General features: G+C 47.2%; 2 protein-coding genes across 4 annotated transcripts; both read right to left on the reverse strand.

Moving 5' to 3' along the window:
* Positions 1-13586: 13586 nt before the first annotated feature.
* On the reverse strand, positions 13587-16920 carry LOC109744114 (uncharacterized). Of its 2 annotated transcripts, none has more exons than XM_020303206.4 (2): positions 16739-16920; positions 13587-14918 (listed from the first exon to the last, which is right to left on the reverse strand). In XM_020303206.4, exon 2 carries the CDS (start codon positions 14902-14904, stop codon positions 13906-13908), a length of 999 nt encoding a protein of 332 aa, XP_020158795.1. In that variant the 5' UTR covers positions 14905-14918; positions 16739-16920; the 3' UTR covers positions 13587-13905. The 2 variants fall into 2 exon arrangements, with proteins under 2 accessions (XP_020158795.1, XP_040250960.1); XM_040395026.3 differs by lacking the exon at positions 16739-16920 and adding an exon at positions 14971-15111.
* Positions 16921-17530: 610 nt separating this feature from the next.
* On the reverse strand, positions 17531-34579 carry LOC109744115 (transcription initiation factor TFIID subunit 5). Of its 2 annotated transcripts, XM_045231068.2 has the most exons (18): positions 34227-34579; positions 33727-33808; positions 23057-23154; positions 22876-22932; positions 22243-22330; positions 22042-22151; positions 21713-21814; positions 21343-21497; positions 21002-21112; positions 20854-20923; positions 20740-20779; positions 20210-20374; positions 20037-20107; positions 19237-19353; positions 18876-19141; positions 18069-18164; positions 17910-17985; positions 17531-17827 (listed from the first exon to the last, which is right to left on the reverse strand). In XM_045231068.2, exons 2-18 carry the CDS (start codon positions 33755-33757, stop codon positions 17780-17782), a joined length of 1701 nt encoding a protein of 566 aa, XP_045087003.1. In that variant the 5' UTR covers positions 33758-33808; positions 34227-34579; the 3' UTR covers positions 17531-17779. The 2 variants fall into 2 exon arrangements, with proteins under 2 accessions (XP_045087003.1, XP_073361503.1); XM_073505402.1 differs by lacking the exons at positions 33727-33808; positions 34227-34579 and adding an exon at positions 23290-23417.
* Positions 34580-72089: the final 37510 nt, after the last annotated feature.

Genomic DNA, 72089 nt, shown 5'->3' on the forward strand with positions numbered 1-72089 from the left:
ATGGAGTATGTAGGCAAACGCAAAGCCTAGAAAAATCTGGGGTAGAGAAAGAAGAATCTCTCAACACAGTCCCAATCAACCGACGTGACTCGCCAATTTCCTTCAAACGAGGAACGCACGTACGGTACACGCTCGAGTTCGTCCGAGCCGATCGTTAGACGTCTTAGTGTACGCGGCAACACGCACGTAGACAAGTAGTAGTAGTAAGCAGGCAGGCAGCCAGGTGGATGCTTTGTTGAGGTTAACTTCTGTACGCATCAAACTAATCAACGCCGGCTAGCTTGATTGATCTGAATGTAGCACATCTCCACGAGATACACGTTAATAATTGCACAGGAGACACGCCCGGTTAGGACAAAAGGCCCGTGTCGAGCCTTTTGCTTTATTGCTTTTGATCTGAGATCTGGACTGTATGCTGACAGAAACATGGCGTGGCTACATTGCCTGATGGTGTATCGGCGTGCTTGGGTGGTCACTACGTTGCCTCATTAGCTCTGATATGATTTATGGATGTGAACAATGATGGAGGCATGCATGGACGTACTCGCGTATATACGTGTTTGGTAGATACCAGGCAGTAGCAGGAGAGAGGAGCGGCAGCAACAAATTGGTTTCCAGTTGTTTCATGTCACTTGCACAACTTCATGCTCCGGCTGGCCTAAGCCAGGTGGTAAGGGTTTCTTTAGAACAGACTCCTAGATTGTTCTTTAGTAATTGTATGATAGTTTTTCTTGTAGAGCTACTGTCTTAACTTATCATAATATTGCTGCTATTTATCACCTCAATTTATGCTGGAAACAACAATGAAATGCTTACCGATCACAATATATACACATAATGATATGAGGGAGACTAAAGTTGAATTGTGCAAATTAACTGAAATAGATCAAAAAGTATTTTCTGTCATAGCTTTCCAACAGGGCGACATATGCGACATATGCTTACCAACATATGTAGAACACCCGGTATGGATTTTATTTTGTGTGCTAGATATTTATATCAACCCGGCGTCGATAGCCGCAAAGCAGCACATGTGCCCTTGCCCGATTACCGGCAGCTTCCGCGCTGGTGGCATAGATGCCGAATCGAACGGATGTCGCACTGCTGCAAAAGGATGACTCGCCGGACAGGGCCGGCTGCGTTGGCCGTAGCGAGCTCATGGCATAGCCAGAGGGGAGCTCGGCCGAAGTGGCAGAGTCCGAGTCCCAAACCTTCGACATGATCCGCCGACGTGGGCTCGCACGCAGTGCTCGTGCCAATTCAACAAGCTCCGGTGGGTCCATTACCACCCAACGGAGCTAGCTAAGAGGAAACAACAAAAACTAAGAGAACTAGCTAGTTGGCAAAACTTAGTGTTGGCGTTCACATACAAGGCATGACAACACTAGATTATTTCTCTACTGTGTACATAGAAATCCAATACCACCAGTATCTTCCAACTGGTCAGCACAGCTGGGCCCATCAGTGGCGCTGATTGATAATGGCGCGCCACCAACAAAAGTTGTGGCTAGTCATTTCTCCACTAGTGATAATTCTAATTGGCGCTCTTCCCTGGTTAAATCTTTGTTTGAAGTTTTTTCTAGACATGCTCAAGAATTAAAACTATAAGACAACATCTGCTTTGTACTCAATAACGAATGATACATCAAGCTGATAAAAAAGGACATAGCGGAATTTTTCAGTTGGTGATGCAGTTTTCCTCAAGTTACAACCATATGCTCAGGTTTCTGTTGCATCCGGGGCGAATCACAAACCGTCTTTCAAGTTTTATGGTCCTTACAAGATCCTGGAGAAGATTGATGATGTGGCTTATAAGAAGGAGCTACCTCATATAGGCAGAATACACCTCGTATTCCATCTTATATCTTATACTAGCAAAAATGACCGTGCGTTGCAACGGGAGTAAACACAACTCATGACCTTCCAAAGGTCTATGCCCTCTAGTTGAAATTATACTCCTTCCCATCCTCATCAATAGTGGCCACGGTGTCCACCTGAAGGCAATGCGTTCGAACGTGACTAATCCGAACACGGTGATCTCAGCCTCTACATGACACACCTGCAATTGAGACACGCCAGCGCAAGGGAGTGTTTATACTTTGAAAACTAATCCCGTCGAGTTGGCCATGAGGGACACTCTCCGTGAGCTACACCCTACACCTACCACTTAGGATGGTGATAATTTCTGACGTCATGAAGCCATCGGCTCCTCCATGAAATAAGTTTGAGCGACAAGTTAAACGAACTTACAAATATTTTGGAAGTACAACGACAAGTTTGAGCTGAGTCGCGACCCTTATTGAGGTGCAGAGCTCACGTATATGTTGAACTGATACACACTTGGTTGGTAGGAGCATCGATGAGTTAGATATCGATGTGTGTACGGGATTGGGAGTGGCCAACATAAACTAACCATGCAGAACGGTTGTTGCACTGTGTTTTAATGGAATATATTAACCACAAGTATGCATGTGGGACCATGGAGTAAACATGCAAGTAGTAACTGGTACAGAGTAAATCATAGGTAATATATGTACAATAATGTTAATAAGAAAACACATGGTCATATCTAATTAATAATTGCTCAAATAAGAACTGTTAAAAATATATTGTGTCACCAACTTTGGTTCTGGCACAAAGCTTATAATTTTTTTATGCTATGAAAAATATGTAGTAAAATACTAAAAATTAATTTAAATATTTTGTATCTATTTTCTACAAGACTTTAGATAAGACAACTTAAAAAACTCAATAAATAATATTATGATTTTCCGTGCCGTAGCCCGTGCAACATTAAAATTTGCTAGCCCGTGCAGTTGCACACTAGTGTATTCTAGCTTAAGTGCTACCTTTCTCGGGATACCATCATTCAACAAGTTCTACCGCATGTTGCTTCTCCTCAGGTTCCTCTTCGGGTGCTTCAACATCGTGTGCGTCAGGTGGGCAATCATACAGTAGCTCAAGGTCGTGTTGACTGGACCGATTCTTCGCCATGTTTGGCCACCTGGGAAGACTTGGAGTTCCTACATCAGCAGTTCCCTCGTGCGCCGGCTTGGGGACAAGCCGGTACTCAAGGAAGCGGGGATGCTAGCATCCCTGATCATCTACCAGACATTACTGAAGAACAGACGCCCATGGTGACAACCAGTGATGGCCCTGTAGATGACCCCACAAGGAGAGAAGGCATGATAGCGTTTGAAGACGCTGGTGGGCCGAGCACGCAGCTCAGTCGTTAGAAGATCAATCCTAGTTGGCTCTCTAACACCGTTTGGGCCGGATAATTGTTGTAATGGTAGATTCGTTTAAATACCGGCCATTAGCGTTGTAATCATTGGCTTTGAACTGGACAGCGGCTTCGGCTGATGCTTCTAAGGTTGTAGCTGTGCGGTGGATGGGTGGAACAGATACAACGTAATCCAACCCTAGCCAAATTCCCAGATCGAGAGAGAGTAGCTTACAGTTTAGATGGATGGCCGCAGGGGCGACAGCATGGCGGAGGTGGTGGGGCAGGCCACGAGGCACGCATGGCAGCGCTGTCGGCCGTGGGTAGCGGTGACAGGCAGCTTGGCTGGCTCCTAAGAAGGCACAAGTACACGGACATGGAGTATCTGCTCCTGAGTTCAAATGCTACCTGATGAACAGTAAAATCCAAGAAAATAATAAAAACTTCTAAAAATTCTGAATTTTTCATTTGGTAAACTTTGACAAATATTTTGTATGCGTGCAAAAATTTCATCACGAAATGACATTCGTGAAAGTTATGGAAAAGAAAAGAAAATCGATGTTCTAAATGCTAGTTTTGAAAACATTTTCGAGTGCTGATTTTGTTATTTTTCCATGCCTAACATGAAGGTCATTTCGTGGTGAAATTTTGCAATCATACAAAATATTTGTTAAAGTTTGTCAAAAAATAAATTCAGAATTTATCGAATTTTCTAAATATTTTTTTTATTTTACTGTTTATCATGGAGCATTTGAGCTCGGGATTAGAATAGAGTACGACTTTCGCAAGTACACGGCAAAAATGGCGATCCGATTCTCAGGCAGCTTACACATAGTTGGTCCCATACGATATATCCATATAACACATTCAGTACTTTGTTACTTTGTGACACGAGAGAGTATAAACAATAGTACAATCATTTATTAGCATCAAGATTGCTCCAACGAGTAATGATGTGGCGTCCTGAAATGCATAGAAAACCTCCTTCCCGTGCTTGCTGAACATGTCTCGCAGCCGGGAGCTATCCACCTTCGGGGACAGATCGCCGACGTAGATCATCCGCTGTTGCGATTGCGACTGAGTGCTGATGTCTTTGCAGGTTGCTCGGGTTCTTCGCCGGCCCCGAGTTGTCCGCGCATTAAAGAACGATATCTGGGGATCGGGTAGGAACCACATGCACCTTGCGTCATGCCATCCTGGCGGCAGCGTCTCCACCAGCGTGGCGGCGCCGCCATTGAAACTGTACCTGTAGACGTTGCATGGCTGCGGAGGGCCAGAACGTCCATCCTCCTCCGACGAGTTGTCCATGACAAAGTAGGCGGTGCCACCGCTCACCTCCCCGCCGGACCACTCGGCACCCAAGGCGAAGCTGCCCGGGAAACCCAAGAAGAGGACAAGCAGGCTCACCCAACAATAGTCTGATTCGCCACAGCGTTCCCACTCGACCACCAGCTCCTCCTCCCCCTCGCTGCCGCGCCGTAGACACAGCTCGTGCAGTGACACCGACAAGTCGGTGCTGCTGTCCCCTTGAAGAACAGTGGCCAGCAGCAGTGCATCCCCAAATTCAATGAGGTAGCTGCACCGGCGTACCTTTCCGGGCTCATCCGGCAGCGCCGCTTGCAATTCCCTGGTTTCTCTCACGTGCAGGCCTTCACCGATCGCTACAATGTCCGGCCATAGGACGTGACAGTTAGCCAAGCCCGCACACACGATGTAACCGCAGTAATACGCGGCCGTGCAGCAGCGGTCAGTGCCGAGATTTGATGAGACACGGCTCCGTAGGCCGTCGTCCTCGTCGTGGCGTAGGAAGGATGCCCGGAATCTGCGGGGTAAATAGAATTCCTCTGGCCGGCTCGGAGTGAAGTCGTATGAAAGGACGGCGCCGTTGCCGGAGATGATGCGTGCTTGTGGTCCAGCCACTTAAGGTTCAGACGTTCGCGGGGGAATGGCAGAGGGTCGGTGGTCAGAGGGTTGACGAGGGAGAGCTCCTTGTGGGCGCTGAGCAGCCACGCCGCCTTGCCGTCGGGGCAGGCGACCCTCCTGTCCCGGACGCAGATGCCAGGCGCGCGGTAGCTCGTCTTGGAGAAGACGCAGCGGCAGCGCTGGCCCTCCGCGGAGTCCTCGGCGTCGGAGGGCGCGACGAGCCATGGCAGGAGCGTTTTTCTATATTCAAGCGCGTTGCGCCATGGCCTGCAGACGGCGTCGAAGCGGACGGCGTCGGACGCGGTGTGGAGACGGCAGGAGATGTCGCGGAGCAGGTCGGCCGGCAGATCGGCCCACTGGCCGGAGGTCGTTGTGGACGCCATGGTGCGCGCAACGGTCGTCGTCTCGTTGATCCGGTGGTACGACTGGTTTGTCTCTATCGTGAGATCCGTCGGGGTAGTAGAGGGGAGGTTGTCGATTATATAAGTGCGCGGAGTGCAGCCATGCACGATAAGAAAGCCATTCGGACTCGGCTCTCCGACTCTTTCTCTACAATAACCCCTTTCTCTACGGCATCCAATCCGAGTTAAACAACTTATGCTGTTGTAAGGTGTAACTACGTGCGTGTAGGGCTGCAAACGAGTCGTGTTCGAGCGAGTTGGCCTAGGCTCAGCTCAACTCATACTAAAATTCGAGCGAGCTCAAAATGTGCGAAGTTCAAGGTCGTGCTACAGAAAGTGGCTCTTGCTCAGCTTGTAACGATCTCGAGTCGATCTCGAGCTAGTTTCGAGCTAAATAAGATAATTTTTAAAATCATTTAAGGTAAATTTTAAAGAAAGATAGGCCACAACAGAATAGAAAAATCACTATAATTTTGACTTATTCTTTCTCAAGTGAAGACTAGTATTTAACAACAAGAGATCATAGATAGAAGGCGGCGAAGGTGCGCCAGCTTTGAAACTTTGACCAAAATAACAAGATATTGAACACACGGTTGGCCACGTGATGAGAATAAATTTTCTTCATGCTTAATTTCCATGTTTGCTAGTAGGTAAAGTGAAGAAAAAAAATCGTACATAACATATATGGAAATGAATTATCCTAATTCTTGGCAATAGATATGAAGGTTATTTAATATACTTATATGATATCGAGATATCGAGCTAAAATCGAGCGAGCCAATGCTGGCTCAAGATCAGCTCGTTTCTCGATCGAGCTATATAAAGTGTTCATACTCAGCTCATTTCTTTTCGAATCGATCTCGAGTCGAGCTAAAATATGAGTCGATCTCGAGTGGCTCACGGGCCTCGAGCTTTTCTTGCAGCCCTACGTGCGTGGGTTTGGGTTTGTAACAAATACGGGTGAGATATTACTGCTTATATATTTTAACGATATAGCAAAAGGGCTCGTGCGTTGTAACGGGAGAGAAAAAAAATCATAATCTCCAATAGCCATGACCATATTTTGTTGCATCACCGAGATACATTATCACTCTCATTTTCATGAAATCGTGAATAATTTTTGAAAATCATGAACATTTTTTAAACTCGTGAACATATTTGAAATCATGAACATTTTTCAAATTCATGAGCACTTCTATAATTTTTCCAAGTTTTCTAAAAAAAATAATTCATGAACATTTTTTATACTATTTGCAAAAAAAAAGTGGGAGTTTTTTTAAAACATTTTTCTTGAATCGGCAAGCATTTCTAGAATAGCCGCACATTTTTAAACATTTTTCTAAATGGAAGTGTTCAGAATTGGTGCCTTTGTAAAATCAACACTATCATGGTATTCATTCTTGTAATGTTTCAAAAATAATGCCAAACAAATTTTAAAAACCAAGAAAAATACATATTTAGCCCCTTTTTGGGGGGTCACTGTTTGACAAAAAAAATGAAATGTCCATAAAAAATTATGTAAAATCAAAACTGATGATCGTTCTGGTAAAGTTCCAAACCTTTTACCAAAAAGAATAAATAGTTACGTGCAAAATACAACTTCAGCACCTTTTTTTGGTTAAAATTTGCTGAAAAATGGAAGTGTCAAGAAAGCATTGAAACTTGACCCATTTTCACAGCAGAGTTGTGAACTTAGACAGTTTCAAAATTCAGGGTCACATTTGTTACAGTTTAGGGTTGAAATGAGGACTTCCCACTGGAAAAACTATTAACATTCACAATACCAAATGAATATTTCTTTTTAATATACATTTTGACTTAAAACATGACTCATGTGGGCTATATTCTGCAACCGGGGAGTATATAGTTCTAAGCTCTAAAGTATTTTGAATTTATTTTTGAAACAATATATATGATACCAAGCCTACAGCAAGACACAAGCCAAAATATATAGATGATTGTTCACCCACTACTAGTAAGAGCATCTCCAGCCGCGTCCCCAACAGGCCCTCCCCAGGCGATTTTTTCGCGCCGGCGCTCAAAAATCGGCCCAGTCGCGCCCCCAGGAGCCTGTTTTCGTCGGTTTGGACCGAAACTGGCGCTGGCGGACCCATGCCGAACCTGGCGCGCTGGGGGCGGCCGGGGGCGCCAGGGCAAGCGATTTTGGCGCGAACGAACTGCGGGCCCGCCGAGTCAGCGACACTCGCCTCGTCGTCCTCACAACGCCTCAGTTTCCTGCGGGGAATCAATGCCAAGGCTGCCACCGGTCAGCCTTCCATTGATTTCTCACGGGAGGCGCGGCGACGCCCCCCCTCCCGCCACGCGTACACACGGCGCCCCCCCCCCCTCACCGCTATAAAAGCCACGCCTCCCCCTCGCCTCTGGCCACACCCGCCCACAGCCGCTGTGCTCTGCCGCTCCAACGCGCTCTGCCTCTCTCTCCCCATGCGCAGCCGCCGCCGACGTTCCTTCCCTCTCTCCCCAAGCCCAGCCGCGACAAATGGGCGAGCGATTCCTCGGCTATGGGTCTACGGCCAACGGCCTCGGCAGCCGCTCGTTGCACGAGTGGGAAGCGCACTTTCTTTTCGATGCCAACATCCCGGCGCCTCCCAACATGCGCGCAAGGCCGAGGGGTGGAGGCTCAGCGCTGGCGGCGTCCCCATCCCCCCGCTGCCCGACGTCAACGCGCGCGCCGACTACTTTGCCGACGAGGTCGTCCGCGTGCGGGCGTCGCTGACGGAGGAGCAACGGGCCCTCCCGCAGTACGCCACCAACAACCGTGAGGCATGGGCGCGTACTTCCAGCACCGGCAGGCGCAACGGCTGGCATCCACCAACGGGGCGCCGGTGGTACGGGGCACCAAGAACAGCGAGGGGCGCCGCCTGTGGTGGGGCGCCCCCGGCCGCTCGCTTCACGCCGTTCTCCGGCACCTCGAGGGCGGCAACGACCCGCCGCTGACGTACCCTGCCGCCCCGGCCCGAAGCGGCGGCCAATGGATGCCGAGGAGGACGGCGTCCTCTCCTACCTCCTCCTCCCGCTCCTCCTCCTCCTTCGGTTCGCTGGCGCTGTTCAGCGTCAAGGCCAAGCCCGCGGAGACACCGCTCGGCCGGCGCACCCGCAGCGCCGGCATCGTCATCAACGAGGGCGGGCGCGCCTTCTGTTGGAAATATACCCTAGAGGCAATAATAAATTGGTTATTATCATATTTACTTGTTCATCATAATCGTTTATTATCCATGCTAAAATTGTATTGATAGGAAACTCAGATACATGTGTGGATACATAGACAACACCATGTCCCTAGTAAGCCTCTAGTTGACTAGCTCGTTGATCAATAGATGGTTACGGTTTCCTGACCATGGACATTGGATGTCGTTGATAACGGGATCACATCATTAGGAGAATGATGTGATGGACAAGACCCAATCCTAAGCCTAGCACAAGATCGTGTAGTTCGTTTGCTAAGAGCTTTTCTAATGTCAAGTATCATTTCCTTAGACCATGAGATTGTGCAACTCCCGGATACCGTAGGAATCCTTTGGGTGTACCAAACGTCACAACGTAACTGGGTGGCTATAAAGGTGCACTACAGGTATCTCCGAAAGTGTCTGTTGGGTTGGCACGAATCGAGACTGGGATTTGTCACTCCGTGTAAACGGAGAGGTATCTCTGGGCCCACTCGGTAGGACATCATCATAATGTGCACAATGTGACCAAGGAGTTGATCACGGGATGATGTGTTACGGAACGAGTAAAGAGACTTGTCGGTAACGAGATTGAACAAGGTATCGGGATACCGACGATCGAATCTCGGGCAAGTAACATACCGATAGACAAAGGGAATTGTATACGGGATTGATTGAATCCCCGACATCGTGGTTCATCCGATGAGATCATCGTGGAACATGTGGGAGCCAACATGGGTATCCAGATCCCGCTGTTGGTTATTGACCGGAGAACGTCTCGGTCATGTCTGCATGGTTCCCGAACCCGTAGGGTCTACACACTTAAGGTTCGATGACGCTAGGGTTATAGGGAATAGATATACGTGGTTACCGAATGTTGTTCGGAGTCCCGGATGAGATCCCGGACATCACGAGGAGTTCCGAAATGGTCCGGAGGTAAAGATTTATATATGGGAAGTCCTGTTTTGGTCACCGGAAAAGTTTCGGGTGCTATCGGTAATGTACCGGGACCATCGGGAGGGTCCCGGGGGTCCACCAAGTGGGGCCACCAGCCCCAGAAGGCTGCATGGGCCAAGTGTGGGAGGGGACCATCTCCAGGTGGGCTGGTGCGCCCCCCCACCAAGGCCCAAGGCGCAGGGAGAGTGGGACGGGGCAAACCCTAGGTCCAGATGGGCCTTAAGGCCCACCCTAGTGGCGCCCCCCTCTCTCCTTCCCTTGGCCGCACCCTAGATGGGTTTGGGGGCTGCCGCCACCCCTGGGGAGGGAACCCTAGATGGGGACGCAGCCCCTTCCCCTCCCCTATATATACTTGAGGTTTTGGGGCTGCCAGACACACGAGAACACCTCTCTCTTGGCGCAGCCCTACCCCTCTCCTTCCTCCTCCTCTCCCGCGGTGCTTGGCGAAGCCCTGCAGGATTGCCACGCTCCTCCATCACCACCACGCCGTCGTGCTGCTGCTGGACGGAGTCTTCCCCAATCTCTCCCTCTCTCCTTGCTGGATCAAGGCGTGGGAGACGTCACCGGGCTGCACGTGTGTTGAACGCGGAGGCGCCGTGGTTCGGCGCTTAGATCGGAATCAACCGCGATCTGAATCGCTACGAGTACGACTCCTTCATCCGCGTTCCTGCAACGCTTCCGCATCGCGATCTACAATGGTATGTAGATGCACTCCCCTTCCCCTCGTTGCTAGATTACTCCATAGATTGATCTTGGTGATGCGTAGACAATTTTGAATTTCTGCTACGTTCCCCAACACCTTCTCCTCTGCTCCTCCCCGCTTCGTCAAGCCGAAGACAGAGCCAGGGCTCGCCGCCGCCGTGAAGACGGAGACCGGGCTCGCCTCCGTGAAGACGGAGGCAGGCCTCGCCGCCATGAAGACGGAGCCGGGGCTCTCCGACGAGGCGGCCTTGAAGTGGGCGCGCGAAGACTGGGCGCGGACGGAGCTAGAGTGCCAGTGTCGCGCCCTAGAGTAGTTCGCCGCTCGGCGCCGTGGCCGCGATGAGAGATGCGTCGTCGTTCTCGACAACGACAGCAACGATGACGCCAGGGCGACCCCGGGCAGGGGTCCAGCAGGGGCGGCCGCGTGAAGCAGGAGAAGGACGACGAGGACAACGGCGATGGCGGCGACGGCGGCGACTTCGCTGCGCTCGGCGCGTTCTTCGGCCTGTAGTTGCGGCCTTTTTTTAAGTATTTCACTTTGCTATGTAAAAAACTATTTAGGTCGCCTAAGTAATGTCATGTTCGCCAAATTTTAGCCGAATCTTTGTCCCGTTTGCCGAATTTTAGCCGAGTTCCTTTTCAAAAAAATATTAAAACGCCTTCTGGGGACGATCCTGGGGCCGGCGGCTGGGAACCCGAAAGCCCCCACGCCGATTTTTAGCGCCGGTTCGCCCCCAGGCGGCGATTTTACGCACCCCCTGGGGGGGCAATGGCTGGAGATGCTCTAATCAGGAAGGGAGATGAGATATTACACACCTCTGCTAGCTCGGCCGGACATCATTCTCTTCCTTGGTTTTCACTGGGTGATAGACTAGTGGAGTCTGAGTTCGATGGTCGGCTATAGTTCAGTCCCATGGGGTTTAAGAGGAGTAAATTGCACAAAACCACCATTTTGAAGGCTAGGTTTGTAGAAAACACTACGTTACATATTTTGTAGAAAACACTACGTTACATATTTTTTGCAGAAAACATCACGTCTTGTGTAATCGTTTTGCAAAAATCACTGATCGGCGAATTTGGCCCTGTTAAGTGAGATTATGACAGGCGGGTCCCTTTTGTGCATACGTGGTGTAACGGCTCCACTCAGACGGTGTTTGATGATGGATTTGTCTAAATTTACAAACTAGTCCATGTAATTTTACAGGGACACCCCTTCAATCAAAACTAAAAAAGCAATCAGCTCCATGGATCTTGCCGGCCCAAGCACGCGAGCAGAGAAGCGGTCGGACGTTGTGTCTCGTCGCCGGAGAGGGGGCGCGCCGTCAAGATCTTGGAGGAGTGGCTGTGGCGCAGCAAGCCGGCGATGCTTGGGGCGATGGCCAGGGAGATGGTCGCCGGCAGGCGGCGTGGCTGTGCGGGCATGGCGGCGGCATCCATGGCGCTCGCCCGTGGCGTTGTGGCCCGGGCTGCTGTGACTCGGGGCCGATCCGGTCGACAGGGAGGAGTAGAGGAAGGGGAGAGGAGCGCAGGGGCCGGCGGGCGCCGTGGTCGCTCAGGCATCGTCAAGGAGCCCTGCGGGGAAGCGCCCTCTGCTCTAGGAGCCCGTGGCGTCGCCGAAATCCCACGATGCAGCGGGACGACGTGCACGTGCAGGGGCTCACCCTCGTCGTCGAAATCCCTCTGCTCATCGGGGCACCGTGGCCGGCGATCTTGGCTCCGAGGAGGGAGTTCGCGGCTGCAGCACCTCACCTCAGTGGATCCGGTGGTGGAACTGACCCGGTCAAAAGCAACAGTCAGAGGAGGAGCTGTGGTTGCAGCACCTCACCTCAGTGGATCCCGTGGCAATCGGGCTCAACGGCGAAGGATCTGACCGGCGGCGGAGGAGGCTGTCCGTGGGGAAGAGCTCGCCCGTCGGCCACTCCGAGGAGTGAGAAAGTGGAGGATTTTTGTTTTTGACTAAAAGGACTTTTTGGTTAGAGGAAGAAAGAAGGATTGGAGGAGAAGACCCAACTGACAGGTGGACCCCGTGTCCTGTCTAACGCCGTCTAACTAGAGCCGTTACGCCACGTATGCAAAATGGGACCCATTTGTCATAATCTCACTTAATAAGGCCGGATCCGCCGATCTGTAGTTTTTGCAAAACGATTACACAAGATACGGTGTTTTCTGCAAGAGAAATGTAACATAGTGTTTTCTGCAAACCTAGCCTTCAAAGTGGTGGTTTTGTGCAATTTACTCGGTTTAAGAGCAATCACCGCTTTATTAATCGTAGTTGTGTGTGTCCCTCTGGTCAAGATTTATTATATGATTATATCCTTCTGATAGGAACCCTCGAGAGTTTAAGGTAATCAGAAATGACATTCGACAAGAGAAGATCACACGTTGTGATGTATAAGTGCTTCATCTGAGTCGTTGAAGCCTAGATTGGATGATACAAGACATGTGCCATCAATGTAGATCTCTAGTTGTGCCCTTGCTTGCACTTCATGTATTGGTCCATGTATGTTTTCCTGCTGCCGTCCATGACGAGTGTCGACATGGAGTCCGTCGCTCTCAAATTTAACTGATGGAAGTCTGAAGAAGTTATATATCTTAGTCATGAAGCGCATTAAGATGTTGCAGATGTGATGCATCTCAATAGATAGGATACAAAATGATGAATCGAAAGACCCAAGGGACAAGAAAATCAATTTGGAACTAAGACACACCTAGGCCTTCTTGAGTTAATCCCCTCCAAGGGGATTGGAGCGGATTTAGGGGACTTTTTACTTGCAGTGGATTAAATCCCCATCAATCCTCTCTCATCCCTACCAATCTGAACGAGCACTCACTTTGTTTGGAAGAAAATTAGTCGCGTACGAGAAGAGCTTCTTGATTCACTGTGTTTTCTTGTGTCACGACTCAAAAATGTAAAATACAGGAGGCGTCGCTACGCCAGGACACATTATGAACATGACAACAACCTAGAAGTTATAGGCCGGGAGCAACTCCAAAGCGGGCCAACACTGCAGACCTTATTTGACTGCCCCTAAGATTATCCTCCACAGGTCTTGCTGTTGGATTTTTTTTCGGGTTCACCAATGGATGAGACTTTGCCCCGTTGTTAGCACCATGAACTTATCATTTATACCCTTCGAGGCTCAGGGCCACAAATCATCTCCCTCAATACAACCATTTCCGGGAGCAGCCACGTTGTTTTTTCCCCAAACAGAAGCCTTTTATTCAATTCATCTAGGTGACAGAAATACAAATGAGGTGCGTACATCCACAAACCCTACATACATGGGGATGGATCCGCTGAAAATATAGGAAACCGCTAAGGAAAAGAAGCAATATATAGAAAACTGTAGTCCAGACAGAGCAACCACGCCCGCTGACAGAAAGTGTGACACAGACATGCAAGAACAGGAAGGTGCAGAGCTCTCGTCGGGTCATTGCACTCGCACAGCAAACTGCATCCCTGGCTCATTCGGCCACCATGAATAAGTCATTAGCAGTCAGTAGTGTCGTTGTGCTACCAACTATCAAAATGATTATTGGAAAGATCAAGCTTCCATAACTTTGGCAGATTCCCGACGGAGTATGGTATTGGTCCAACGAAGTTGTTTCCTCCAAGATCTAAAACTGTTAGGTTCTTTAGGGCCCCAATGCTCGGTGGCATTGTCCCAGACAAGTTGTTTGCACCCAAAACTAGCCACTGAAGCGCGGCAGATAGATTACCGATATTGTATGGTAATGTTCCCCTTAGCTTATTCATACTTAGGTCCAGTATTATAAGCTTGGATAGATTAAACAATGTTGCTGGAACTCTACCCGATAGCCTATTCTGACCGAGAAACACTGCCCGATTCTCCCCCATATTCGGCAATTTCCCAAGATCTTCAGGAATGCTTCCTTTGAGTTGATTGTGGGTAAGTCGTAGCTCTTTTAAGTAAGTGTTGTTGCCGAAGGTTGGTGGAATGTTTCCTGTGAGGCTATTATTGGAAAGGTCAATTCCCACTAGATTGTAGAGGGAACCTATATTTCCAGGAATCGAACCCACTAGCATGTTAGAAGAGAGGTCTAGTAAAAGGGGTTTGGAACAATTTGTAAGTGCATTCGGAATGTTCCCCTGCAACAAGTTGTTTTGTAAGTAAAGGAACTCTAATCTTATAAGACGATTGAGAGGGGGCAACTGGCCAGAGAAGAGATTGTTGGATAGTGTAAGTTCCCAAAGGAAGGTTAGATTTCCTAGAGAGGGTGTGATTTGGCCTGTCAAGCTCAAGTTGGCAAGGTTTAGCACTGTAACACGTTCTGGGTGCATTGTGCTGCACTTGATGCCCGACCACATACAATAGTGGATGTTCTCATTCCAAGAGCGCAAGGCTCCTCTTGGGTCCGCTCTGATGGCCCCTTTGAAATCAAGCAGTGAACGATGATCCGTGGTGTTACCATGAACTGTTGAGCAATTAATGTCACTTGCTCCATAGAACAACCCCAAGAGCACTGGTAGAACAAGCATGGAGAGACCCATTAGGTTTATGTTTCCTGCAAAAGGACAGACATGCATTTTCAACATAAGCTCCAAAAAATTACAAACCTACATTAGTGCATACTACGTCACTTTTACTCGGTAACTTCCAATACAGATAGACCATTTTTTCACCAATTGGGTTTTAAGGGTAAAAATGGAAAGTGGTCATAAATTAGCGTTTTATTTTTGTAAACATGTTTGTATTATATGCTCACTGAAGAAGATAAGCACACTAAGGGGTGTTCGGTTGGGCTTAACTTTGGTTTTGCACTTGGCTTAAAAGCCCGGGAAAACACCTATTTATGGAATTTTGGATTATACAATCATAGGGTTTTTTTTTGCTTAATACCATCGTAGGTGTCCTTTTTGCTTATAAGCCAAAGTTAAACGTAGCCAAATACCCACCAACTCATAGTACTTCGTTGCAAAGTGCAAGTCCAAACATGGGTACATAACTACATATGAACCTAATATTTAAAACTTCATGAAAAAAAAACATAGCTCTATTTTTTGAACATGTGTGAAGAAAAAACTAAAAGGCAGTACATATGGTAACAAGCCTAACTGGAAGACACAAGCCAAGAGAGATTACTTTTTTGCGGATTTGCTAAGCATATATTGTCTACCCGCGTCATCACCAGCAGAAGATATGAAGAGGATTGACGGCTGCAAGGGTGCTTGCCAGCACAACAGAAGTGTGTGGCTTAGGGGGGTGGCCGGAACGGCGGCGGTAGGCAGCTATGCATGGGCTAGAGAGCGGGTAGAATGGGAGGGGGGAAAGATGAACAGTAGCCACACACGAAGGAATAACATGACTTATCCATAAATACTTTTTCAGGCAGCTGACGGATGAGTGTTCCCTCTTTTCGCGGATAACAAGTCAAAAACTGATGATTATTTGATAAAAACTACTAGTAAAATAAGGACGGAAGACCAAGTCTAAGTACCAATTTCAGGCTTTTGGTTATCGGAAGCACTTCATATAAGACGTGTTGTGGGGCCATAGTGGTACGATGGCTAATCCAACGGCCAGTTGCAGCTTAGCCTTGCGCATGAACGGTGCGATGTGGGATATCGTACAAATATTGGATGGGAAGTGTCCTACGCGTACGTGGCAATGTTGTTTGGGTTTTGCACATGATGGTATAAGCCAAAAGCCCATAAAATAGGTGAATATTTTTTGGCTTACAAGCCAAAATGCAAAAGCTGAAGTTAAGCCCAACCAAATACCCCCTAACTCGTAGTACTTGGAAGCAAAGTGCTAGTCTGAGCATGGTACATAACTACATACGAATTAATATTTGAAACTTCACGGGAAAAAAAGATTATACCTCTAGTTTTTAAAAATATGTGAAAAAACAGCAAAACAATACATAAGGTAACAAGCCTAACAAGAAGACTCAACTCAAAAGAGATAATTTTTGCGAATTTGCTAAGCATCGGTTGGTTAGCCGCATCGTTGCCGGTGCCATGCGGTGCATAGGAAGAGGGTTGACGGGTGCTCGCAGGCGCATGAGAAGGGTGGGGCTTAGAGGGATGGCCGGAACAGTTGTGGCACGGCAGGAGAGGCGGCTCGGAGAGGACAGGGTGGCGCACAGCGGTGGTAGCCGGTAGGCAGTTAAGCAGGGGCTGGAGGGGAACAAGATGAATAGTACTAGGCTGTGAAAATCGACTGATACATGGAAACTTGGTGACTAGGTGCTTCCTTTTATCGAGGATTACATCCCAATAAAAGATGATTACTCGATACAACTACTAGTCTATCAGGACAAGAGAATAACTCGCAAATTAAATAAATAAATAAAAATCAGGACGATAGATGATAGTTGCGAACCTTTGATGGAGCGCACGGCAGGACGTTCAGGACGACGACCTCTTCTAGCTTGGGATTCCCCGGGTGGTGGTGTGTGAGTAAGGCGAAAATTGGATGCTCAGCTAGGTAGCTAGCTCAGGCCGGCGGGTTTAAGAACACTTGCACAGCGCCCCTCACATTCACACGCTCGGGTCGCATCAGCCATTGTCACTGCATTATTTCAGCTTTGACATCCAACGCAGCGGCCAAATCAAATTTTATTTCATCTCCCACCTACTTTGTGTCGCTGTTTCAGCTGGACAAAATGCAGCATGTCGACAAAATGCAGGGTGCACAACGGTTCTCCATTTGGGTTTGGCAACATCGTTAAGAAATCAACATTTACTTGTGATAGCAGCGCTCTGGTCCAGATGTCGACAGATAGTAGGATACAAAATAATAGCTTAAGAGATAGATATTGCCTTTATCGCTCAACTCAAGACAGACAGGTAGTGCTTTTTTCTCTCACAAGTCGCATAACTATATCAAAATATCAAATGGCAACTCATTCGGGCCCTACACCAAGATAATGTGAAAACAACCCTCAAGTAGATCCTAGAAGCTCCTGGACCATTGACTTCTTGCATCAACCAAGTGTTCATGTTTCCTATTTGTGACTACTACCTTTTACTCACTTCGTTCCTAAATATAAGTCTTTTTAGAGATTCCAACAAGTGACTACATACGGAGCAAAATGAGTGAATCTACACTCTAAAATATGTCTACATACATCCGTATGTTGTAGTCTATTTGAAATGTCTAAAAGGACTTATATTTAGGAACGGAGGGAGTACATATTTTAAAATTAGCTAATGTTACAACAGCAATACACATGTTCCAATGAGTCGCAATGCTCACAGGCTACAGTTTAACAACCTAGTTAATCATAGGGTTCACTGAGATCAGCAAGGACAATGTAATAAGCTCTACAACAGGAGTCAGCCAAGTAAACATCTACTTTGCTACTTAAGGTCAAAACTGAAAGAATGTAAATTATATTCTAGAGAGCATGCATCAAGGAGCCTATAGCGAGAGAGCGCCAGACGCAAACAATAGATTCCTCCGAGAAAACTGCAATTGGAAAAAAGCAGTTAGTTTGTTTTCACTGCACACGGTAACTACCATATGTTAACTGATGACAACGGTTTCTCACCCGCAAGTTATAAACAGGAGTCGATTTTGTAGGGAGAGCTTTCAGCAGCCTCAGTCGGTTCGTAGAACCAGCCTTGCTGTTTCACAAAAAGAAAGGATATTTAAAAACTAGAGTAAGGCAAACCAAAGCAGTCTTTTACGAGGAAGCCAACCAACTTACGTGTCATCCATCTTCAGGGCCTTTGTGCTGGACGCGACATCCCAGAGTTTAACAGTGCAATCAGCCGATCCAGATGCAAGCAATGCTCCCTCGCAGCTATAAACAAAGGAAGAATTGTTTAACTAAGATGATTCTTCGGTATAGCAGATTACCATGCAATTAAGTAATTGTACTTCTCCAAAAACTAAAATCATATGTAGCTAGATACAACAGCACAGGGTGACTCATCACTGAAAGAAAAAAATGTACATTTCGAAACAGAAGAACTATCAGTGATATTCAATATAATATGTTGCAGCTTACATCTACTGAAAATAGTGGATACATGGAAGACATTTTTTACAGAATTTTTTTAAACAATAGACCCATAAGATAATCTCCAAAGACTATAATAATTTCTTTAAAGCGCATAATAAGCAGATACAATATGTTTAAAATTTCTTAAACATGGACCGTCAATGTATATTCAAGAAGAAATAACCACATACGAGCATTCAAGTTCCATGGTGTGGTAATTTGAAGACAGAATCACGCAACCATCCAGTTATTAAGTACTCTAAAAAAGGATGGCCAAAATGATTAGTGAACCCATTGCTCATTTATAGGTAAATCTAACCCAGTGAACTGAAGCAGCTGCTCAGCAAACTGATTACAGGCAGCAGACAGGAAAGGCCAGTTTGTCAAGCCCTACCATAAACTAATACTCTTTACACATATTTATTTGGTACAACAGCTATTGTTTGACTACCATCAGTAACAAGGACACATGGGATACTAAGCAAGCAAAACAATGTATAATGTGATTACCTGAAAGCAAGTGACCACACACAAGAGTTGTGTCCTGCCAGTGGTGAAACACAGCTACCAGTAGAGAGATCCCACATCATGATGGTCCCATCTTCATCTCCGGAGGCCATGTATCGGCCATCAGGAGACATTGCAAGGGACAAGACCATACTCCTGTGACCAATAAACATCCGTATACATTCACCAGTTTGAACATCCCATAGCCTTACAGTTTTGTCACTAGAGCCGGTGGCAATGTAGTTACAGTTTACATGCCATTGCACACACTGTCAGATAAGTAATATGCAGAAGAGAACATCAGTCAGAATGCAGACTATCGATTCTCAAATCACTACAAGATCTGAGCTAGAAGCACACCTACATCAACATCAGCAAGATGCCCAGCCATTATCCGCAAAGGTTGGATTTTATCCATTGACCAGATTCGAGCAGTCCTGTCATGCGAGGCACTGGCAAAATAATGGCTGACTGGACTAAACTGCCACAAAAACATAAAAATATGTCAGCAATACAACGCACAATGATGTCTATTCAATAGAACAGAATTAGAAAGCTATGCAACACAAACATATGTGCCGATCATAAGCTGTTCAAAAGAACATCAAGCCCAACGGACCTATTCCAAATCCCATCATCAGAAGTGTTCAAAAATGAAGAGCGAACTAGGAATATGTATCACAAGTATTTGCAGTTTTGCACTCGTCTTGCCAAGATCAAGACTAGGGCATGGACATTCTTTGTAACAATGAGGCCACTATTATAACTCCAGAAAAGTTTTCTCTCAAAAAAGAACTCCAGAAGTGTTTATTAAAAACTACTGAAATGAGGCCACTATTATTAGAACTTCAGAAGAATTCATTTAAAACTACTGAAATGAGGCCACTATTAGAACTTCAGAAGAGTTTATTAGAAACTACTGAAATCAGGCCACATTAGAAGTTCAGAAGAGTTTATTAAAAACTACTGAACAACTGATTGTTTGTACGGCATCGACATTGATTGTAACAACAGATCTGAGCATCATTCAAATAAAAACTACTGAACAATCAACTAACTAATCAAATGTTTTGGCCTGAACTAGGCAATCAAGACACCCCATGAAGAAAGAACTCAAATGTTGTTTTCACAACAATGACACGGAGAAAGGATTTGCTCACATACTTGGACATCCCAGTAATTGTGTCCTTTGTAACAAACAAGATTGGCATTCAACTTGGTAGTCCATAGCCGAACTGTAACAAATATATAGAAAATAGATGAACGGTTAGTTTGATTAAATAAATGAACAAGGAAATGAATGGTACAAAATAAGCATAATGTAAGTGATGCTTTACTTGTTGAATCTGAAGATGATGACAGGAGAAAATCTCCAAATGGACTAAAGGCAGCGGAATAAACTGGTCCAGAATGACCTTGGAATAATGTATACGGTCTTTTCCCCTCAGATGTTGATGACAAGCGCTCGTCCTGTGAAGATCCATTCTCTCCTTGTGAACTAACTGAGAGTCCAAATTTGACCAATCAGCAAATACCATCAAGATAGAAATGAAAACGCTACTATGTTAGGAAAATTAATGTTCTATGGTTATTCTGAAGCTGGACAGGTTCCAGTCAAATACTGCAACGCCGTTAAAATATTCTAGCATGTCCAACAATAGGTCCAGAAGACATTGATTGCATTGACCATGCATCAGTGCTGCAACACCACCTTAAACTTCTAGGTTATAACTTAAACTGAATGAAATAAACTAGGATCCTTAGAACAAAAATCAATCATGACCGAAATCAGGTGTGCAGTTACAGAAGCATTTCACCATATCACAGTGGAACAAAAACATCAGCAATATAGTGTAGAACGACTAACATGTTTTGGCTGGTTGACCAATCTTTGCCATATCCCAAACCTAGTGAAAAAGGAAGTTTTGCCGGTTAATGTAGTGATCACATGAGAAATAAACTATCACCTAAAGGGACTAACCTTTACTGATGAGTCTGAGAACCCACCAACTACCAAAGATCCATCATTTGATATCGATGAGCAATTTAATCTGTGCTCCACAGGATAATGTTTTCAAACCAAAGTATGCACACTGAAACAGTTGATACTAAATTACAGCTAAGCTTACCCGTTATGTGTATTAAGGAATGTGTAGAAGCTAACAGATAACAATGCCAAGTTATTCAATTGTGCACGGTTCCGCAGGTCCTCAAGAATTGATTGTTCAACTTCAACAGGCCTGAAACAAACAAGTAATTTTTCAGGATCGTAAACGCAAGGCTGACACTTGACAGATCAAAAAGTACACAAGTGAGTATGTTCTGCAAATAGAAAAAAGAGCATGACACTCACATGTCTGGAGTATGGACCCACATTCAGTTATAGGAATGGTATTTGTTTTCAAAGAGTACAGTTGATAAATTATGTAGAACTTTTTTTAGACCTGCAGATAAGAGAATAAATGTTTACGTCGCTGGAAGGGTTAGCTCCGGTTTTACACGAGGTGCCGCAGAAATCATGCTTGTTTCGGATTTGGTATTTTTCCCTGTTGCACCTACAAGCTTATCCTTTTTGAGCTTTTTGTTCAGAGGACCACCCTGCTTTCCACCTTCTGAGGATTTTTTCTGTAGCAAATATAATAAGAAATAATGAAAGATCCAAGTTAGTAACAGAAAACGGTATATGGACAGCATTCCTGTTCTTAAGATAACAGCAGAAGAAGAGAAGAACAAAAACATGCTGCTGAGTGTTGACAAAAAAGGAATGTCCAGGTTTCAATGGCAGAGAGCATATAACAAACATAATATAACAAGTCCCATACTATGAGAGAGTTTCTTGCCTTGTTATTATCTTCTGCATCTGCATCCTTGCTTTCTCCTTCAGCTCTATCAGAATCTGAGAGTGCTTTCTCCATACGCTCCTCAACTGAATCTTCCAGCAACTGCATACCATAAATTTAATTTTAACAATAACACATGCCTAAGGATAACGAAGAATAAATACTTAAATAGAAAACTGAAAAATTGCTCTCATGGAAGAGGTTCGTTTGGGAAGTGGCAAAAACAGTGCTACTAGAGTTTTTTTCCCCTATTTGATCGGCATTATTAACTGTTTTGATATAATAGATAATAGGAAACAAACACATTGATCGCGGATGTGCTGAATTACCCCCCAATGCACTTCCTTCTGATTTATCTGTTTTGCCAAGTCCTTGCTGGTTCCAACCAGAGCAACAACATCCGCATCATCAGAGATCAATGAAGGCTGCCCAGCGGACACTGCCAATATAGATAGAGGGAAGTGGTGGAAAAGTGAGAAGTGAGGGTAAGTAAAATGTGCGATATAATCTCAACAGACTGGGAACTGTACCTTCAAAAATTATCCTTTCATTGATTATTCCAAGCATCACAAGAGCTTGTGTTTTCTGGAGATACTGGAGAAGTAATTCATATGAATACTGCAATGAAACACGAGGTAGAAACTTTGAACAGAGCAGTTGACATAATTTTATAGGAAAAACAAAATTGCAGAAAAGAAAAAAAAAGGTGAGATCATGATGTACGAGTTGCCAATTGAACTAGAAATCAGCACATGGAATGTGCTTCGCCAGGAACATCTGTTAAAAACTGGTCTATATGTGGTTTGTGTCTCATATTTGATACTAGCATTCAGTATATGTATTATGGTATCATGATGACATATCATCTACTCCTATGTGAAACTAGTTGCCCATTAGGATTCAGGAAGAAAAAGCTTGTAACAAACCTTAGATTGTGTTTGTTTCCCTTGGTCATAACAACACCTACCAAGTAAGTGGTGGAAAAGGGTACATGAGAATAAAGCATCTCAACTTATAAAGCTATTGTCACAACAACGGATATGCATCCAGTGGAACATTTTATCTATGTGCATTGATTTAACTCAAAAGGTGACCCACCCATACAATCGTAGTTGAAACAAAGAGATGGAATGCAAATATAGAAGAACTTGGTGCAGTACTACCTCACATAATTTAATTCTGAATTTATTTTCCCTTAAAGATCGGGCCAGATCCATTTCCTGAAAATTATAGCAGGCAGAACAATAAGTGCATGTTTTGTGAATCCTGAGAAGATAAAATCAAATAAACAAATGCAAATCTCCATTGGCACTTGAATGGATACGAGAGAGCTAAATGATGAACCTCCAAATGCAAAGGAGAAAGAGTGCCTTCCAGCTTTTGGAGATCCCTTGAATGCATCAGTTCATGATCTTCCCGAAATTTAAGGAAAAATGCCCGAGCTGCAGGATTCATGTGGTGATATCAATGACAGAAATGCTCCAAATAAACTAATTGTATGCATAAAATGCAAACAAATATTATCCCAGAAATGTACACAAACTACAAATACCTTCCTTGCCCACAAAAATAATTACCTTCTAGTGTATGCCCCTCTGACACTAGATCCATGAAGCAATGGATAAACGCTGGATAAAGGACACGGAGTTTCCAGTCGTTGCAGAATTCTGAAAAATGGACCCTAACCTCTGTCTATGGGCCATGTGAGGGCCAGCCTAGGGACGATTTTGTTAGTTGGCTTTATCACCTACAAATCCCCCCGGATGAAAATTGGCTCTTGTTGGGGGACTTTAATTTCATCAGATCTTTGGAGAACCGAAACCTTCCAGGTGGTGACACCAATGATATCTTCCTATTCAACGAAATAATTGGTCACCTGGGTCTTTTGGAGTTGCCCTTGAAGGGCCGAAGCTTTACCTGGTCTAATATGCAGCAAAACCCCCTGCTTGAGCAACTCAATTGGTTCTTCACTACTGCTGATTGGATTTCACACTACCCAAACACTGTGGTTACACCACTAGCCAGAACTTCCTCCGATCACGTGCCTTGTGTGGTGTCCATTGACACTACCATTCCTGCGGCCAAGATTTTTCGGTTTGAAAATTTCTGGTTGGATATGCCGGGGTTCATGGATTGTGTCTCCAAGTCCTGGAATGCACCTGTTTTCTCTGATCTTTCTGCTTCCGCGGTTATCACAAGGAAATTTAAGCGACTGCGGTACGATTTGAAAATTTGGAGCAAAAAACTATCGTACATCAAAAAGCTTACTGTGGATTGTTCAAAGGTGATTCTGCACTTTGATCAGCTGGAGGAAGTACGACCTTTAACACGGCCGGAATTCAACTTCCGGAAACTCGTGAAGTTTCACTATGAACATCTGTTAAAACTTCACTATATATATTGGAAACAGAGGTGCACTATTAGGTACATCAAGGTTGGTGAGGAGAATTCAAAATTCTTTCATGCCATGGCCTCTGAGCGTATGAGGAGAAACTCCATCTCCAGTCTGAAAACCAGCTCCATGCTTGATCCAGTGACTGATCATGCTCAGATGGCGGGAATCCTTTGGGCCTCTTTCAAATCTAGGATGGGCCAGGCCCAAGGGATCTCTATGGGCTTTGATTTGAATCATTTAATCCAACCCATCCCGGGACTGGAGGAGCTATCCTTGCCTTTTTCTGATGAGGAAATTCACAAAGTTTTGAAGGATTTGCCGGCGGATCGGGCACCTGGCCCAGATGGCTTTAATGGGTTGTTCGTCAAGCGTTGTTGGCCTATAATTGAGGGGGATTTCTTGAGGATGATTCGGGCTTTTTATGAGGGGAAGCTTTCGTTGGAAAATATCAACTCCTCCCTCATTACGCTCATACCCAAAATCATGTCACCAGAAGGGCCGGATGATTTCCGGCCAATTTCCCTCACCAACACTTGTCTTAAATTCCTAACAAAATTGCTGGCCAACAGATTGCAGCGGGTGATCCTTAAGTGCATCCACAAAAATCAGTATGGGTTCCTTAAGGGTCGGTCGATTCAGGATTGTCTGGCCTGGAGTTTTGAGTATATTCACCAATGTAAGCAATCCAAGCGTCCAATTGTAATCCTTAAGTTGGACTTTGCTAAGGCCTTTGACACAGTTGAGCATGAGGTTATTCTTCAGATGTTGCAGCATAAAGGATTTGATGCCAAATGGATTCTTTGGGTTAAACAGCTGTTGTCTACAGGTTCTTCGTCTGTGCTGTTAAATGGCATTCCTGGAAAGCAATTCTTGTGTAAGTGTGGTGTCAGGCAGGGTGATCCACTCTCTCCTCTGTTGTTCGTCATCGCAGCCGATCTGTTGCAATCTGTGGTCAATCAAATGCTGGCGTCTGGCACACTCTCTTTGCCTCTTCAGACCCATGACAGGGATTTTCCCATCATCCAATATGCGGATGACACGATCCTATTTCTTGCGGCTAAGGATGATGAGCTTGTTGCCCTCAAGAATATGCTGCTTACATTTCAACAATCCACTGGTTTAAAGGTCAACTTTGCTAAATCCTCAATGATCCCACTCAATATGACTACCGAGGAGGCTGACAGACTTGCTGCTATTCTTGGTTGTAAAATTGGCCAGCTTCCATTTACTTATCTTGGATTGCCTTTGGGAACTACGAGGCCAAGGATCATTGACCTCATGCCCTTAGTTGACAGTCTTGAAAGGAGATTAACTGCAAGCTCTTCTATGCTGAATCAAGGTTCTCGATTGCAGCTTCTCACCTCTGTCCTGACCTCTCTGCCAATATACTTTCTGTGTAGCCTCAATATCCCAGCCGGGATCATTAAGCAACTGGACAGGATCTTCAGGCAATGCCTTTGGAGGGGTAATAGTGATGTTCCAAAACAGTCTCTGGCTGCTTGGGAGCACGTTTGCAGGCCAAGAGATAAGGGTGGTTTGGGCATTATTAATCTGAACATCCAGAACAAAGGACTGCTTCTCAAGCATCTCCACAAATTCTATAACAAGGTTGATGTTCCTTGGGTGACCCTGATATGGAATAGCTATCATGATCATGGGGTCCCACAGGCAACAGCTACTGCTGGATCTTTCTGGTGGAGAGATATTCTGAAGCTGCATGAGGCTTACACTGCTATTGCATCAGTACACATCAACATGGGTGATTCTGCTCTTTTCTGGACTAATTCCTGGCACATTGGGGGCTCTGCTAGACCCCTCTGTTGGAGATTGCCAAGGTTGTTTTCTTTTGTCAATAATGACAGGATCTCTGTGAGGGAATTTCTTCAATCCCAGGATCTTTTCTCCATGTTTTATTTGCCTCTTTCTCGGGAAGCTGCTGCTGAGTTGCACATACTGGAAAGTTGGATCATGCAGTTAGACAGAGACCCCACCTTACCTGATGTTTGGATATGGCCTGGTCAATCAGGAGGGTATACTGCGAAAAGTTTTTACAGGATCATGCACTCCCACTTGCCTACAATACAACCCTGCAAATGGCTTTGGCAGAGTAAGTGCACCATGAAGATCAAGGTGTTCGGCTGGCTTTTGTTCTTTGACAGACTTAACACCAAGGATATGCTGGTTAGGAGACACTGGCGCTCAAATCAGGATGATAATCTTTGCCTCATCTGCAGTGAGTTGGCGTATGAGAATATGATACATCTATTTTTTAACTGCACCTTCAGCTGTAGAATCTGGAACTATTTGGGTATTGATTGGTCTGGAGGTTCAGATATTCTGCAATGTCTCCTGCACGCCAGGTCCAACTTCACACACCCTTTCTTCGTTGAAGTTATACTAACAGCAGTATGGAATATTTGGATTATGCAAAATGGCAGAATTTTCAGAGCTGAGAGAGCTACTTTCAGTGCTTGGAAGTGTAATTTCATCCATGATATTTCTTTGCTTGCTCACAGGGTGAACGACTGTAACAAGCCAAAGCTTTTGGCTTGGATTGCTTCCTTGTTGTAAAGCAAGTACAGTTAGTTAGCAAATAGGTAGACTCTTTCCCCTTTTGTTTTTCTTCTTTGTATAGTCCGTTTTACTTGTACAGTGATACTTTATCTAATAAAGGGCTGTGGGGCTTTGCCTCACAGTAAATATTCAAAAAAAAAATCATGCTACAATATTAAAAAAAACTCAAAGGCATGAAATATATATAGCTGAATATACAAGAATAAAAAAGGCCATTCCATGTAATAGGTACATCAGATTAGAGCAAGTAGTCCATCCACCGCAACCAAATATCCCATTTCCAGCGACTACAATCATGTGACAAGCACATGATTATGCTTATGTGGATGGTTTTTGCTTTCTAGAAGGAGCTCCGCAGTGTGAACATATGCCATAAAACACAAAAAACATTTCAGAAATGCTACGTACATCTGAAGCTAGTAGTCAAGCATTCAGCCATGATCCCGGAAGCATGGTGCACCAACCACAAGCAGGCATGATCATTTTTAACAAGAGAAACATGAAGATAACTCATGAGTAGCATGCCAGATTACTGAACAGTGTGGATATATCAGCTGCATGCCTCAAAACATCTGCGAATGCTGCAAAGCAAAGCGCATTCAAATGTACTACTAGAGCTGTAAACTGTTAACGTGTATTGTACCTGTGTATGTTTGTGTACTTGTACTCCTAGATTATAGGATCATGGAGCACGCCCTTGCCTGCGTGCCACTTCCATCGGGCTCTCTGTAACTGCTCCAGTGTGTGTATATCATGTACTCTGTGTGGGTGAATCAATGTAGACACAATTGATCGTCCTACTTGGTATCAGACTCCAGGTGCCTCTCCCATGGCCGAGCACTCGACCTCCTCCGCCAACTCCCCGGCCACCAGCTCGGCCACCTCGCCGGGGGCTCTCTCTAGCTCGTCCACCAGCGCCGGCACCACCGCCGGCACTTCTCCTCCCTTCATCTTCGGCACCACCCCCTCTACCAACAGTGGCTCATCCCCATCGCTCGGATCTCAGTTCGCCCCCCTCTTCCCTCCCTCTCCTTCACCGCCGATCCTTCCCCCCACCCCATTTTTCGCGACAGCATCCAGAACCACATCAAGTTTCTCCTCAACCCTGACGATCACAACTATCACAAGTGGAAGTCCTTCCTCCTTATTCTGATCCGCTATGCCGTCATCCAGTTCATCGAACGGCCCCTCCCCGCCAATGCCACCGCCTTCCTGCGCGAGCTCGACGCCCATCTTGTGCTTTGGATCTACTCCACCCTCGCCGACAACCTTCGATCACGTCGTCAGGGCCACCACCACCTACGATCTCTGGCACCGCATCCGCGACTACTTCCTGGCGAACCGCGCGGCGCGGTACATGATGCTGAACCGGCAATACCGCAACCTCAAGCAGGGAGATCTCTCCGTCACCGAGTATGCCCGTCGCATGATGCTCCTCACCGCCGGGCTGGCCGACATCGAGCACGCTGTCACTGAGGTGGATCTCACCACTCAGTTTCTTCACGGCATCGACAAACGCCTCGACACCATCCGCGTCGTGCTCAGGGACACCGTTCCTCTGCCGCCGTTCGAGACGGTGTTCTCTCGCCTGAAGCTCGCCGAGAACCTCGCCCAGCGCGTGGCTGATGAGCCAGCCACGATCCTCGCCGTCACCGGGGGCGGCAGCCCCTCCAGCAGCTCCTCTGGATCCGACGGCTCGGGTCCTCGCCCCGTCGACTATGCTGATTGCTCCAACGATCGGGGCACCGGCTCTCCGGCAAGCCGCGGCTCTGGCGACCGCACTGATGGTGGTGACCGCAGTGGCCGCAGCCGTGGGCGCGGTGATCACGGCAACCCTTCGCCCCTGTCCTCCAATCCCTACATGGGGTTCTTCGCGCCCTAAGGGATGGCCCTCCCGAACCCGCGTCCTGGCTGGGTCCCTCCGAACGCCGCCGGCGTGCTCGGCCCGCGGCCCGGGTCCCATGTGCAGGCGTATCCGATGCAGTTCTCCGGCTACAACGCGCCGGCACCACCACCACCCTCCTGGGATCACCTCGCCATGCTCCAGGCCGCCTACAGCGCCCACGGCATCTCCAACAGCGGCTCCGCTCCGCACGAGTGGTACCTCGACAGCGGCGCCTCTTCCCACGTCACCGGCAATCCTGGTAACCTCGACCTTTCGAATCCTTCTTTAAAGCCTCGTTTCACTAGCATTGTTGTTGGCAATGGCACACATCTTCCCATTCATGCCACTGGCTCGGCCACTCTCCCCCCTCACAGCTTCCCTCTCCGAGACGTCCTCTTTTCTCCTCATGTAGTCACTAGTCTCATTTTCGTTCGCCAGTTCACTAAAGATAACTTATGCTCTATTGAATTTTTCCCTCATGGCTTTGTTGTGAAGGATCTTCGAACCAGGAGGGTAATCATGATCTCCGCTAGCTCCGGCGACCTCTATTCATTCTTCGGTAATAACAAGCCTTGGAGCACAGCCCTCTCCGCCACCACCTCCAACGCCGACGTGTGGCACCGCCGGCTTGGCCACCCCGGCCCACAAGTTACTTCCTCCTTAGCAGCCCATGATTTTCTTCCCTCTTGTAATAAGATTGCGCATACACCATGTAATGCTTGCCAACTTGGACGGCAGCCGCGCCTCGCTTTCCCTACTTCACATAGTCGCACCTTTGCTCCATTTGATTTAATTCATTGTGATTTATGGACCAGCCCCGTTGTAAACTTTTCCGGTTATCAATATTACTTGATTGTGCTTGATGACTACACTCACTTCTCCTGGTCATATCCTCTTCGCAACAAGTCGGACACATCCCTTACTCTCCAACGTTTCTTCTCCTATGTTCGTACTCAATATAATGTGATCATCAAAGCCTTACAGTGCGACAATGGTGGTGAGTTCATTAACTCCACACTCCGTGCGTTCTTCTCCGCCAACTGCATTGCATACCGCTTCTCGTGCCCTCACACCTCACCACAGAATGGCAAGGCCGAACGTCTCCTTCGCACTACAAATGATATCATCCGCACTCTCCTCGTCCAAGCCAACCTCACCCCTCCCTTTTGGGCTGAAGCCTTGCACACGGCCACATATTTCCTCAACCGTCGTCCTTCATGTGCCATTCACGATCACACACCGTACTACATGCTTCATGGCATTCACCCCACGTACGATCATTTGCGAGTATTTTGGGTGTCTTTGTTACCCCAACCTCTATGCCACATCTCCCCACAAGCTAGCCCCACGCTCCACTCGCTGTGTTTTCCTCGGTTACCCCCTTGAGCACAAGGGTTATCGCTGCTATTGCGTGATCGTATCCCGTCACGTCACCTTCGACGAGAACATTTTCCCTTATGCACCGCCCACACCAACGGCCCAATCCACATGATCCACAAAAAATCCTATCCCGCCCACCCTCCAATCGCTGCCAGATTCGCTCCCCTCTCCACCTACCTTGTACCGGGACCCACACAATCCTCCGGATGGGACGGCCCCATGCAAGCCACTCCCGCCTCGCCAGCTCCTCCCCAGCCCACCCACCACCTCCACATGCAGCCCTCCCACTGGATCCCACCGGTCCCCCGCACCTGCCTCCCCACTATACCCGCACCCACGCGCTTCCTTGGGCCTCACGCCCGCCACGCCTGCCGCGTCCACTTCCTCGGATTGCCCGCCCGATTCCCCTGCCCGCGGATCCTTCTTGGATCCCGCGCCTGCCAGTCCTGCCACTGACCCCACGCCATCCACCTCTGATTCCACGCCAACCACTCCCATGCAGCCACGTCTGCCAGCTCGCGCCCAGCCCATAAAGCCTCCCCACAACTCGCATAAAATGCAAACTCGGTCCAAATTTGGTTTCTGCCAACCCAAGCGCCTCTTCCTAGCCAACACCAACCCCTCCACCATCTCACCTATTCCTCCGACGTACCGTTCCGCCCTCAAGGACCCACATTGGCAACGTGCAATGCTTGATGAATATGATGCTTTAATCAAGAATTCTACTTGGTCTTTGGTTCCCAAACCTACAGGTGTTAACGTGGTGACCGGCAAGTGGATATATCGCCACAAGTTCCACCCTGATGGCACCTTGGCTTGGTACAAGGCACATTGGGTTGTGCGAGGATTCACTCCGTGGGAGGGCGTCGACTACGACGAGACATTCAGTCCGGTTGTCAAACCGGCCACCATTCAAGTTGTGCTTAGCATTGCCACGTCCAGCTCGTGGCCTATTCACCAACTCGACGTGAGGAATGCATTCCTCCACGGCGATCTCAAGGAAACGGTGTATTGCGCTCAACCATCCGGCTTCGTGGATCCCTCCCGGCCGGACCATGTGTGCCTTCTTCCCAAATCCCTCTATGGCTTAAAACAAGCCCCCCGCACATGGTTCCACCGTTTTCGTTCCTTCCTCTTGTCACTCGGTTTCATCGCGTCCAAGAGCGACTCCTCGCTATTCATCTTGCACCGTGGAGCCTCCATTGCCTACCTCCTCGTGTATGTGGATGATATCATCCTCACCACAAACACACCGCACACTCTCCACCGCATAATCTCCTCTCTTAAACACGGGTTTTCTATGTCTGATCTCGGTGAGCTCCATCACTTTCTAGGCATCAATGTTACACCAAACACCCACGGCCTGTTCTTGTGCCAGCAACAATATGCCCTCGAGGTTCTTGAGCGCGCCAAGATGCTAAACTGCAAGCCTGTCTCCACTCCCATCGACACACAGTCCAAACTCTCTGCCCACGATGGTCGTCTTCTTGACAATCCCACTCTATACCGCAGCCTAGCCGGTGCAATTCAATACCTCACACTTACTCGGCCCGACCTCTCTTACGCGGTTCAACAAGTGTGTCTCTTCATCCATGCGCCTCGTGATTCTCACATGCAACTCATCAAACGCATCCTTCACTATTTCTGTGGCACTACCCACTATGGCTTGCAACTGTACAAGTCATCCTCCCTCGACCTTGTGGCTTACACCGATGCCGATTGGGCCGGCTGTCCGGACATGCGCAAGTCCACATCCGGGTTCTGTGTCTTTCTAGGGCAAAACCTATTGTCTTGGTCCTCCAAGAGGCAAGCCACTGTCTCACGGTCCAGTGCCGAGGCCGAATACCGTGGCGTCGCCAACTGCGTTGCCGAGTCATGTTGGTTGCGCCAGCTCTTGCATGAGCTTCGTTGCCCGCCAACCCATGCTACCATCGTCTATTGTGACAATGTATCGGCCTCCTACATTGCCTCTAATCCCGTCCAACACCAGCGGACAAAGCACATCGAGACCAATCTTCATTTTGTCTGCGACCGCGTGGCTCTCGGTGACATTCATGTCTTACACATCCCTTCCAGTTCGCAATTCGCGGATTTGTTCACCAAGGGGCTACCCTCACAGGTCTTCCACGAGTTCAGATCCAGCCTCAACATCCTTCCACATGGAGTTCAGGCTGAGGGGGGGGGTGTTAACGTGTATTGTACCTGTGTATGTTTGTGTACTTGTACTCCTAGCTATGTTTTTAAGGCGGTAAGGCGAGGCGAGGCAATGGGGGGGCGCCTCACCGCCTAAGCGCTAAAGCGTAAGGCGAGGCGACGCCTTAGACACGTGCATATATAATATATGGCAGCCAATTAGGAGATTTAACAACTAGCATTAACTTAATAAATTGTACATACATATATAATAGATGGCAACCAATTAGGAGATTTAACAATTAACGTTAACATATAAACTGTTACCAAAGCATAGGCCTCAAATCATCATGTGTATATGACAGAACGTCGCCTTTGAAGTTCAGCTTCATCCTCCTCATCAATATATCGCTCCATAGCTTTAAACTTTCTAGTGTTTAAGGAATTGTGCATCTCTATCCTAATCTCCATGGATGCCTCAGGACACTTATCCGCATCACTGGAACCCCCAGAAAAGTGTTGCTTTAGCCTTCTCACTCCACCATGGACTATCTTGCCACACAATGTACACTGGAGTAAATCTTTCCTCTCTAAATCTGGCCAGAACCCATACTTCCAGGCTGGATCATCTGATGTAGCTCTTCTCCTAGGATCATTGGCTAGATCCATCAGAGCAGGTACACCTGGCTACTGTCAAAGAAAAAGAGAGAAGAGCCAAATCACTAGAGCAGCCAGATCAAGCATGGGGAAGGAGAGAAGCAGTGGTGGGGCTGCTGCCTTGTGGGTGGAGAAGCAGATCTGGGAAGAAACAGATGCAGATGAGAAGGAGCAGGCAAGCACATCTAGCTACACTGCTGTGCATAAGAGAGGCAGCACCTAACAGTTAGTAGAGGAGCTGTGCATAACAGAAGTACAGAACAGGCAAGCATGGCAAGCTACACTGCTGGATGGAAGAAAGAGGAGGGGGGAAGGGGGGAGAAGAGAGGGCGGGATTCATACTTTGATGTGGTGCTGATCTGCTGGAAGAGGGTTGCGCCAGAGGAGGATGGGGAGGAGCTGCAGCCGGAGAGGAGGGGAAGGAACTGTGGCCGGAGGGAGGAGGCTGGCGGCTGCCGCAGATCTGAGGAGGAAGCCTCCGTCAATGGTCCAGAGAGGAGACAGGAGAGACCTCTCGCGTTGATTCACTCTCTCTTTCCCCTTCTCATAACTGGTCGCACCTGAACCAATGTTTCCCGCGCCTGTGTTCCCGCCCAGGTCAGTTTTCCCGCCTGCAATCTCTGTTTCCCTGCCTGACAAGCTAAGGCATCTGATTTGGTCTGAGGCGTGCAAGGCGGCGCTAAGGCGGACGCTTCAGACGCCTTACAGCCTAAGGCGGATGCCTTACGCAACTGTCTAAGGCAAGGCCGACGCCCTGAGCCTAGAGGGCGCCCTGACGCCTAGGCGTCGCCTAAGCGACGCCTTAAAAACATAGACTCCTAGATTATAGGATCATGGAGCACGCCCTGGCCTGCGTGCCACTTCCATCAGGCTCTCTGTAACTGCTCCAGTGTGTGTATATCATGTACTCTGTGTGGGTGAATCAATGCATAGACACAATTGATCGTCCTACTTAAACGTGAATCACAATCCACACTTAATGTAGCACACCTTGTATTGGTCCAGAGAATTGTATGCCCATGATCTTAGCTTGTTGTAGCCATCATAGTATCTTGCTGGGTCGTTATCCGGCCTGTCAACAAAGGGGAACATAGTAAATTTTTCAGATTAACATGGAATTAGAGCAGTTTTCGAGCATATTTGACATGATACTCTAGATTAGCCCCGATAAACTCTGCTCAAGGCCCAAATCATGTTGAAGGTTTGCCATTGCCCAAGCCAAAGTAGTATCAATTTCTCACGCCCGAGGGGGTAATTTGATTCTGAACATCGGAGTGACTTAAACCCTAGCAGAAACAGCCCGGTCCGAGTCAGGTTAGCCAAGCCGCCACGGCTCAGCCACTCGGAACCACCAATTCGGCGCCATTCCTCGCACAAACAGCACGAGAACCAGTGGCTACTACGCGAAACTTGGGGAGGGGCGAGGCCGCCGGAAGGGGCGGCGGGGGTCGAGATTCAGGGGATTCGCGGCGGTGGGTGGGCGGGCGCACCTGGAGAGCGAGACGTCGGAGAGGGAGGTGGTGGAGAGGCGGTTGCGCTCCTCCTGCAGCGCGAGCTCGGTGAGGCGGAAGCCCTTGCGGTGCAGGTACTGCGGCACCTTCCTCTCCATCTCCTCGTCCTCCATCGCTCGCTGGCTCGCTCGCCGGCCGGCCTCCGTGCCGGGGAGGGAGGGAGGCGCCCTAGGGTTTAGGGGCGGGCGGGCCGGATCCGTGGGCGGGCGGGTCGGAGGGGAAGACGACGGCGGAGGGGGGTGGTTCGTGCGACTGATTTCGATTTCGAGGCTGCTCGGCGAGGCTCCCGATCGGACGAGCAGGGCTGCGAGGCCGGATGGGCTTGGCCCAGCAGGCTAGCAGGTTCGGCCTGGTCTGGATAGCCTGGTTAGGCCCGCGTTCACACGGGCCGAGAGGGTCTATGGTCGAGTTGCCCCTCAAAAAAAAAAAGTCTATGGTCGAGTTGTTTGTGAATCCGACGTCGAGTCCAACTGGGGGACCCCGAGCCTCTTCTTCTGGGTTGTAAAAAGCCACGGCCTCTCGCACAGCACACTCGAGACTCGTCCAATCGCACCGCGCACGACCGCAGCACGGGGAAAGATGGAAGGGACGGCGGCGGCCTCGCTCCCGGACGACGTCGTCCGCGAGATCCTTGAGCGCTTGGACAACGTCGTCGACCTCTTCCGTTGCGCCATGTCTTGCAAGCAGATGGGCCGCATTATACTCGAGGCCTCCTTCCTTCGCCGCCTCCGCTGGCCGGACTCAACGCCGTCGTTCCTCTCCGGGCTCTTCATCTCGCAAAAATTCGTCTACACGGAGGCCCCTCTTTTCCTAACAACTTTCGTCCCGACGAAGCACTCGTTGTTCGGTCCTCACCGCCGCAGTCTCAAGTCGTTTTCCCCCACAAGAGGCCGCAAGAGAGGCCTGCTGCACAACATGGTGCCGCTCGTTGCTCGCCACGGCCTCCTCCTCCTCCAACGTATGGACATGCCCAATGTCAATGTTCATCCAGCCTCGACTGTCTGGCTGGCGGTGTGCAATTTGTTTTCTGGGGCATGTGACGAGCTTCCTCCCCTCAAGTGCGATTGGGATTTTGACCAGAGCAGCTATGCCATCCTAACCACAGCAGATTGTTCCTCGAATGCCGAGCAGCAACCTTCGTCGCCGCCCGGCTACTCAGCCTTCTTCAAAGTGTTGTCGTTCAGACTGACATCAATCGACAACCACATAACCTTCACAGTTTCGCATCAGGCGAGCCAAGTTGGAGCGGACCCAGTAAAATACCCACTAAGGAGAGGGGTGATTATTGGCAGCTTAAGCACCCTCGCGCCGTTGTATGCCGTGGCACGGCACACTGGCTCATCGGTTATTCCACCGGCTGCCACTCGTGCTTGCATACCATTGACGTGGATCATGAGACCCGCCATGCCTCTGTGACTAAGATCGAGACCCCTATTGAATATATCACAACTGAAATTTATGAAGGGCGACAATTTACTGCCCTTATTGTCAATGTCGATGGGTTACTCTCGGTGTTTCGCATGCGAGGCTCCCAGCTAGAGATATGGACACGGCAAGAGGATGGTGATCCTACAATATGGCTCCGCACTCAATGTATGGAGCTAAAACCACATATGCCGCTTATGATGCACTTGACCATTCTAAGAAAGAAAGGTGGTGTGTTGCTCGCCCAGGACGACTACTACCACCATGGGCACGTGTACACTATAGATCTTGAGACCGGAGCGAGGGAGGAGCTGGCACACTTTGACAAGAGTTACTGTACACAGGTAGTGCCCCTTGAGATGGATTGGCCGACACTCTTCATTTCTCGTCTCAGCGCACGTGAACTTTGATCAAAGAAATAACCATTCTCATAGTTGCTACTTTACTCTTGGTAATATGTTAAGTACTAGTAAGCATGCACATGTAAAACACGTATAACCATAGGTAATAATTTTCTTATTTATCCTGGTTAGGAGGCAATAAAAGAATATTATTTTGAAGAAGAAGGTTTCACCAAATAATGACTGAGAAGATATTTAGGTAATATTTCTGAACCTCTATTGTAGTGCACAGACAAGCATCTAATCATTGTAATTGGGCCATCCAATCTAGTTTCTAGTTAAATTGTTGGTTTTTTCTCCACTTTTGGCAATCTTGGCCAAGGAGGTGGATTGCTTATGTAGCAACAGATATACGTGGATTATCTACCCTTCCACAAACAAGTCGTAATCATCCATGCATTGGATAAAAATATATTCCCATGAAAAAAATACAAGTATGATATTTCATTTTGTCGCAAAAGGTACAATGTTTCATTTACAGAATTTTCAAGTATATTTGTACTACATCACTAACAAGTGTAATATTTTATTCAAAAAATTCTCAATAATATCCATATTACATTGCAAAAACAAGTATTTCCGTATTCCATCTTACTATAGAGTACACTCGTATTACATCACAAAACAAGCATATATAGAATCATACAATACAACCCAATATATCGCTTGAGGAAATAGAGCTTGGCTTCTTCTAATTGAGGTTCCATGTAGTCATGAAGTCTTCGATACCTGTACATAACAATGTCCACATGATCAAGTTTGCTGAAACAAAATATATCTGCCCACAACAATTGGTAGTGTGATAAAATCTTCAAGTAAACTTATAGCTAGAGGGCCATATAAGCAATGGAGTGTATCTTGGTAATCCTTTGGAATCAAAAGTACTAATTGCAACATGATAGTTTAAATAGACTTTCATCAGTCTATCTACTCTATTCTGCCTTCTTCTAAAGTGGCATAACTCTTTCATATAAATACTGGGACAGGACCACAAGTTGGAGGTACCACGTATGCTTCTTGTCATCGATCCCTCTACATGGGACTTGCAGTTCATGTTCAGGCTAAAGCCAACCAGGTCTAATCTACAATAGAAGTGCAGGAAGTTACTGCTACAGACCTTGCGGATGCTAAGGCTCATGTCATCTTGTTGGCAAACACATGGATGCCACATCTCATCACATAATGTTATGTTATTCAAGCAATTAACTCAAGTATGAATCCACACAAATGACAACTGAGACCCACTACCAGTCTCATTCGCCAAAAGGGACGGGCAAACGGTGCTATCTTCGAACATGTTTTTATAAATCAAAACCAGATCAGTACCAAAGGCATGTTGCCCCTTACTGGTCTTATTCACACATACCAGCCCTCGAAATTATGCATTTCAATGTCATCAAGACGATCACAATATTTTACAGTATTACCTTGTTTTTTTGCGAGACATTTACAATATTATCTAAAATCGTTCAAAGACACCATCATGTATTTTCCAATAGTTCTCATCTAGAGGGTAGAAGTGTACCTTGTTGAAAAACAGTAAGCACCATTACCTTGTTGATAAAGTCAACACCTATAATAGTTGACATATTTACAAGTTGTATATATGAAGCTTGAAACAAATTTGACGTTGTCGTGACACTATGGCACTGATTATGAGATGCTTTTCTACATAACCTATTTTGTTATCTCCCTCTAATTTCCGCCATGCTTGCTCTTACCACAAAGATCAAATTGCCAGAGAACAGTTTAGCACTATGCAAGGAAAGAAGGGGTTAACTATAACCTCATCGTATCATGATGCATTTGTCTTCTGGGCTAATTTACATAGTGCTAACGAGGTTTCTCATAGCCGAGCACACCATAATGTTCAGTCATGATAGAGCAGCCTTAGACAAACATCATGATGGAAATGGGCCTGGCTCGATTAAATTGTTGCCCAAAGCAAAATTTAAGTGAGGGAGGTAATTCAACATCATATGGGAATGGTACCTAAAAATCACTAAAAAAAACATACATGTGTACATGTAGATACAACAATCGCTTCGATGCAGACTTTAGCATTAGCCTTCTACTCCCTCCGTTGCTAAATATTCGTGTCTTTTTAGAGATTTCAAATGGACTATCACATACGGATGTATATAGACATATTATAGAGTGTAGATTCACTCATTTTGCTTCGTATGTAGTCACTTGTTGAAATCTCTAGAAAGACAAATATTTAGGAACGAAGGGAGTAGTGAGTACGCATGGGCGTATACTTGCACCTCCGTTAGTTTCTCAAAAAAAAACATAACTCTCCGTTACAAAAGTTCATTAAACAAAAACAAATGCCGCTTACTGAGTAGAGTCTGACAGCCATTAAACTCCAACTGCTTGTTGGTACCATGTGGCTAGTCCTCAAATGCTATCGTGCTCCTAATGTGTCACACCTTCAACTCTGTAGACCAAACAATATCAATAGTTCAACATATGTACAAATGAGATTAGGAGAGCTCCCATCTGTTACCTTTTCTTGGCCACTGGTTAGTACCGAATGCTCTGGCTCGCGGATCATGAACATTCCCTTGACAAGTAAGCATCTAGCAACAACAAAGGTGCACATGAAGTCTGAACTCTGGCTTGTTCTTTACCCATCGTGTAATCTACTTCCAATGCACCTGTTCTTTCAATCTACAAATTAAGTGCCCTTGGTAACATTCTATTTGGTCCTACAACTCAATTTTAGCCTGCCGAACAAATAAATTGTATTCAATAACTATTGGTTATATAGTACTCATGCTAGTTTATTTGGTGGGATACAGTGAAGAAGCACAAAGGATACACCGCATTTAGCAATGACATGAGTATTCGATACCAAAATATACCTGCCAATTCAACACAGAAAAATTTAAATATCACTATACAGGACATGACAAAATTGAAGGGAGACGCAAGGTTACTCCGAAAAGGATAGTTTAGAGATGCGCAACATTCTATACCAATCACGCTACATCATAAGCTACAAGAAAGATAACAAGTGGGGAGTAGAAGACAACCCTTCCTTCCACTAAATCATGCCTGCCAATGTTTATTTCTGTCCCATGGGTTAAGAACTCTTTTCTTATTTATTGCTCTCTCATCAATGGTTCAAGGTATAGCTACATTGATCAACCTATTGACAAAAGATCCAGCAATGAATTAACATCAGCAACGGCTAGCAGAAAATTTGCGTGCAAAGAGTAAATGAGCAGGACTCTGTAGCTATCTAGAAAGCCATTTCATGGTCTGAGAATGACACCGTCCCTAATAAGATCAAATAGCTGATTCCCGGATGGGTCAATTGGCAAGTTCCTCTTCAAGAATGGGTTTTCACCTAGATAAGTGTTAATGTGCGCCACATAAGAAGAATTCCCCACCTGGTTGAGACTGTGCAGCAGCGTAGTATGGTGGATTCGAGGAACGATGGTGAATTCCTGCTGCCGCCAGCGGCCAGCCCCGCCACCGCCCCCCACGGCGGCGCTTCCTTGGAGCTCACCCTTGCTTGCAGATTCAGAAAATCCTGCAAAAACACCACATCAAATTCGCCATTCAAACCAAATACTCTTATCATTTAGCAGCAGCCGAGGATTAGCCACCATGGGACGGGTGGGGCGAGCCTAAGGATTAATAGCGGGGGTCATTCGGTGGTGGCCTCGGCGGCAGATCGCGTGGGGCAGCAGCTCGCATCGTACGGGTGGGAGGGCTGGTGCACCGGCGCCTATCATCCGCCTTGTTCTGAAGATGGAATTGGCCCAAGGCACACACTTTCTTTAGAGTACGTATAAGGCACTCTCGGCCTAGAACTAAACCTACTTTTAGTTACAAATTAATGCTGCTCCGGTTCGTATTGTAGCACGAAGCGGACATGTGGATCCGACCGAGACTCCAATTAGGACCGGCCGGACCTCGAGGCCAATAAAAACGACACCTCCCAGATACGTTGCCCCTCGCACTCGAGGCTCCTCCAATCGCAGTCGGACGATGGCAACACGGGAGAAGAAGGAAGGAACGGCAGCCTCGCTCCCGGACGACGTCGTCCGCGAGATACTTGTGCGCTTGGAGAGCGTCGTTGACCTCTTCCGCTATGCAGTGTCGTGCAAGCAGATGCGCCGCGTTATACTCGAGGCCTCCTTCCTTCTCCGCCTCCGCTGGCCGGACTCGACGCCGTCATTCCTCTCCAGAATCTTCATCTGGGAAAAATCCGACTTCATGCCCGCCATTACTTTCGTCACGTCCTTCTTCCCGACGAAGTACTCGTTGTTCGGTCCTCACCGTCGCAATCTCAAGTCATTTGTCTCCACAAGCGGCACGAGAGGCCGCAGAAGAGGGCTGCTGCACAACGTGGTTCCGCTCGTCGCCCGCCACGGCCTCGTCCTCCTCCTGCGCGTGGATATGCCAAATGTCAATGTTAGTCCGTCCTCGACCATCTGGCTGGCCGTGTTTAATTTGTTTTCTGGCGCATGTGACGAGCTCCCTCCGCTTAGGTGCGATTGGGATTTCGACAAGAGCGGCTACACCATCCTAACCAGCGCAGATTGTTCTTCGGATGTTGCGCAGCAACCTTCGGTGCCGCCTGGCTACTCAGCCTTCTTCAAAGTGCTCGTCATTGAGACTGACATCAATCAACAACCACATAACCTTCACAAGTTCACATCAGGCGAGCCAAGTTGGAGTGGCGTGAGTAAATTATCCAGTAAGGTGAGGGGTGATAATCAGGAGCTTAGGCACCCCCGCGCCGTTGTGTGGCGTGGCACCGCACACTGGCTCATTGGTTACTGCAAGGGTTGCTACTCGTGCTTGCATACCATTGACGTGGATGCTGAGACCTGTGGTGTCTCTGTGACGAAGATTGAGACCCCTACCGAATATATCAGAACCGAAATTCGCGATGGACCAGAATTTATCACCCTTATTGTCGATGTCGACGTGTTACTCTCGGTGTTTCGTAGGCGAGGCTCCCAGCTAGAGAGATGGACGCGCCAAGAGGATGGTGATCCTACAAGATGGCTCCGCACTCAGTTTATGGAGCTAAAACGACATGTGTATCTTAGGGAACCCTTGATCATTTTAGAAAAGAAGGGTGGTATGTTGCTCGTCCAGCACGACGACTTCCGCGGGACGAACGTGTACGCTGTAAATCTTGATACAGGAGCGAGGGAGGAGATGGCACGCTTTGGCGGGTTTAACTGTAGGCAGGTAGTGCCCCTGGAGATGGATTGGCCGACACTTCATTTCTCGTCTCGGTGCATGCGAACTTTGATCAAAGAAATAACCATCCTCATATATAGTTGCTACTTTACTCTTGGTATAAACTGTCAAGTATTACGCTTCGGTGTGGATGAATCGGCCTCTTAATTAGTACATTTTTTCAAGTGTGTCCTCATGTTGCATCTAACAGGGATTGCCCAAAAATACACATTGTGATTTGACCTTCATACACTTCTTGACAGCATAGTGCTTGGGTTCTGTTCTACTCAGGGTTTTGTTCCTCGCCTGAGATTTTCGGAAACCGTTCGAAAGCCGGCCGTTCCGCTACCCACCGAGAAAACTTGATTCCGAACTTTTTTTTTGGAAATTTGTATTTGAACTTCGAGAAGGGTAATCTAAAGTACATGTGCTAAGCTTAACAGATAGCAAGCCAGATCAAGCACCGTATTTTTTCATTTACCGGAAGGCAGTTCGTTCTTAAGTTCTTATAGAATAACTATCTTAAGGGTGTTCGATTTTCAAATTCAAAATTGTTTGAATACGTCGGACAAAATAAATCCGAATTTTTCTTGGGCTGGTACGTTTTGAATCTACTAGTATAAAGTTGGCCGAAGGCACTCACTCGTGTAGTCCCTATCTCACAAAACCTAACAACAATGCGATCGGAAGCCAATTTTTTAATAATAAATTGCAATAAAAAAACCTAATTTGTACCGTACGAACGAATCTAATTTTGATTGGACAAAAGGCTAAACCACCATATTTGCAGTACGACGTAGCTTTGAGATTAGATCGGCGGGAAGCGAATCATCTTCCATAGTTTTGTTGCTTCGTCTACGAAGGCCAGGCCTTCGACTAGATATCTGGACGCAACAAGATGATGGAGTGAGTGAGGATGGTGGTCTGTGGCTCTGCACTCCGAACGTCGAGCTAAAACTCCCCGAGCAGCATGCGGCTATTAACGCAAGACATGTGTACTTGAGCTTTTTGGGAGAGAACAGTGGTGGTGGTACCTTGCTCGTCAAGGACAACTGTAGGTATGTGTATAATGTCAATCTTGAGGATAAAGTCATAGAGGAGTTGATGAGCATGGACATGGACTGCGAACGAATTAACCGTCAAGAGGTCGTGCCCTTTCAGATGGATTTGAAGAGATTCCTAACTTCTCGTCTTCGTAGCTGGCAGCAGACTTGACTACAAGAAATAATGCTCACAGTTGTATTTTCTTTCTTTAGAAATATGGGGGTAAAGTATCATGCATTGGCATGGATGAAACATCATCTTTGTATCAGGGTAATTCCTTTGTGTTGCGTGTAGTATTGGTTGTATGAAATAATTGATTGCACCGCCGGGTTTATTTAACTTACTCTAATTAAAGAGTATATACATTGAAACCTATTTTAGTACTCTCGCAATATTATGGTTGTAGTCTCCATGTTGAATTAAGATGTGTTTGCGAGTGCATCTTCATTTTTTGTTGCCATGACAACTAAATTCTTGGCATGACATCTTCTACCTTTGTCACATTATGGCTTATGATCTCCTAGCTTTGCCCTGTTTCTATAGAAAATTCCTAACTTTCCATCTTTTAAAAGAATAAATCTTCTAAATTTGCATGTGCCCTTGGCAAATTTGCTAATTTTGTCATCTGTTTTCAAAGAACTTATCTCCTAATTTTGCCATGTGCCCATGGCAATTTGCTAATGAATCTCCTAAATCTCCCATGTGCCCATTTTACAAAATTCCAACACTTGACATGTTATGCGGGAGAACACTTATCTTTCTGGACCATGGCAAATTTACTTTTTTTGTGTGGACATTGAAAATACAATTACAAATTTACTATATGTACCATGGTATTTTTCTTTGTTTTCATCGCGGCAAACTTACTCTTTTTACCTTGGAAAAATTTATATTTGGATGAGGGCAAATTTATTGGGCGTGCTTATATATGGCTATGTCCGTAATAACATGATTACTGATGGCGTGGGAGGTTGCTATCCATGTGCCAGAACCATGAGTTGGTCACGAGATCGTATAGGTTCCCGAGCGCTCAAAGTTCCAGCTCCAAAAATCTTCATGTTCTGCGTACATATAGGAATGCTCAATATCACCGGGATATCCATTGGCATAAACAGTTCCTGGATACGTTCCCTGTTCCATGTGGCCGAAGTGGCATCCAATGGCTGGGACACCAACTCCGGGGGGTTTGCAGCTATGCACCCGTAGGGTCGTAATATTTCATCTCTGGGTAACCAATGATCTGACCATATATTTGTTGTCTGACCATCTCCAATGCGTTTTATTAACCTCTGTTTCAACACATCTATTCCTTCAATCATTGCTCTCCAAATCTGACTTGGATTGTTGTGAATGGTTGCATGCAATATAGAGGAGTTCGGTTAGTATATACTTCTCAACAGGCGTGCACCGAGTGACTCAGTATGTCGAAGGATGCGCCACGCCTGTCAAGCTAGCATAGCCAGATTGAAAAGCTCGAAGTCTTTAAACCCCAAGCCTCCCATTGATTTAGGTTGAGTCATTTCTTTCCAAGATACCCAATGCGGTTTATCATGTCCATCTTTGCTGCCCCACCAGAACCTTCTGATTAGCATGTTCAGATGCTCGCAAAGGCCTCTCGATAGTTTAAAGCAAGACATTGAGTATACCGAAACAGATTGAGCTACCGCCTTTACTAATACCTCCTTCCCCGCCATAGACATAGTACTCTCAATCCATCCCTAGATTTTACTCCACAGTCGATCCTTTAAATATTTACCAAAAAAGGGTCCCCCCGCTTTGTATGCCAAAGCAACCAGCACCGAGTACAAAGATCGCTGTGGCGAGCAGCATAACACACCAAAAGAAAAAGAAGAAGAAACAAATGCCAACCACGGCAGCTCGGCAAAGCGTGGATGACCCGCCATCGCGGCGCCCACCGGATACAAACCACCACAGACCGAGGTTCCGAACCGCCGCGTACCAAGCAGCACCTCCAAGAAGGAATGCGACGCCGACGACGCTGCTGCCCGGACGAGTCCTAGGGTTTCCCCTGGCACGCGGAGGGAGGTGGGGGGTGAATACCACCGACACTCTCCAGGAAGGAATGGTGGCACCCACAGGTGTCACCGCGTCGGGGCCGAAGCCGGCAGGGATTTCTCCCGCATTCCCAGACCCAACCACCCAACCAGACGGAACCGACCCGCCAAACCATCGCCCACCCCCATGCGCCAACGCAGTAGCGCCGTCAGCTACGCCGCCTCACTACGAACACCACCACGAGGCCAAGAGGACCGGAGATAAGCGCACCACGACGGGAGCAGCAACATCGACCCCGAGCGGGAGGGAACCACCTCCACCGCCGTCGTGCGGGAGGCCCGTGCCTCCGGCACCGTCGCGGTAGCCGTCCGGATGTGGCAGAGGGGCATGCCGGGCCACCCCTGGCCCAGCCAGGTCCGAAGCGGGCCCGTTAAGCCCCGCCGGCCACGATGCAGCAGGTCGGCGTCGGCGCCGCCAGCACCCAGCCGCTCGTCGCGTCTCCCCCACCTCCCAGAAGCCACGCCTGAGACGATCCCCGCCCAGGCCTAGATGGGGCCCGGAGGGCCCAGATCTGGGCCGAGCGGATGACACCAGATCGCGCCGCCAATGGCGGCGCCGCCGCCCAGCAGCCCGCCTGCGTCGCGCCACGGAGCCCCGCCGCCACGCCAGACCGCCGCCGCCTAAGTGCACCCCCCCGGAGCAGCTCCGCCTGCGCCGGAGAGCGACCGGGAGGGGAAGGGCAGGGAGGCCGCCGCCACCAGCAGCCCCGGGGCCAACCCGACCGCGGGTGCCGGCGACGGCGGCGGGAGGGAGGGAGGAAGGGGGGCCTGGAGGAAGGAGGAAGGACGCGCGACCGGTCGCCCGCGGGGGAGGGGGGGACGCGGTTGCGAGAGGATAGATTGTGCATTAAGGATGCTCCTCCTTTAAATATTTGAAAGCACCATTTTTTGAAGCTCCAATATCAGAAGGCATACCAAGGTATTTCTCATTAAGAGTCTCATTTGGAACGTTAAGTAGCCCCTTAATCTCATCACGTACAGCTTCAGGAACACCGCTGCTAAAAAATATGCATCCAACACTTGATTCACCTCATTTGCACCCATACCATTTACCTTGAAGAACAACAGGCCGTTATCTGCAAACAATAGATGGCTTACCGGTGGCGCCAAGGGTGCCACTTGCAGCCCATGAAGATTTGATGACTCACTCTTTGATTTTAACAGGCACGAAAGGCCCTCTGCTGCAATCAATAACAGCTACGGAGAAATTGGATCCCCCTGCCGAATCCCACAAGATGGCTTGAATTGCTGGAGTTTCTTTCCGTTGAATAAAACTGAGAATTTAACCGAGCTTACCATTCCCATGACTATATCAACCCACTTTTCTGTAGAGCCTAGTTTTAGCATTATAGCTCTCAGATAAGCCCATTCCACTTCGTCATAGGCCTTCATCATCTCCAATTTCAGAGTACAATGTTGATTTTTCTTTGCCTTATTCCTCTTCATAAAATGGAGGCACTCATTAGAAGTAACGATATTATCAGTGATGAGTCTACCTGGCACAAATGCAGATTGTTCCTTCGAAATAATATCAGGCAACACCAACTTCAAACGATTTGAAATGACTTTTGATGCTATCTTATACAAAACATTGCACAGACTAGTAGGACGAAATTGTGTCACTAGAGTTGGGTTCTTTACCTTAAGGATCAGGACCAAGGTGGTCTCATTAATACAATCAGCTGATTCCGTAACTACCACGATTCTTAGGACGGTAGTTACCTCACCGCAAAACTCCTAGTGACCCTAACAAAAATGAGCCGGAAAACCGTCCGGGCCCGGAGCCTTTGTGGGATACATTTGGAAAAGGGCTTCCTTGACTTCCTTCGGGCAATAGGGTTTAGTATTTCATTCATTTCCACCGTTACCTTGCATGATACTGTATCAAGCACGTGATGCATATTTTGTACTCCACCAAATGTATATAACTCTGTATAAAAGGCAGTAGTGAGAGACTCCACCTCCCCTACTTCTTCTGTCACCATGCAAAAACAAATTACTTCTTCTGTCATCTGCCTGGCCGTCCGGTCGTTTCAAAGCATTGATTTGATTTTTCATCCTTCACCGGCTGGCCCTCAAATGAAAAAGGTATGTGTTTTTGTCCCCGTGCTGTAGCCATTCCACCTTGACTTGATTCATCCCATAGGCACTCACTAAATCTAATTCCGGTGGTGCCGGCAGCGTGCTTGGTCATGGCGGCGTAGGTCGCAGTGGCCGGCAGCTTCGGTCGGCGGCGGCGGAACATGGCCGATGTTCTGCCTGGATCCCGGGGCGGCGGCCCTGGAGGGTGGCGGCTCGTGAAGCTAGGGCTTCCCGCGGCGGCATGACGTGGTGCAGTCCCTGTCCAAGACGGATCTGTGATGGCGATCTGCTTTGGATTGGTTCGGATCAGAGACGGTGACAAGCGTGCGGGATCCATCTCGGCAGCTCTTGCGGCTTGGCGAGGCGGGGTGGGAGCCCTCCTCCTAGGCTCCAGTGGTGGTACACTCAGGCTGTGGCCGATGCGCCAGGGCTCCTACGGTGGCACTGTTGCTGCGGGTGGTTGCCGGATCTAGGCGGCTGGATCTGGGGTTTTGAAAGCGGTCGAGACGGTGCACGTGTTGTCGGGTGGATTTCTTGGGACGGATCCGGGTGAAAACCTGGTTTTCGGTCGATGGGCGGAGCCGGTGATGATGATGTCCTTATCATCGTTTCCTCCATGAAGGCATCATCGAGGTGAAGCTCCCAACTCCACTCAATACCTCCGGGGGAAACCCTAGATCAGCTGATCGGATGTTGGCGGCAAGCATGTGTCTTACCCCCTTGGGGGCGGCATTCTTGGAGGTGCACTCGGCTTCGCGGGACCAGCGGACGGCATCTTTGGTGGAGCGGTGCTTCATCCTACACATTGATGGCGACTGATTTCGACGGCGCAGCGTAGTGCAGATTCGGAGTTCGATGTGCGAGGATGGACTCGCGCAGGAGGACGACGCTCTCTGGCGTCATGGTGGCGTCGATGGCAGAGAGACCTGGCATGGTTGATGCAACAGTACATCTCTGAAGATGGATTGGTGGCAGGTGGCTGCGGCGGCCTCATACCCGGCAGGCGTCCTGGTTGAGGAGTTCGCCGGACTGGTAGGTGCCCCATACCCGGCAGGCGTCCTGGTTGGGACCTCAGGTCTTAGATGTTTTGGTTTGGCTGCGATGTCTGTTTGGTATTAGGCCCATGCTATCTGCCCCTTCATCAACTGGATAGGTGTAGCGACAGTTTGTTGCTTAGACGGCGGTTTAGCCTTACTGTTGTATGACTTTGTAAGGTTTTGGGAGAATAATTAATAAAGTGCCCGTATGCATAGGCCGGGAATCATCCTCCTTTTCTAAAAAAAACTAAATCTAATTCCAGTGTGATCCCAGCCAAAACAAAAAGAACTTCAAGTACAAAACAATATGTCTAATTGACAGGATAAAAAGGCTAAACCACCAGGGCAGTGACGGTAGCTCCCTGGAGATTAGGGTGTGTCTGTGAAGATGCGATCATCTTGTAGCATGTGAATTTGGTGGTGGCTGTGAAGCATGTGCTCACCTTCAAATCCACTTACATGGGTTGTGCTTCGAATCAGATGTGAGTTCGTCTCGAAGGAGACTCCGACCAGGACTTGTTCTCGCCTCGGGGCTGCTTAAATCTCAACACCTCGAGATAGATAGTACGTACTTACATAACCCGATCAGCGTACCCAACGTTGCTCCCCCGATTGCACCACGGTTCACAGATGATGGGAGAGACGACAGTGGCGGTGGCCTGGCTGCCGGGCGACGTCGTCCAAGAGATTTTCATGCGCATCAAGGACGTGGCTGACCTCTTCCGTTGCGCCATGACGTGCAAGCAGTGGCGCCGTATCGTACTCAACCCCTCCTTTCTTCGTCGCCGGCAGTGGCCGAATCACACGTCGTCGTTTCTCTCCGGGTTTTTTATCTGGGAAAAGCTCATCTTCGGACGGGGTTCTACGGCTCTGACATCCTTCATACCCACGCCTCGATCGGTGTTCAGTTCCGATCACTGGTTTCTTGAGACGTTTTTCTCTAGAGCGACAAGGGCTCGACTGGAGAACGCGGTGCCACTCGTCGCTCGCCATGGCCTCCTCCTCGTGCGCCTTGTCTCATCCAACTCCATTGTCCGCCTGGCCGTGTGTAATTTGCTTGTTGGAGCGTGCGACGAGCTCCCTCCGCTGAAGTGTAATTGGGATTTTGAGAAGAGCGGCTATGCCATCCTAACCAAGGCAGATTGTTCGTCGAACGCCAAGCACGGCTACTCGGCCTTCTTCAAAGTGCTCATCATCGGTACTGACAGGGATCACCGGCCACACAAACTCCATAAATTCATGTCCGGTGAGGCAAGGTGGAGCAGTCCCACTGATTTATTTGTATCCACTAATAAGAGGATGACGGGTTGGTTGCCCCTTAGGGACCCCCGTGCCGTTGTGTGTCATGGCACAGCACACTGGCTCATATGTTATGTCACAGGTCAAGACTGGCGGTTGCATTCCATTGAGGTGGATGCTAAGACATGCCGTGTCTCCTTGACAAGATTGCGATCCCGGCCAAACACAAGACGACTGAACATTATGATGAGCCGCAACTTATTGTCCATGCTAGCGAGAAACTATCGTTACTCTACCTGGATAGGCAAGACTTCAAGCTAGAGACATGGACACGGCAAGAGGATCCTACAATGTGGCTCCGCACTATGGTTGTGGAGCTAAAACCACCTAGGCCAACTATGATGGACATGGACTTAAGTATTTTGGGAGAAAAGGGTGGCATGTTACTCATCAAGGACAACCACATGAACTTGTACGCTGCGGATTTTGAAACTGGGGCGATGGTGAAGTTGACGCGCTTTGACAATGTTAACCGTCCGAAAGTTGTGCCCCTTGAGATGGATTGGGTGGCATTCTTCGTCTCTCGTCTAGGTGGTGGACTTCGCTCCAAGAAACCATCCTCGTAACTGTTTTTTTTCTTGTTATTTTGACAGTTATTGTGGATAAATCTCGGTCTTAATTAGTCTGTCAAGTATTTCCTTGTGATGCATGCCATTTTTTTTAGAAAGGAGGATTATCCCTGACTTCTGCATCAAAATAAAGTATGCAGCCATCTTTATTAATTTATTCATGAGGGTCTGACAAGATAAATACAAAGATAAACCCAAAACCATCTCTACACCTACAAGTATAAAGATGTGCCATGACCGCATCAACGGGCATCATCTAATCTAGTGGCCTCAAGAAGCTGCCCACCTAGCAAGCTGAGAGTACACCCTGTTTAGGCATCCCACAACGCGCATCGCATGCATGCGCTCTAGGATCCGCCACCACCATCTTCCGAGGTCCCATCTTCAGAGGGATCATTTCATAGATCTTTCCAGGCCCATCTGTCATCGACGTCATCATGACGCCAGACAATGCCAGCAGCCTACGCGCGTACATCAAACCACATCCAACCTTGAGACTCCAATGCTCCACGCCGCTAAGACCCGTCTTCAGTGCGGTAGATGTGACACTGCTCCACCCGTTGGCCCCTATAGTAAACCTCTGCTCCAAAATAATGCCCCCTAGAAGAGAGGACGACACCACAGTCTCCGTCATCATTTGATCCGAGAGACACAGATTTAGGATTTCCTTGGAACAGATGCCCACTGGAGGAAGAGGGACACGCCATCTGTAACTGCCCATGAATCCAAATGGTGCCCACCACCACATAATTGTCACGATGACACCTTTAACAAGGACACAACGCCATGAGCGTCGTCGCTGCCCACCGCAGTTAGGGTTTTCACCCGAGAAGTAGTGAGGTGGGAAGAGCTAGGGTGGACCCGAACAACGTCTCCAGGAAGAAGATCAGCGTCCTCGGGCATCGTCGTCCTCGCGGCCGGCAGGAGCCGACCATCCCAATCTGGATCCCTACATCCTGCTCTGCTCAAGCCCAGTGACCGGCTAGTGGCGCGGACATGTCCGATGATACGGAGTGCACGTAGGAGAGAACAGAGAAAGAAACAGATCGGCGCCGTCGGCCGCCGGGGCAGGAAACCGCGGCACCAACAAAAGGAGCCGCCCCCCACGGTGGGGCCCTACCGACTGAATAGAAAATCTGAGACCCGGGACCCGCGAACCCGAAAACGCGACAGGACGATCCGGTACGCGGAGACTGAAGACAAACCAATGCGCAGTGGTTGGTGCGGATCCGATGGACAGAAAAACAACCTGAGCCGAATTTAAAAACAGACATCTGAAAAATAGTAAAACTGAAAGAATATTATGGATTTTCCGCCTTGCAACATGAACGTCCAAGGACAAAGAGCAAGTATGAGCTGGTACGGTACGGGAGAAGATGCGAGCGAGATCTGATGCAAACTGTAGCAGCATGATCTGATCTGGCCGGCCACGCGACAGAAGCAGCATGCAGAGATGCGAGCGTGATCTGATGGACGGATCCGACGGCCAGCCAGCCAGCTGATCCGCGCACGGTCGGGATACCTAGGTGGGGACGCCTTCCCGGCTTCGAACTGTAACACGCCACGGACGTGAATTCGACGGTGACTCCAATTAGGATCCGGGCCTTGAGGCCCTTCAAAACCTCGGTTCTCCTCCTCGTACGCGAGAGACGCGCAGAGTCGCACGATCATGGTACGGGAGAAGATGAAAGGGATGGCGGCGCTGGTGACCGCGGCGTCGCTTCCGGAGGATGCGGTCCGCGAGATCCTTGTCCACGTGGATGACATTTTTTTCTTCGAAAAAGGGACTCCCCGGTCTCTGCATCAGAATGATGCATACGGCCACATTTATAAATAAACTAGCAAAAATGATCGTGCATTGCAACGGGAGAAAAGAAATATCACATGTCCTCTTTCTGTGATGTCTCAAGACCCCTCTTCTCTGTCACACACATACACACACATGCATGTGCCTTGTATTTTGACATGACACCTGAACCCACATCGGCCGTTCACCACCTGATCACAATGTATCCGGACATGGTCGATACCAAGGCGACGAGCTCATCCACGACACTGCCCGAACCACACCTGCGCAAGGGAATGTTCATATTAAACATTAAAAAAACTAATCTCATCGAGCTAGAAGTGAGGACCGCCCTCGGCAATCTACTCCCTGATGCCCGGAGGTTACTATGCCATAAAATTCTGTCAAAATCAATATTTCATCAATTCAGTAAAGAAAATTACTACATCAACCTTAAAATTTGAAAAAAATATTAAAAAATGTAATATAATTAATAGTGAAACCTAAAGTGTTAAGAAATCATCTGATACAACTTTCCATTTATCAATGGAATAAAATTTGTTCTGCACTAACCTTAAAATTTGGAGTAGTATATATTAAAAAAAGAAACATAATTAATTGCAACAAAAACCTAAATTGTTAACAAATCACCTGACACACCTTCCCATCTATCAATGGAATATAAAAGGATAAGTACACTTTTTTTAGGATAACTTAATTACTTATCTATTTATTCAAAAAACTCGGACATCCCCGAAGCAACAATCTGCAAAATACAGTCTGGTGGATCATCAGTCCACACATTGTTTAATTCCCTACAAACTCCCTCTCGAGCTAACCCGTGAGCAGCTCCATTAACGGAACGGCGTGCCAAGCTAATCTTTGTATCTTGAAAGTTCTTAAGCATGGCTTTAATCTCTTTAGTGACCGGTCCAACAGCTGCTAGGTTCTTCTCCCTAGCATTCAGCGTGCCCACCACCGTTCTATTATCCAGCTCAACATGCAGCTTCTTCACATGCGACTCCGCAGCTAGTTGAACTCTCATTTTGCATGCAAGGATTTCTGAAAACTCTGACTGGAAACGGTGGCAGACCGCCCCTCGGAATGCACCTGTGCGATCCCTGAGCAGCTTGCAATTTGCACATACATGCATGACATATCTCAGTAATTTGAAATGAGCCCAGTTTCATTGAACCGATGCTTGGCGCAAGGGACGCAGGAAGCAACGAATACCGATACGACTTCCCTACTTCCAGATCAAGAGAACACGCAAGAACATAAAAAAAATAGCACGAAGTTCATGGCATATAGAAAATTAACAGGTCAATATGGAGGAGGCGGAGCTTGGCCTGCCACTATGCTCGAGAAGAAGCGTATTGTGACGGTGAACCCGATAAAGTCAATCCGTGCTTTATTATTAGGGATAGATAAAGAAGTTCAACAAGGTTTTAAAGTCTGAAAACAAAATAACGGCACAACGCCAAGAAACAAAAGGCCCAAAAGCCACAACCGGCTGGCATAACAAATATAGGTAAACTAATTGCCTATCCTACTACATGACCGCCATCCAAACCGGTTGAAGATATCCCGCGCTACCATCTCCCACCGGACAGATCCAGTAACCAAACGCTCCCTGCCCTCCGCCGGAGTGAGTAACGACCACATACGGATCAGCTACGCGGCACAAACTCGATACACCTCATTTGCCTTGATCAAATGCACATCTGTAAGAATGTCCTTGAGAGTTTGCTCGCGACACTGATGAACATGCCGGATAAGACCAAGGATCGGCCGAAGGCAAGAAAAGACTTGCAAGATTTGAAAATCAGGGAAGATCTGCACATGCCGCCCCGTAAACAGTCAGACGAGACAGAGACGGAGACAGAGGCGCGGGAGAAGAAGGGCAAGAAAATAAAGAAAGAGGATTATTGCCCCCCTTCTTGCTTCACCTTAAGTCAGGCTGAGGTCGATCAATTCTTTAAGTGCCTTACCAGAGTCAAAGTTAGTTCCGGTTACTGTGGCAAGATAAGGAGATATCTAAACATGGACAAGAAAATGTTCAACGGGTTGAAGTCCCATGACAGTCATGTGATGATGACGCAGATACTACCTGTTGCCCTTAGAGGGATAATGGACAAGCACGTCCGTGACACGCTTATTGGTCTCTGCAACTTTTTCGACGTCATCTCTCGAAAGTCGATCAGTCTGAAGCAGCTCCGAAGGCTACAGGAAGAGATCGTTGTGATACTGAATGAGCTTGAGATGTACTTCCTGCCCGCGTTCTTTGACGTGATGGTGCATCTATGTGTCCATATTGTGGACGACATAATAGACTTGGGGCCGTCATTTCTGCACAACATGATGCCGTTTGAGAGGATGAATGGGATTATCAAAGGATTCGTTCGTAACATGTCCCGTCCGGATGGAAGCATCTTCCAGGGCTATCTGACACAAGAGTGCATCTCTTTCTGCGAGAATTTTCTATATGGCGCAGACCAGCCGCCTGATGTTAGTGTTGGTTTGTCCATTAACAAGCACGATGGGAGGCTCGAAGGAGAAGGTCACACTAGTAGAAAACAGGGCTTTCGTTCGGGCATGGCAAGCCCATTAGTCCCAGTTCAGTCACGAACCGGGACCCATGGGGGCATTCGTCCCGGTTCGTGAGCCCAGGGGGCCGGCCGGGGCCTCGTGGGCATTGGTCCCGGTTCGTATGGAACCATTTGTCCCGGTTGGAGCCACGAACCGGGACTAATGGTCCTCGCTCCTGGCCCACAACCATTGGTCCCGGTTCTTGGCATGAACCGGGACAGAAGGCCCGGATTTAGTATCGGTTCATGCCACGAACCGGGACCAATGAGGTGCCTATATATACCCCTCACCCGTGAGCAGAGCACTCCAGTGCTCTGTTTTTCTCTGGCCAGCGAGGGGAGGGCTTTGTGGTGCTCTAGCTCACCTCCTATGCACATGAGGTGTTCGATGAAATGCCTGAGCCACACTAGTTAAGCTTTGTCCTCTCGAAGCTCGACCTCAAAGCTCCATTTTCCTCGAGATTTGTCTAGGTTTAGCGGCCCGTCACGTCCCATTCCCGTCTTCACCGCCGTCGACCGCCCGCGCCGATCTCGTCGCCGGCACCACCGTGGTGAGCCTCTTGTTCTTATCTTCTTTTTGAAAGAAAAAAATTCTTACTTTAGATGGATACTTGTCTAATTTTCTTACTATTTTATTCCTTCTTATTACATAGTGCGATGGTTTTGGTATCCGCTCCCGTCGGCCCTCGTTCTGTCTATGATTCGGATGTGGTATATATTATCTTTTTATAACTATTTGATTCATTTATTGTTTATGACAAATATACCGACCAGTGTGACATAGATTTTATTTATCTAGGAGGTGGTTGAACCAGAAATTCTAACCGACCCTATTGTCGAGAGGTTAAATTTAGTTGAAGAAGAAAACAATTACTTGAAGGAAAAAATAAAAAAAATTGAGGAGGAGAAGATGATATTGGAGTTGCATGTTGCGGATGTCGTCGATGATCACAAGATCAAGATCGATGCAATGCGCTTGAAGATTAGAAAGATTAGAAAATATGCCATTCATACCGAGGCTTGATATCATTATGCCGTTGGATCAATTGTTACCTTGGTTGCGATTATGATCGCATTTGTTTTCGCATTGAAATGTTTTACATAGTTTCAATGTATGGTTTAATTAATTAGATGCTCTGGAGAGCTATATATATGTTGTTAGATGAGAACTATGTATGTACTTTGGTTCTAATGTGATGATGAACTTCTATTAATTTGGTCACTTAATTATCTATTCATGATGTTCTGTAATGGTTTTTGACACACTTAATTATATGTAATGCACGCAGATGAACCGGCAATGGATGTACGGTGACAGACACACCTCCGAGTACATTAAGGGCGTGCATGATTTTCTCGAAGTGGCTGAGGCAAACAAGCAGAATGGTTTTATGTGTTGTCCATGCCCTATATGTGGGAATACGAAGTCTTACTCTGACCGGAAAATCCTTCATGCCCACCTGCTTTACAAGGGTTTCATGCCACACTATAATGTTTGGATGAGGCACGGAGAAATGGGGGTTATGATGGAAGACGGCGAAGAAGAAGAGGACGATGACAACTATGTGCCCCCTGAATACGGTGATGCTGCAACGGGGGAAGCTGCTGAAGATCAAGAGGAACCAGACGATGTGCCCAATGATGCTGCAAGGGGGGAAGCTGCTGAAGATCAAGAGGAACCAGTGCCCGATGATGATGATCTCCGCCGGGTCATAGTCGATGCAAGGACGCAATGCGAAAGTCAAAAGGAGAAGCTGAAGTTCGATCGCATGTTAGAGGATCACAAAAAAGGGTTGTACCCCAATTGCGAAGATGGCAACACAAAGCTCGGTACCGTACTGGAATTGCTGCAGTGGAATGGCCAGCCCTCCAGGAAGAGGGTTCCTGCGAAGGTGATGTGGTATGCTCCTATAATACCACGGTTGAAACGTCTGTTCAGAAACGAAGAGCATGCCAAGTTGATGCGATGGCACAGTGAGGACCGTAAGAAAGACGGGAAGTTGAGAGCACCCGCTGACGGGTCGTAGTGGAGAAAAATCGAGAGAAAGTACTGGGCTGAGTTTGCAGGTGACCCAAGGAACGTATGGTTTGGTTTAAGCGCGGATGGCATTAATCCTTTCGGGGAGCAGAGCAGCAATCACAGCACCTGGCCCGTGACTCTATGTATGTATAACCTTCCTCCTTGGATGTGCATGAAGCGGAAGTTCATTATGATGCCAGTTCTCATCCAAGGCCCTAAGCAACCCGGCAACGACATTGATGTGTACCTAAGGCCATTAGTTGAAGAACTTTTACAGCTGTGGAATGGAAACGGTGTACGTACGTGGGATGAGCACAAACAGGAGGAATTTAACCTGCACGCGTTGCTGTTTGTAACCATCAACGATTGGCCCGCTCTCAGTAACCTTTCAGGACAGACAAACAAGGGATAGCACGCATGCACGCACTGTTTAGATGACACTGAAAGTATATACCTGGACAAAAGCAGGAAGAATGTGTACCTGAGCCATCGTCGATTTCTTCCGACCAACCATCAATGTCGAAAGAAAGGCAAGCATTTCAAAGGCGAGGCAGATCACCGGAAGAAGCCCGCCATGCGTACCGGTGATCACGTACTTGCTATGGTCAATGATTTACACGTAATCTTTGGAAAGGGTCCCGGCGGACTAGCTGTTCCGAATGACGGTGAGGGACACGCACCCATGTGGAAGAAGAAATCTATATTTTGGGACCTACCCTACTGGAAAGAGCTAGAGGTCCGCTCTTCAATCGACGTGATGCACGTGACGAAGAACCTTTGCGTGAACCTGCTAGGCTTCTTGGGCGTGTATGGGAAGACAAAAGATACACCTGAGGCACGGGAGGACCTGCAACGTTTGCACGAAAAAGACGGCATGCCTCCGAAGCAGTATGAAGGTCCTGCCAGCTACGCTCTTACGAAAGAAGAGAAAGAAATCTTCTTTGAATGCCTGCTCAGTATGAAGGTCCCGACTTGTTGGAAATATGCCCTAGAGGCAATAATAAATAGGTTATTATTATATTTCCTTGTTCATGATAATCGTTTATTATCCATGCTAGAATTGTATTGATAGGAAACTCAGATACATGTGTGGATACATAGACAACACCATGTCCCTAGTAAGCCTCTAGTTGACTAGCTCGTTGATCAATAGATGGTTACGGACAAGACCCAATCCTAAGCCTAGCACAAGATCGTGTAGTTCGTTTGCTCAGAGCTTTTCTAATGTCAAGTATCATTTCCTTAGACCATGAGATTGTGCAACTCCCGGATACCGTAGGAATGCTTTGGGTGTACCAAACATCACAACGTAACTGGGTGACTATAAAGGTGCACTACAGGTATCTCCAAAAGTGTGTGTTGGGTTGGCACGAATCGAGACTCGGATTTGTCACTCCGTGTAAACGGAGAGGTATCTCTGGGCCCACTCGGTAGGACATCACCATAATGTGCACAATGTGACCAAGGAGTTGATCACGGGATGATGTGAGTTACGGAACGAGTAAAGAGACTTGCCGGTAACGAGATTGAACAAGGTATAGGGATACCGACGATCGAATCTCGGGCAAGTAACATACCGATAGACAAAGGGAATTGCATACGGGATTGATTGAATCCCCGACATCGTGGTTCATCCGATGAGATCATCGTGGAACATGTGGGAGCCAACATGGGTATCCAGATCCCGCTGTTGGTTATTGACCGGAGAACGTCTCGGTCATGTCTGCATGGTTCCCGAACCCGTAGGGTCTACACATTTAAGGTTCGATGACGCTAGGGTTATAGGGAAAGTATGTACGTGGTTACCGAATGTTGTTCGGAGTCCCGGATGAGATCTCGGACGTCACGAGGAGTTCCGGAATGGTCCGGAGGTAAAGATTTATATATGGAAAGTTGTTGTTCGGGTTCCGGGAAAAGTTCGGGTTTTTCGGTATTGTACCGGGAAGCTTCCAAAAGGTTCCGGAGGATTCCGGAGGGGTCCGGAGGTCCGGAAAATGTTCCACCACGTCCAATACAGCAGCATGGGCTGTAGGGGGGCGCCCTAGCCTTAATGGGCCAGGGGCACCAGCCCCCCCAAGGCCCATGCGCATGGGAGAGGGGAAACCCTAAGGGGGAGGGCCTCCACTTGACTTGGGAGGCACTCCTCCCCCCTTGGCCGCCATCCTAGATGGGTTTTGGGGCTGCCGCACCCCTTGGGGTGGAAACCCTAGAGGGGGCGCAGCCCCCTCCCTCTCCCCTATATATAGTTGAGGTATTGGGGGCTGCAAACACATGAGTTTTCCTCTCCCTGGCGCAGCCCTACCTCCTCCTCCTCCTCTCCCGCGGTGCTTGGCGAAGCCCTGCGGGATTGCCACGCTCCTCCATCACCACCACGCCGTCGTGCTGCTGCTGGATGGAGTCTTCCCCAACCTCTCCCTCTCTCCTTGCTGGATCAAGGCGTGGGAGACGTCACCGGGCTGCACGTGTGTTGAACGCGGAGGCACCGTTCTTCGGTGCTTAGATCGGAATCAACCGCGATCTGAATCGCTACGAGTACGACTCCCTCATCCGCGTTCTTGCAACGCTTCCGCTTAGCGATCTACAAGGGTATGTAGATGCACTTTCCTTCCCCTCGTTGCTAGATTACTCCATAGATTGATCTTGGTGATGCGTAGAAAATTTTGAATTTCTGCTACGTTCTCCATCAGTGGCATCATGAGCTAGGTCTATGCGTAGTTTCTATGCACGAGTAGAACACAAAGCAGTTGTGGGCGTAGATGTTGCCAATTCTTCTTGCCGCTACTAGTCTTATCTTGTTTCGGCGGCATTGTGGGATGAAGCGGCCCGGACCGACCTTACACGTACGCTTACGTGAGACAGGTTCCACCGACTGACATGCACTAGTTGCATAAGGTGGCTAGCGGGTGTCTGTCTCTCCCACTTTAGTCGGAACGGATTCGATGAAAAGGGTTCTTATGAAGGGTAAATAGAAATTGGCATATCACGTTGTGGTTTTACGTAGGTAAGAAACGTTCTTGCTAGAAACCTATACAAGCCACGTAAAACTTGCAACAACAATTAGAGGACGTCTAACTTGTTTTTGCAGCATGTGCTATGTGATGTGATATGGCCAGAAGATGTGATGAATGATATATGTGATGTATGAGATTGATCATATTCTTGTAATAGGAATCACGACTTGCATGTCGATGAGTATGACAACCGGCAGGAGCCATAGGAGTTGTCTTTATTTTTTGTATGACCTGCATGTCATTGAATAACACCATGTAAATTACTTTACTTTATTGCTAAGCGCGTTAGCCATAGAAGTAGAAGTAATCGTTGGCGTGACAACTTCATGAAGACACAATGATGGAGATCATGATGATGGAGATCATGGTGTCATGCCGGTGACGAAGATGATCATGGTGTCCCGAAGATGGAGATCAAAGGAGCAAAATGATATTGGCCATATCATGTCACTATTTGATTGCATGTGATGTTTATCATGTTATGCATCTTATTTGCTTAGAACGACGGTAGTAAGTAAGATGATCCCTCACTAAAATTTCAAGAGACGTGTTCCCCCTAACTGTGCACCGTTGCGAAGGTTCATTGTTTCGAAGCACCACGTGATGATCGGGTGTGATAGATTCTAACCTTCGAATACAACGGGTGTTGACGAGCCTAGCATGTACATACATGGCCTCGGAACACATGCGGAACACTTAGGTTGACTTGACGAGCCTAGCATGTACAGACATGGCCTCGGAACACAAGAGACCGAAAGGTCGAACATGAGTCGTATAGTAGATACGATCAACATGGAGATGTTCACCGATGATGACTAGTCCGTCTCACATGATGATCGGACACGGCCTAGTTTGACTCGGATCATGTATCACTTAGATGACTAGAGGGATGTCTATCTGAGTGGGAGTTCATTAATCAGATGAACTCAATTATCATGAACATAGTCAAAAGATCTTTGCAAATTATGTCATACGCTTTAGTTCTACTGTTTAAGATATGTTCCTAGAGAAAATTTAGTTGAAAGTTGGTAGTAGCAATTATGCGGACTGGGTCCGTAAACTGAGGATTGTCCTCATTGCTGCACAGAAGGCTTATGTCCTTAATGTACCGCTCGGTGTGCTGAACCTCAGCGTCGTCTGTAGATGTTGCAGAACATCTGACATACACGTTTTGATAACTACGTGATAGTTCAGTGCGTAATGCTAACGGTTTAGAATTGTGGCACCAAAGACGTTTTTGAAATGTCGCAGAACATATGAGATGTTCCGAAGACTGAAATTGGGATTTCAGACTAGTGCCCACGTCAAGAGGTATGAGATCTCTGACAAGTTTCTTAAGCCTGAAGACTAAGGGAGAAAAGCTCAATCGTTGAGCATGTGCTCAGATTGTCTGAGTGCCACAATCGCTTGAATCGAGTGGGAGGTTATCTTCCAGATGAGATAGTGATGGTTCTCCATAGTCACTGCCACCAAGCTAGTAGAGCTTCGTGATGAACTATAACATATCAGGGATAGTTATGATGATCCTTGAGCTATTCGCGATGTTTGACACCGCGAAAGTAGAAATCAAGAAGGAGCATCAATTGTTGATGGTTAGTAAAACCACTAGTTTCTAGAAGGGCAAGGGCAAAAGGGATACTTCATGAAACAGCAAATCATTTGCTGCTCTAGTGAAGAATCCCAAGGTTAAACCCAAACCCGAGACTAAGTGCTTCTGTAATGAGGGGAACGGTCACTGAAGCGGGACTACCCTAGATACTTGGTAGATGAGAAGGCAGGCAAGGTCGACAGAAGTATATTTGATATACATTATATGAATGTGTACTTTACTAGTACTCCTAGCAGCACCAGGGTATTAGATACCGGTTCGGTTGCTAAGTGTTAGTAACTCGAAATAAAAGCTACGGAATAAATGGAGACTAGCTAAAGATGAGATGACAATGTGTGTTGGAAGTGTTTCCAAGGTTGATGTGATCAAGCATCGCATGCTCCCTCTACCATCGAGATTTGGTGTTTGCGTTGAGCATGATTGGATTATGTTTATCGCAATACGGTTATTCATTTAAGGAGAATAATGGTTACTCTGTTTATTTGAATAAAACCTTCAATGGTCTTGCACCTAAAATGGATCTCGATCGCAGTGATACACATGTTCGTGCCAAAAGATATAAAATAGTAATGATAGTACCACATACTTGTGGCACTGCAATTTGAGTCATATTGGTATAGAACGCATGAAGAGCTCCATGTAGATGGATCTTTGGACTCAGTCGTTTTTGAAAAGATTGAGACATGCGAACCATGTCTATTGGTATATATGCATAAGAAACTCCATGCAGATGGATCGTTTGGACTCACTTGATTTTGAATCACTTGAGACATGCAAATCATACCACATGGGCAAGATGACTGAAAGTCCTCGTTTTCAGTAGGATGGAACAAGAGAGCAACTTGTTGGAAGTAAACATTTTGATGTATGCAGTCCAATGAGTGCTGAGGCATGCAGTGGATATCGTTATGTTCTTACTTCACAGATGATTTGAGTAGATGCTGAGTGTATTTACTTGATGAAACACAAGTCTGAATTATTGAAAGGTTCAAGTAATTTCAGAGTGAAGTTGAAGATCGTCGTGACAAGAGGATAAAATGTCTGTGATATGATCATAGAGATGAGTATCTGAGTTACGAGTTCGGCACACAATTAAGACATTGTGGAAAGTGTTTCACAATTAATACCGCCTGGAACACCATAGTGTGATGGTGTGTCCGAACATCATAAATGCACCCTATTGGATATGGTGCATACCATGATGTCTCTTATCGAATTACCACTATCGTTTATGGGTTAGGCATTAGAGACAACCGCATTCACTTTAAAAAGGGGCACCACGCATTTCCGTTGAGACGACACCGTTTAGAGAAACCTAAGTTGTCGTTTCTTAAAAGTTTGGGGCTGCGATGCTTATGTGAAAAAGTTTCAGGCTGATAAGCTCGAACCCAAAGCGGATAAATGCATCTTCATAGAATACCCAAAACAGTTGGGTAGACCTCCTATTTCAGATCTGGAAGCAAAAGTAATTGCTTCTAGAAACAGGTCCTTTCTCGAGGAAGAGTTTCTCTCGAAAGAATTGAGTGGGAGGATGGTGGAGACTTGATGAGGTTATTGAACCATAACTTCAACTAGTGTGTAGCAGGGCACAGGAAGTTGTTCATGTGGCACCTACACCAATTGAAGTGGAAGCTTATGATAGTGATCATGAAACTTCGGATCAATTCACTACCAAACCTCGTAGGACGACGAGGATGCGTACTACTTCAGAGTAATGCGTAATCCTGTCTTGGAAGTCATGTTGTTGGACAACGATGAACCTATGAGCTATGGAGAAGCGATGGTGGGCCCATATTCCGACAAATGGTTAGAAGCCATGAAATCCGAGATAAATGGATCTTTGAGAAGAAGACGGACGTGGACGGTAATGTTACCGTCTATGAAGCTCGACTTGTGGCAAAGAGTATTTCCACAAGTTCAAGGAGTTGACTACGATGAGATTTTCTCATCCGTAGCGATGCTTAAGTCCGTCGGAATCATGTTAGCATTAGCTGCATTTATGAAATGTGGCAGATGGATGTCAAAACAAGTTTCCTTACCAGTTTTCGTAAGGAAAGGTTGTATGTGATACAATCAGAAAGGTTTTGTCGATCCTAAGGATGCTAAAAGGTATGCTAGCTCCAGCGATCCTTCCATGGATTAGAGCAAGCATCTCAGAGTCAGAATATACGCTTTAATGGAGTGATCAAAGTTTTTGGGTTTATACAAAGTTTGTTAGAAACTTGTATTTACAATAAAGTGAGTGGGAGCGCTACAACATTTTTGATAAGTATATGTGAATGACATATTGTTGATCCGAAATGATGTAAAATTTCTGGAAAGCATAAAGGGTTGTTTGAAAGGAGTTTTTCAAAGGAAGACCTGGATAAAGCTGCTTACATATTGGGCATCAAGATCTATAGAGATAGATCAAGACGCCTGATGATACTTTCAAAGAACGCACACCTTGACATGATTTTGAAAGAGTTCAAAATAGATCAGCAAAGAAGGAGTTCTTGGCTGTGTTACAAGGTGTGAGTATTGAGTAAGACTCAAGACCTGACCACAGCAGAAGAGAGAGAAAGGACGAAGGTCGTCCCCTATGCTTCAGATGTAGGCTGTACAGTATGCTATGTTGTGTACCGCACATGAAGTGTGCCTTGCCATGAGTTGGTCAATGGGTACAATAGTGATCCGGGAATGGATCACATGACAGCGGTCGAACTTATCCTTAGTATATAGTGAACTAAGGAATTTTCTCGATTATGGAGGTGAAAAGGAGTTCGTCGTAAAGGGTTACGTCGATGCGAACTTTGACACTAATCCGGATGACTTTGAGTAGTAAACCGGATTCGTATAGTAGAGCAATTATTTGAAATGGCTCCAAATAGTGCGTGGTAGCATCCACAAGATGACATAGAAATTCGTAAAGCACACACGGATCTGAAAGGTTCAGACCTGTTGACTAATAACCTCTCTCACAAGCATAACATGATAAAACCAGAACTCATTGAGTGTTAATCACATAGTGATGTGAACTAGATTGTTGACTCTAGTAAACTCTTTGGATGTTGGTCACATGGTGATGTGACCTATGAGTGTTAATCACATGGTGATGTGGACAAGATTATTGACTCTAGTGCAAGTGGGAGACTGTTGGAAATATGCCCTAGAGGCAATAATAAATAGGTTATTATTATATTTCCTTGTTCATGATAATCGTTTATTATCCATGCTAGAATTGTATTGATAGGAAACTCAGATACATGTGTGGATACATAGACAACACCATGTCCCTAGTAAGCCTCTAGTTGACTAGCTCGTTGATCAATAGATGGTTACGGTTTCCTGACCATGGACATTGGATGTCGTTGATAACGGGATCACATCATTAGGAGAATGATGTGATGGACAAGACCCAATCCTAAGCCTAGCACAAGATCGTGTAGTTCGTTTGCTCAGAGCTTTTCTAATGTCAAGTATCATTTCCTTAGACCATGAGATTGTGCAACTCCCGGATACCGTAGGAATGCTTTGGGTGTACCAAACGTCACAACGTAACTGGGTGACTATAAAGGTGCACTACAGGTATCTCCGAAAGTGTCTGTTGGGTTGGCATGAATCGAGACTGGGATTTGTCACTCCGTGTAAACGGAGAGGTATCTCTGGGCCCACTCGGTAGGACATCATCATAGTGTGCACAATGTGACCAAGGAGTTGATCACGGGATGATGTGAGTTACCGAATGAGTAAAGAGACTTGCCGGTAACGAGATTGAACAAGGTATAGGGATACCGACGATCGAATCTCGGGCAAGTAACATACCGATAGACAAAGGGAATTGCATACGGGATTGATTGAATCCCCGACATCGTGGTTCATCCGATGAGGTCATCGTGGAACATGTGGGAGCCAACATGGGTATCCAGATCCCGCTATTGGTTATTGACCGGAGAACGTCTCGGTCATGTCTGCATGGTTCCCGAACCCGTAGGGTCTACACACTTAAGGTTCGATGACGCTAGGGTTATAGGGAAAGTATGTACGTGGTTACCGAATGTTGTTCGGAGTCCCGGATGAGATCCCGGACGTCACGAGGAGTTCCGGAATGGTCCGGAGGTAAAGATTTATATATGGAAGTTGTTGTTCGGGTTCCGGGAAAAGTTCGGGTTTTTCGGTATTGTACCGGGAAGCTTCCAGAAGGTTCCGGAGGATTCCGGAGGGGTCCGGAGGTCCGGAAAATGTTCCACCACGTCCAATACAGCAGCATGGGCTGTAGGGGGGCGCCCTAGCCTTAATGGGCCAGGGGCACCAGCCCCCCCAAGGCCCATGCGCATGGGAGAGGGGAAACCCTAAGGGGGAGGGCCTCCACTTGACTTGGGAGGCACTCCTCCCCCCTTGGCCGCCACCCTAGATGGGTTTTGGGGCTGCCGCACCCCTTGGGGTGGAAACCCTAGAGGGGGCGCAGCCCCCTCCCTCTCCCCTATATATAGTTGAGGTATTGGGGGCTGCAAACACATGAGTTTTCCTCTCCCTGGCGCAGCCCTACCTCCTCCTCCTCCTCTCCCGCGGTGCTTGGCGAAGCCCTGCGGGATTGCCACGCTCCTCCATCACCACCACACCGTCGTGCTGCTGCTGGATGGAGTCTTCCCCAACCTCTCCCTCTCTCCTTGCTGGATGAAGGCGTGGGAGACGTCACCGGGCTGCACGTGTGTTGAACACGGAGGCACCGTTCTTCGGTGCTTAGATCGGAATCAACTGCGATCTGAATCGCTACGAGTACGACTCCCTCATCCGCGTTCTTGCAACGCTTCCGCTTAGCGATCTACAAGGGTATGTAGATGCACTTTCCTTCCCCTCGTTGCTAGATTACTCCATAGATTGATCTTGGTGATGCGTAGAAAGTTTTGAATTTCTGCTACGTTCTCCATCACGACTGGCTTCTCGTCGAATATAAAGGGAATAATAAATATGCCAGAGAAAAAGTTCCAGAACCTAAAGTCTCATGACTGCCACGTGATTATGACGCAACTGCTTCCGGTTGCATTGAGGGGGCTTCTACCGGAAAACGTCCGATTAGCCATTGTGAAGCTATGTGCATTCCTCAATGCAATCTCTCAGAAGGTGATCGATCCAGAAATCATACCAAGGCTAAGGAGTGATGTGGCGCAATGTCTTGTCAATTTCGTGCTGGTGTTCCCACCATCCTTCTTCAATATCATGATGCACGTCCTAGTTCATCTAGTCGACGAGATTGTCATTCTGGGGCCCGTATTTCTACACAATATGTTCCCCTTTGAGAGGTTCATGGGAGTCCTAAAGAAATATGTCCGTAACCGCGCTAGGCCAGAAGGAAGCATCTCCATGGGCCATCAAACAGAGGATGTCATTGGGTTTTGTGTTGACTTCATTCCTGGCCTTAAAAAGATAGGTCTCCCTAAATCGCGGTATGAGGGGAGACTGACTGGAAAAGGCACGCTTGGAGGGGGGACTCAATAATATGCAGGGACGGATATTCTTGGTCTCAAGCACACTACACAGTTCTACAGAACTCTACCTTGGTGACCCCGTATGTCGATGAACACAAGAACAGTCTGCGCTCCAAACACCCGGAGCAGTGTGACGACTGGATTACATGTGAACACATCAGGACTTTCAGCAGTTGGTTGGAAACACGTCTCAGAGGTGACACCACTGTTTGTGATGAGTTGTACTCGTTGTCCAGGGGACCATCTTCGACTGTATTGACTTACAAAGGATACGAGATAAATGGGAATACATTTTACACGATCGCCCAAGATCAAAAGAGCACCAACCAAAACAGCGGTGTCCGTTTTGATGCAGCAACCGAGAGGGGAAAGGACACATATTATGGTTACATAATGGACATATGGGAACTTGACTACGGACATGATTTTAAGGTCCCTTTGTTTAAGTGCAAATGGGTCAATCTGTCAGGAGGCGGGGTACAGGTAGACCCACAGTACGGAATGACAACAGTGGATCTGAACAATCTTGGGTACACTGACGAACCGTTCGTCCTAGCCAATGATGTGGCACAGGTTATCTATGTGAAGGACATGTCTACCAGACCGAGGAAAAGAAAAGATAAGGAAGCGAATACATCATACGATGAGCCAAAGCGGCACATAGTTCTTTCAGGAAAAAGGGACGTTGTGGGAGTGGAGGGCAAGAAAGACATGTCTGAAGATTATGAAAAGTTTCATGAAATTCCTCCCTTCAAAGTCAAGGCTGACCCAAGCGTCCTGATAAACGATGAAGATTATCCATGGTTACGGCGCAATAAGCAAATGACATAAGCGAAGAAAAAGTAAAGACTTTCTCCCGCAACTATTATGATGATACCATGCCAACTTTGTAATAGACGAGTATGATACCATTGTCCGTTTTATACAAGAAGTGCATCTAGTTTTTGCCGTAACCCTCTCAACTTTCTTGCACATGCTATGTGGATGAAATGATGATACCATGCCAACTTTCAACCTTTTCAGAGTTCATTTGAAATGCTTTATAAGCCCTGAGTGCAGAGAGGTTAGGCCCGTAAGCCTGCTTTAGAGAGGAGCTCGACAGCTCAGGCGCACCGCACCTTATAAACAGGTGCGGCTCTCTCTTAGCTAGCGAGGTGGGACTAAACTCACCACCACGCCGCTGTGCAAGGCCATTGGTCCCGGTTGGTGGCACGAACCGGGACCAATTCCACCCTTTGGTCCCTGTTGGTGCCACGAACCGGTACTACACTAGTAGGAAAAGGGCCTTTTACCCCGGTTCATAAGGGCCTTTAGTCCCGGTTCAGGAACCGGGACTAAAGGGTCGTTACTAATGCCCTAGCCCTTTAGTCCCGGTTCTTACACGAACCGGGACTAAAGGCCGTCCACGTGGCCGGTGCGGGGAGCCCAGGCAGGAGGGCCTTTGGTCCCGGTTGGTGCCACCAACCGGGACCAATAGGCATCCACGCGTCAGCACCTGGCAGGAGCTGAGGTTTTTGTTTTTTTTTGAAAGGGGGGGGAGGTTTGGGGGTTTTGGGGGGTTAATTTAGGTTGTTATTAGGTAGCTATTAGAGAGAAGTGTCCTCTCTTATATCTCCGTGCTTGGTTTACCAACACTACGTACTGCTATGCCTAAACATGGCTTAGATTGAAGTGAAGGCAACATGTGGTGCATGTCGAAAGTAATACTAATCCGAACTTGATCAAGTTTGGATTGTACTACTTTCGACACGCACCACATGCATGTTGCCTTCATTTCAATCCAATCCATGTTCATTTCACCCGCTGATATATAATAACTCTTCATGCACGCATCATGCATCATCATATATAATAACAAGTCCTACTAATCATCATCATACAACTTCTACTCGTTATTAATAACAAGTCATAGGGTCATCATCCTCATAGTCATCGAACCAACCCTACTTAATTGTTCTTAGCACATGATCATCAGTATTAGGTAGGACCTAAATACCCTCTTTAAGGTAAAATAGCATAAAACAATATAGACCCCGACTCTCCATTATGGAGAATGGAGATCATCCTGTCTCCAATTTTTGCGCTGCGCTTCCTTTTGCTTCCAAGAACCTCCTTGCGACTGTCCATACATTTTTCCATTCTTTGATTTTCATGTCTCCACTTCTTTTAGAAATCCGGTATGGACAGTTGAGATTCGTAGGATGACCTGGTTGTATGTTCAAAACATCAAGCCTACCATTCTGATACATCAAATGAGGCACACAATCCTCTGGGATTATCTGTTGAAAAACATAGTAATAACTTCATAGTTAGGATTGATGTACTAGTTTTAGAAGTATGCAAAAGATGCACGGATGTCGTAATAGTAAGAAATCTTACCAGGGTATCTCCATAGTAGTTACCGTAGTTCAACACGTGCACTAGTGGCACGTATTGACCATAATGTGGAGGAGTTTTACAATAGATATTGTAATTCTCAATATCAGTACAAAATCCGACCAGATGAGTTTTCTCCTTATAAGTTAACTCAGAGCCATCGGTGTAGTAGGTTCTGTCTACCATGTTCTGCACATTGTTTGAACAATCAAAATAAGCTGTCAATGAAAATAAGCTGTCAACTATTTTGAAATGAACAATATAAATTAGCTAATAACTATGTTTGAGAAACTCACATAGCGGTAGAATTGGAGGCGTATCAACAAGGACTCAAATGTCCATATTGTCTTGCTCGATGTCAGGATCACCAAGATCCATGGTGACAAGCATACCCTCATCAAAACCATACATCTTGCAAAATGCTTCCCAATTTTTGCAACCAAAATGGGTTACGCTCTCAGAATTATACAACTTTACTTCAAAATCTATATCATGATGGGTCCTTAGGTGAATTTTCTTTGTTTCCATACTTTCATGGTCTTCAAAACCCATCCTCTCCAAGACGTAGCGTCTTGGATGGCATGGGATAAGCTAGCCGAATTGTAAAAAATGAAAAGTACACGTTGAAATAGTTGAAGTCGTGCTTAATTACGAAAAAATAACACTTGTCGTCGTTGCGTACCGTTTCAACATCGAACGTCTCCTACAGCTTAATACTGAAGCGCCGATCTTCGTCCAGGTGAGGCCTGTTGCACTGACCTCGGTCGTCGTGGCACCAGTCGCACTCCCCCGGGAGACTTTCATCGTCCGAGTACGATATTTCCTATGTTCATATATAGTTCAAATATTAAACATCTACAATTAAATATATGTACTAAAAAACCTAAGTTGGATCATTATTATTCATCACGGGTTGACTATCGGTTTGTCGAGTCTTTTCTTGAAAACTCTCAGCTCACGTGGTGTATACATTCGACCGTTGGTGATGGTCGCTCCTCCCTTTGTCCCTGTGTGCATTACACCAAAATGTCTAGCTAGCACACGGGAACAAAGGAGAAGTGACCCCCACGACAACAGTCGGGATTCTTCGTCCTCTCATATATATATGGTGGAACTCTCCCTCACTGATTCCTCTCTGACATTTGCGACCGTCGGTGATGGTAGCTCCTCCTTTCGTTCTCGAGTGCATTACACCAAATTGTCTAGCACACGGGAACGAAGGAGAAGCTACCCCCCACGACAACAGTCGGGATTCTTCGTCCTCTCATATATGGTGGAGACTCGACAGACTTACAGTCAACCCGAAATATCGTTTAATTATCTTTCTAAAAGAGGATTTGGCTGGTCTCACCTCGATGTCGGAGGGGGCGGTGACGGGGACGACGGCGGGGATGATGGAGGGGCCGGGGGGGGGGGGGGGGTCCTAGATTTCTGCGAAAACAAAAACCCTATAAGCTATCAACTAATCATAGTGCTCTCCAATTTTAGCATTCAAAGTAGGATCGGAGTAGTTTTCCACTTTGAGCATTCAATAAGCAAAATCAAATCACAAAATAAAGTAGTATTCAAATTAGGATGCATTCAATTATAAGCAAAACTACATCATCTCCATGCGTCCGTACATCGCCGAATATTATCACTAATACACCGCTCGAATACTATCATACATATAGCATCGCTAGTACAGCTAGAACAGTAGCGCCCGACGGGTATCGGCGCGGGCGGTGGACACCCAAAGGGACGGAACCATCACAGGATCATAGCTCCAGTGAGATCCCTGAAGAACCTGCCAGGTATTGTCGAACCTGCCCTCCAACGCAACCATGTAGCGACGGACGTGCTGGTGCTCCTCGCTGACACGGTGATGTACCACCTCCGCGGTGTCCGGAAGCCTCGGCACCGTCACTGGCCCATGCGAGCGCCACCAAACAAGGATCGGGTCAACGACGGGCTGGTTCCTCACCAACCTACGCCCACCGGAAGGTAGCACCTCCCAAAACCAGCCCGGCGGAGCCCAGTCCCGGACATGGCCCCTCTGATCAAGCCGGCCTCCTCCGCCGAGTCGACGACGAGGATGCGGGATAGGCATCGTCGACGTCGATGCGGGAATAATTGCTTTAACTAAAAAAACAAACTAGTTCTATTAATTTCCTTACTATAAATAGAATAAAGTAGTACTTACTACAAATAAACTAGCTAGTTTAACTAGTTCTATTATTTTTCTAACTAATTCTATTAAACACTTTCTAAGTAGTACTTACTAAAAGTTATCGGGGAGGGGGGTACATATATCGACAACGACATACCCGGTAAAAAATAAGAAGAGGAAGAAGACGAAAAAAAGAGGAGAAGAAGAAAGGAATAGAGGAGGAGATCGAAGAAAAAAAAGAAAAAAAGAGGAGAAGAAGAAGGAATAGAGGAGAAGAAGAAAAAATAGAATAATATATTATTCTATTTCTTCTTCTTCTTCTCCTCTATTTCTTCTTCTACTCTTTTTTTCTTCTTTTTCATCTTCTTATTTATTTCTCCTCTACTTCCTCTCCTCTTCTTCTTATTCTTCTTCTTCTTCTCCTTCTTCCTCTTCTTATTTTCCTTTTTTCTCTCCTTCTTTTTCTTCTAAATATGAACATACATAAATGACTTCTAAATATGAAAAATCTAAACTACACATCTAAATTAATACATCTAAATTACAACAACTAAATTAACTACACATCTAACTACACATCCAAATTAATACAACTAAATTACAAATCTAAATTAAACTACGTACAGTACTATAGCTAGGGGGCGCGGCGGCAGCGGCGGCGGCCATTACAGGGAGGAGGAGGAGATGATCGGGGCGGCGCTCACAGGGTGGCGGAGGGCGACGGCGACCGCGGCGGGCGGCGACGGTGACGTATACGGGGCGACGGCTCGGGGGCGCGCGGCGGAGGCCGACGACGACGGCGGCGGGGGGCCGGAGGACGACGGCAACGGGCGATGGCGTGGGCTCGGGGGCACGGGCGACGGCGACGACGACGGGGCAGCCTGGCGGCGTAGATCGAGTTCGCGGCGTCGTCGGGCGGGGGGACACTGGCAATGGAAATCAGAAAATTTCCAAAGTGCTACTTATATAGCAAAGGCTTTGGTCCCGGTTGGTGGCTCCAACCGGAACCAATACCCACCCTTTGGTCCCGATTGGTGCCACCAACCGGGACTAAAGGCCTCTTTTCACCAGCGCAAAGGGCGGGAAGCAGAGGGCTTTGGTCCCGGTTGGTGGCACCAACCGGGACCACAGGGGAGCATTGGTTCCGGTTGGAGCCACCAACCGGGACTAATGTGCTGGCGCGGTGCGGTGGGAAGTTTAGTCCCACCTCGCTAGCTGAGAGAGCTCAGCACCTGTTTATAAGCTGCGCTGCAGCTCAGGTGCTGAGCTCCTCTCTAATATGCAGGCATTATACATGCCTACCTTTGTCATTGCCATGTTGGGCCTATTGGGCCTGCGGGCCTGCATCCTGGCCCATGTGCAGATGGGTTTCTAGTCGTATGCAGGCTGTGTGGCCCATTAGGCGGCATTTTTTTTATTTTTTCTAGTATTTTTTTGTTTTTTGAATTATTTATTTTCTTTTGATTTTTGCTTTATTTTTTTATTCTTTTTGCTTTTAGCTCAGAATAATTATAAACTTTCTGTTAATCCATTAGTTTCCAAATTTGAATAGTTTAAATTTCATCCGGAAACTCGTGTGTTACAAAGGGATTTCATTTTTTAAACCTAATTTGAACTCCTGACTTTTTGTGTGTTCAAAATGCACCATTCAAAGCCACATCATCATTTTTCAATCCTTTCTAACTTCATTTGTTA

This window comes from Aegilops tauschii, chromosome 7 (assembly GCF_002575655.3).
Source record: "Aegilops tauschii subsp. strangulata cultivar AL8/78 chromosome 7, Aet v6.0, whole genome shotgun sequence".
Lineage (NCBI taxonomy): Eukaryota > Viridiplantae > Streptophyta > Magnoliopsida > Poales > Poaceae > Aegilops > Aegilops tauschii.

Bases quoted from the DNA above. Each gene is read 5' to 3' on its own strand.
- LOC109744114 (XM_040395026.3), bottom strand. From the start codon at position 15,028: ATGGTCTATCTGTATTGGAAGTTACCGAGTAAAAGTGACGTAGTATGC. The intron at 14,919-14,970 runs GTTTGTAATTTT...GTCCTTTTGCAG, and splicing joins CGTAGTATGCACTAATGTAG to GAAACATAAACCTAATGGGT.
- LOC109744115 (XM_073505402.1), bottom strand. From the start codon at position 23,323: ATGGATCTAGTGTCAGAGGGGCATACACTAGAAG. The intron at 23,155-23,289 runs GTAATTATTTTT...TGAATCCTGCAG, and splicing joins AGAGGGGCATACACTAGAAG to CTCGGGCATTTTTCCTTAAA. The intron at 17,828-17,909 runs GTGAGAAACCGT...TTCCAATTGCAG, and splicing joins CTCCTGTTTATAACTTGCGG to TTTTCTCGGAGGAATCTATT.